The sequence below is a fragment of the Lathyrus oleraceus genome, chromosome 3 (assembly GCF_024323335.1).
Source record: "Lathyrus oleraceus cultivar Zhongwan6 chromosome 3, CAAS_Psat_ZW6_1.0, whole genome shotgun sequence".
NCBI lineage: Eukaryota > Viridiplantae > Streptophyta > Magnoliopsida > Fabales > Fabaceae > Lathyrus > Lathyrus oleraceus.
This window is the reverse complement of record NC_066581.1, coordinates 531320460-531392548: the sequence shown is the minus strand read 5'-3', so window position 1 is coordinate 531392548 and position 72089 is coordinate 531320460. Positions and strand designations below refer to the sequence as shown.

At 35.5% G+C, this 72089-nt stretch overlaps 2 protein-coding genes across 2 annotated transcripts; one reads left to right on the top strand and one right to left on the bottom strand.

Moving 5' to 3' along the window:
• Positions 1-9569: 9569 nt before the first annotated feature.
• Positions 9570-10104, top strand: LOC127130350 (uncharacterized). Its single transcript, XM_051059375.1, has 2 exons — positions 9570-9653; positions 9770-10104. The coding sequence occupies exons 1-2, from the start codon at positions 9596-9598 to the stop codon at positions 10057-10059; spliced, it is 348 nt and encodes a 115-aa protein (XP_050915332.1). The 5' UTR covers positions 9570-9595; the 3' UTR covers positions 10060-10104.
• Positions 10105-45995: 35891 nt separating this feature from the next.
• LOC127128712 (uncharacterized) lies at positions 45996-50494 on the bottom strand. The gene is made up of 6 exons (XM_051058089.1): positions 50041-50494; positions 49744-49780; positions 48684-48920; positions 48525-48572; positions 46466-46911; positions 45996-46381 (listed from the first exon to the last, which is right to left on the bottom strand). Exons 1-6 carry the CDS (start codon positions 50340-50342, stop codon positions 46309-46311), a joined length of 1143 nt encoding a protein of 380 aa, XP_050914046.1. The 5' UTR covers positions 50343-50494; the 3' UTR covers positions 45996-46308.
• Positions 50495-72089: the final 21595 nt, after the last annotated feature.

The window sequence follows — 72089 nt, the reverse complement described above, 5'->3', positions numbered from 1 at the left end:
TAAACTCACTCTTGTCCATCCTTGGTTTACTTCATGTAACTTTTGATGTGTGTGCTTTTGTGCTAGGGAATTCTATGAGAGCTCAAATTGGAGGGTCATTGCCATGTGCATCCAAAGTGAAAGGCACAAGATACATTGGGGATCTCTTAAGAGACTTGTTTGATTGCTTGAATATATTATTGTGATTGCTTATTCCAAAGGATGGGAGCTACTTGGATCATCAATATGATCTCAAGAGAGGAACTCCATTGTGGTTTTGTTTCTTTATCCCTCACCTTTTTGCTTTGCTTAGGACTTAGCCATTCTTCTTCTTCCCTCCACTCTAACCCAAGCCAAAACTTTTGTGCAAACATTTAACCATTGTTTTCAAACATTAGAAACCTAAGCCTTATGCTTTTGATTTTCAAACTTTCTTAACTTATTTTGAATTGAATCTTTAAGTCAACTTTGACCATTTTTGTATATACTTCTAACTAGTAAATATAACCCATTCAAATGTCTTTTTGTGGTTCCAATGGCCACTTCCTTAATCAAATCTTTCATAACCTTTAGCTATTAGGTTTGAGTTATCCTTGTGGTAGATGTCATACTCACCTATATCCTTAGTGATGGACAATGAGTCTTCCATGTTTATTATAGGGTTAACCCCTCACTAGCATGTTGAAGATATCCTCACATGGTGGATTTGTGGTTTGGTTGAGTTTTCTCCCGTTGATAACGAAAGACCTTAAGGCTTTTGGACCAATCAATTCACCAACTCATTTTAAGATTTTTACCCCGAACTACGAGGTTTTGATCCTAATCTTTTTATAAGATGGTACGTACGCAATGGGTTTATCCATCCAAACACAAAAATGTAAATAACTTGTATATTCTCTTCTCATCTCTTCAATCATGTTTGCACAAATAAACTTTCACAAAACAACAACCTTGCAACAAGTATGAAAAGGGCTCCCTAGGAGTACCTAGGATGTTTTGGGTGCCTAACACCTTCCCATTACATAACCAACCCCCTTACCCAGATCTCTGTTTCTCTTTTACTAGTTTTTCTTAAAACTTTTAGATTTTTGTTCGCTTTCTAACCATTCCCTTGGATAAATAGAAGTGCGGTGGTGACTCGACTTGTATGGTTTACCTTGGATTTAGTCAATATCTCTAATGGTAACGAATACCCCGCTACAGATATCAAGAGTTGGTAGAAGGATTAGCGGTCAATTGTATTCAATGTAACCCTTTTCCATGTAAATTACCATTTTCAACATTGTAAAGATCTATGGAGTCTTGTCATTTACAGACTACCATCCTATTAAATAAAGTTGAGCTTTTATCCAATTGTTTCTACTCTTATTATTTCAGCCAAATAGTTTTAAGTTTTATTATGACCATTTTTGAAATTAAATTTTTTTAATCAAAATCATTTTCTTAGACATGTAAAAGCAAGAATTTTTCAGAGGCAGTTTTAAAGCAATAACAACAGCATTTCGAAAAATAGCAAGTCTTAAGTGTAGAGCTCTATTGGTTCCCCCAAGCAGTTAACCCTTCGGGTATCCTTAGCCGAGTTTGTTGATCCAGTTCCCCTGCGGAGTGTTTTGATCCCCAGCAGAGCTTTTGTACTTTTCCCAACTGAGTTGGTTGATTTAGTCCCCGGCAGAGTTTGTGTGCTCCTCAATAGGGTTGATTTTCTGTTTTGATCATCAGCAGAGTAAGATGGATTTCCCCAGTAGATCGCATTGGTTTCTCCACCAGTAGCCATCCGACTCATTCCCAGTCAGAGTTTCCTCCTGGTTTCTGAGTAGCTATTTGTGTTTATCCTCTGTACGGTTGTCTCCTATTTGATATGGTGTTGACCTAAAATTCCCTGCAGATTCGATGATATTTCCTTAGCAAATCTCCTCCTTCCCCAGATATTGTTGAGCCTTTGGGATCATTGATATCCTTGTTCTCTGGCAGTTGTATCCCTTTGTTGTGGATTGACCGAGGGTTGTACCGATGATTCAAATTTTTGTGACACCTTTGTATCCTTTGCGATCGTTTTGTCAGCATAATCGTCATACATATACATATACATATACACTCATATAATTTCATGATTACACATTTTTGCATAATCATATTTGTTGATTCATTGCTTGAGATTCTTATTCTTTGATATGGCGGTACTTCATCCCCATACAAGTTCGGTGTCTGTCCTCTCAATGGTAGAGGTGTCGTCCCCTTAAGCAGAAAGATTTTAACCTTTATCCCTTCCCCACTGAGTTATTTCCTCGTGGATGATCATTGTTTTAGTTTCATCCTCAGTTGATTATCTGGAAGGAATTACTCCCCTTGAGTTATATCCTCATTGGATTGAGTCTTGATTGACCTTTTCTTTCTAGATCTTACCTAAATAGATGCTTTTGGTCTCCTGAGAGCCTATTACCCAGTAACTGGTAATATTCTTCTCATGTTTTTCACTTTTTCCCAATATCCGGCAAGAGCAACTTTTTCTCCCCAGCGGTTTCGTTTCCACGTTTCCCTAGGAAGTATATCCTTGATATGTTCATCCTAACCGATGAAGGATATTTTCTTCCCTTTCCTCAGGTCTATCCTTGATATGTTCATCCTAACCGATGACGGATGTTCTCATCCTTGGTATTCTACACAGTAAAAAGGTAGTTGTAATCTCTATTTCGTTCCCCATAGGGTTAATCCTTGATATATTCATCCTAATCGATGACGGGTTTCCTCCTCATTGCGGTCTTCTAACTAGTAACCGATAGTTGTAAATCCTTCTATTCCCCTCAACAAAGTCTATCCTTGATATGTTCATTCTAACCAATGACGAATTTTCGCTTTGATGGTATTCTATCCAGCATTCGATAGATGTAATTCCTACTTTTTGTTCAGTTGGTTTATCCTTGATATGTTCGTATTAACCGTTGACGGGTATCCTCCTTAACAATTTCCAGGCAAGACTATCCTTGATATGTTCATCTTAACTGATGACAGATTTTCTTCCCTTCTGAGTCTATCCTTGATATGTTCACCCTAATCGGTGACAGATATTCTCATCTTTGGTCTTCTGCCCAGTAACTGGTAGCTGTAAATCCTATTTTCTACAGTTTTCCCCAGCAAGGCTATTCTTACCCAGTAACCGGTAATGAATATTCCCTCCTGGTGGTTCCCAGCGAGTCATCCTTGATATGTTCATCCTAACCGATGACGGGTGTCCTCTCTGTCAGACTTTTATTATCTCCTTACCCAGTAGCAGGTAGTGGATAGTAGATTTCTGCTCCTCCTGCATTGAAGTTTATTTCTTCCCCTGTTGAGTTGAGTGCGCATTTCCTTAGTGAAATTGCTTTTCCCTGCATTGGTTCGAGTACTTCAGTTTTATCCTAATATACTTATAATCCCCCGTAGATGTTTTATTTCCCCGACTGAGTCTTTCCATTTTATGGAATTCCTCCAGTCCGCCCAACAGTTTTAAGTCATAGCCTGGCCTACGCGTAACCTTTTATCCCCCCAGAGTCTTTGTCTCCCCAGTGAGTTTTCCTTACGGAATGCATTATACTCCTACGGATCTTAGGTCTCGCTGATTTCTTTTCCTTTGTGGCAACATTTCCCCACAGAGAATTTGCTTTTTACATTCATATCATATGCATCATGAGGTCTCTTAGGGACCAAAATTTGTTTCTATGTTGTTATTTAAGCTCATTCTACTGAGTCGATACGAAGATTTTAACCTTTACCTCCTCGGTTAGAATGTCCTTAAATAGGGGCAGCTGTAAGACCCCAATTTTGACCCTAAGATCCCTCTTACAATTTTATCATATGCATTAGCATTGAGATCATACTTTGGCATCCTCCTTACCCCTCTTTCATTGGGTTTGTTTTGGGAGAGATTACCAAGCACCATGTAATTGTATCATACTTGTATTTTAGCATTTCACTAACCAAAATACCAAAAATATGTCTTTGTATTTGCCTAATTCTTTTGTAGGCAGGGCATGATCATCATTGATCTATCAAGTTCACACCTAGGGTTTGAGACCCTCATGGCTAAAAGCACAACCAAGGATTGATTCACAATGTCTCAAAGCATCATATATGAGTCCCAATGATCTCTACATGTTATATTGATCAAGCATTCTTCAAGATTTTGGAAGTGATTTGCCTTGGAAACCCTAGTTTGACTGGGTATCTTGAGTAACTTCTCTAATAAGCTATCTCACCAATTGATCAAATTTCTCAAGGGACACTTCAAAATTCATCATCTTATGCATATATGATATACCATGAGCCTAAAAAGTCAAGATATTTGAAGGTTAGAAAGTTGGTTGATGGTGGTTGGCCAGATGAATTCATCTAATCAAAATTGGGTCTCCCTAGACCTTATCTCCTACAATTTTCACCATATGAAAATGATTCCAAGAGCACAGTTACTCTAAATGACATTACAAATAACTTTCATGTTTAGACCTAGATCTAGTTTTTCTTGGAAAATCATTTTCTATGTTGAAACATTATAGGTCATTTTGTCTAAACCCTAATTTGAAAGTCAACTTCCCAAGGCCATAACTTGATCAATTTTTATGATATGAAATATATATAAGTTGCAAAATCAAATTCAAGATGTCTACTTCAACTTTGACGTTTGGAGTAAGAGCTAATTCAAATTTTATGAGTATGTGATATGAGGATACATTATAGGTCATTTTTGACCTATACCATTGAACAAGTGATTTTTTCAAACATCAAAAATGCATAAATCTATCATTCTAAATCCAAATGATATGAAATTGGTGACCATTTTTAAGGTCTTTGAAAGAGATGCAACTTCGATGAAGACACTTTTCTCATTTAAAGCTCACATAAAAAGTTAAGCAAGGTGGAATATTGAGATATATGGCTTGACACTTAGAAAAATTTCAACATGTTGAAATTTCCAAACTTCCACCTCAAAATTCACCATGATCCAAGTTCCAAATGAAAAAGTGTTCAACATCAAACTTGTTCCCCTTGATCTAAGCTTTCCAAATAACCTAATTTCATGCATTTTGGACAAAGTTTGATAGGTCTACGTATGGCTTTAACAAATCTGCATGATTGGAAGAAACCAAATGCCAAAAATCAAGCCTCATTTGAACTTCAGAATGATTGCAAGTGGACCAAATTGGATTGCTTCATGGTCCTATACACGCCCATGCAAGCTTGTGCATGAAATGTCCAAATTTAGCAATTTTTTAAGTGTGCAAATATCAGTCCCAATTGCTATAAATACAAGCCCTTGGAGCTCAATTCAAACACACCTTGCACGCCAGCTTTGCCCCCAAATTGAAACCCTCACCATTCAAAGGAAAACCTGAGAATTTTCAACTTAAGAATTGAGTTTGAATCCCACTGTTTGGAGATTCTGAAACTCCGGGATCCAAAGCTTTGTACCATTGCCAAACCTCTCCTGCAAGCTTCTCAAGTGTGATCAGATCAAGGTTGAAGCAAGCAAGACCCATTTCTGCACAATATTGAAGGTAAATTTCAGAAAACTTCATCTCTTCGATTCTCACTCAATTCTCATCAATTATCTTGGATCTTTGGTTGTCTGAATATCTACCAATGTAGGCAAGAAGATTGAGTTGCTTTGAGGTTAAATCGAAGCAACTCAGTTGTCACACCTCAAAATTCAACTCCTCGTATCTTTTTATATATTTGGAGTTAGTTGAAATTGAGGTCAGATTCGTGCTCTATGTCATTTTTTCTTTCAGATCATGTCCTCCTTTTTTATTTTGGTGGTGGTTGAGGGTGGACCAGTCCGGTGAGGTCCACCGGAGAAGAAGACCGGAGCTCTGGCTCCGGCGGTGTGTTGGCACGTCTCCAGACCACATGATCCATTTGAATTATTTTAATCTTAGGCGTTGGTTTTGATTACCACGTGTGTGGCGCGCTGACTAGGTTTCATCATGGAACGCACGTTTGTGTCCACTTGATCTGCCACCTCAATTAATGAGGGAGATCAAGTGGCTCACGTTTTTTTGATTTTTTGATTTTTGTTTTAATTCATTTGGTTTTCATTAATTCATATTAATTTTAATATTGATCCAAAAAATATGAGAGTTTCACCAAAAAATTTCCTCTTTTATATTCTGAATTAAAATTATTTTTTGGATCATTATTAACATTTTTCATGATTTAATTGATTTTGTGATTATTTTTAATTGTTTAAAAATACTTTTAAGTCTTTAAAATTTATGAAATTTTTTCTCCAAGGTCCTTTGACCTTGTTTGACCTATGATAAATCTCATGGCCATTTCTTTGGTGTTTTGATGAGGTTTTAGGAATTTGACAAACCATATTTAATTTAAATGCATTATTTTAGTATTTTTAAATTGAATAAATGCCAAATAATTGTGTTGATCTCTTGTGATGGTTTGTGTAAGTTTGACTTGTGTTGTTGGGCCTTGGTCAAGGTTGATTTGACTTTTCTAGGTTAATATCATTGGATTTAGGGGATTGATGGAATGTACATTCCATCTCCCAAAATGAATGAATGATATTAATTTGGTAAAAGTCCTCCTTTGATCAATTTGAGTTATGATTCATTCCCCTCCCTCTTCATCTAATTCCCCTTCTTTATGCATCCATTTCATTTGGCCTGTGATGTCTCTAAATCCTAAGGCTAGTTGATTGCAAAATCAACACAAGTATGGATGAGATTAGGCCACCTCTTTTGCATATTCTTTTTGTGCGTAGTATGTTTCATGAGCATAGTCCATTATACTATGTCTCTAACATGCATTAACACCAAAATTCTATTGCCCGGCCTCAAATAGTTGTGACTTCTACATAAGTCCAATTACGATTGCTTAACATTGCGCTAAATTTTTAACACAAAAGGCATAGCATTCTAGTTAGTGATATTGTAAGTCTCCTTTCTTTCATAGTATTATGTGGAAACTTGGCATTTTTCCTTCATTTCGAAGATATCTTGGCTCAAGGATCCATGCTTGTGATAAATGGGTTGAGTGTTCTCCACAGAATGACTTAAAACATAAAGTAAAAGCAAAACAATACTAACTTCTAACTCATTAGCAACTAACATTTAATTTCAAGTCATTTACTTTAATGCCATTTAATTTCAATTCATTTACTTTAATGCCATTTAATTTCAAGTTCTATTCATTTGCAATTATTCATACCATTCTAATTGTTTATGTTAGTGTCATTTTCATTTTGTCCATTTGGACCATATTGGATGATATATCTTGTTTGTGTATATTTTGTTTGTTTGTATGGTCTTTGACCATTAATGTACATAATAAGAAACAAAAAAACCTAAAAGACTATTGTGTGGACTGCTGGTTTGATCTTGAACAATTGGACTTAGAATTTAGGCAACATTCCTATGCTAAAGGACTTGATCAATGCCAACTGTTATGAAACCCAGGGCTTGCAATTTGAAACTTCATCTGATACATCATTGAAGATCCCTTTGAGTTCATCTGCAATATGATCATTGTGAAGGTGTTATTTTGAACTTGTGGCTTATGGAATTCATCTGCTACATAGGTAAATTTGAAGAAGATCATGGAGTGGCTAAGGCTTGATGGGACTATCTTTATTTGATGCCTTACTCTTCAAGATAATATTGTATGCATTGTGTGTTGCTTGATTCTAATATCCAAGGGAATTAGGGTTTCTATAAGACATTATTGTCTATTAGATTGCTACCCGTCGGTCAGATCTTTTCAACTCTTGACTTTTAATTTTGTGCTTAGGACTAGTCTCTTCATCTCCTCCCCACTTCTTTAATTTCAAAATTTCCCCCTCCTTTTAAAAAATTCTTCTTTGCTTGAACTAGTTTTGTTCTAAACTTTGACCATTTTGCAAACTAGAATCTCTGGCCTTATGTCATTGCATTTTCAAACTTCTATTCTTAATTAAACTTGTAAATAGACTTAATTATACTTGACTTAAACTTTCAAAAAGCCAAAAAGAACTAACTCATTCAAACCATTTTTTAGGCCTTTGTGCCCTTCAAACTTAATTTTTTGTTAAAAAGCAGTGTATCCACTTTGAAATTTGTATCACGAACTACGAGGTTTTGATCCCTCATTTTTATGTTGGTACGTAGGCACAAGTCCAAAGGTCTTGTCAAACACAAAAATATAATTAATGAATTCTTTTCTCATCCCCCCATTCTATTTGTTTGTAAATATCATTTTTGTACAAAATACATATGCACACAAAAAAGGGCTCCCTAGGAGTACCTAGGACACTTTGGGTGCTAACACCTTCTCTCTATGTAACCAACCCCCTTACCTGTAATCTCTGACATTTTATTAGTTTTGATTTGAAAACTTCTAACTTTTGGGTTTTGTTCGTACTTTTCCTTTTTCTCTTGAAAATAATAAAAGCGCGGTGGCGACTCTTGTTATTTGATGTCTAACTTATCCATAGCTTGATGATCATGAATTTACCGTTAGAATAAGCTCATTTGAATTTTTCCAACTAAGAAACTCATCCATGAAAATTTTGTTTGGAGACCATCTAACAATTTTTTCATGAGAACCAATAGTTGCATTGAAATCACTTATCCTACATGAAGGGACAAGATTATCCCATTGAAGATTGATAAATCATTTCATAATTGTCTTTGAATCACATGAGTGTCACTTACGTAAACAACTCCAATGAAGAATTTAGTTTTATAAAAAAGATTACATGTTGTTTAAATAAACTCAACATATGAGTCATATACTATTACACAAAAAGCCCATAGATTTAATTGTTTTTTAACAATAAGATAATTAATAAAAATATTTAAAATATAAAATAATACAGTTGTTTTTGTAGAAGGTATATATGTTATAATTTTTTTTGGTAGGAAATCCTCTTTTACCTGATAAATAATGTGAAATTCAAAAAATAATTAAAAATTTGATCTCTAGAAAGTTTTTTATAATAGAAAATTCTTATATGTTTTGTAAAGTTTATTATTATAGTATTTTATAATTTAAAATATTATAAAAAATATCATGTTCAATGTATAATAGTTTTGACTAAGAAATCCATGTGAGAATGTTTTAATTTCAATAATATATTCTCGTTTTGATCATATTAGATGTTTGTGGTTTCCCTAAATATCTCAAATTTTATTTTTAGTCATTTAAAATATTTTCTTCAACGAATAGTCCTCTCAAAATTTTTCATACACACTTTTGGTCTCTAATACTAAAATTGTCGTTAAAATTATTATTAGTTCAATTGCTAAGTAATAAATCGTTGCTAAAACCGTCACTAATTCAGTTGTTAAGTTGTAAAAATCGCCGCTAAATTACACGAGGGACCAAAAATATGGATGAAAATTTTTTAAATAATCATTTGACAAAAAATATTTTAAGAAATTAAAAACCAAATTTAGAAAGATTACAACATATTAAATTATAATACTATATTGTTCGGCTAAATAGATAAAATTATCATTTTTTATTTAATATGTTTCCATAATATATTCAAAAAATATTTGCTAATTTTTTGTTCCATTAGTATAAATAGTGTGACAATGTCCACTTTTCTATCAAAGAAACCCTATTTTACATATTTAAACTCAAATCTCAAATGGCTTCTATTTTCAATATTATCCCCCTCACTCTCTTCCTTGCCCTATCTTTCCAAGGTATTATACATTTCATAGTTTGTAGCATGAACAATATCTTGAGTTAGAGTTTTTGTTAATTATTTGATTTTTTTACTTTCATTATTTTGATGTTTAATTCATGGTTGAGATTGCAGCTTATGGACAACCTTGTTCTTTGAGTGACATTCGTGTTTCAGAATTCAAAACATCAGCCTCAAGGTACAACGTTAGTGTAACCAACCGTTGTAGTTGCAGTCAATCACAAGTGAAGTTCAATTGCGATGGATTTAAATCAAGTCAACCTGTTGATCCAGCAATATTTAGTGAAGATTGTCTTCTCTTACAAGGAGAACCACTTCATTTTTCTTCTGTTGTCAGCTTCACCTATGTTTCGAATTCTAGGTTTTTATTTATTCCAATTTCTTCTCAAATTTCATGTCCTTAGGGTTTTGGATCATCTTTTTATTAATAAAAAAAATGTTTGTCTATTGATTTTCACAATTTCTTCTTTTATATTTTCTTATTATTATTTTCATTTAGTGTATTATTCACAAAGATTTAACATTATTTTTGTGTTCAATTTAATTCTTAATCTGTCTACTTTGTCGGTTTTGTCTATATGCTGATAATAATTGATTTTTTTTTAAATTAATGTTTAACAAAAGGGAATGCAAAGTATTTTAAAATGAATTTATTTTTTTTAAATTACATTTGTTCATTGAATACAATAAAATAAAATCTAATTTTAAAAAAACTTATCGAATAGAATAAAATTAATTAATTTCTTTTAAATTACATTTGTTCATTGAATACAATAAAATAAAATCTAATTTTAAAAAAGTTATCAAATAGAATAAAATCTAACAAAAAAAATTATAAACAAAAATAGTAAGATAATTAAAAAGTAACATTAAAATATAAATAAATAAAATAAATAAATTTAAACACATATAGTGATGAAGATTTAAAAATAAAAAAAATAAAAAAATTTATTCAAAATAATTTTTTTAATATTTTAGTAAGTTAAATTTATATTTAAATAAATAAATAAATAAAGATAAATATCTAAATATAACTATAATTAAAATGAAACCCCTCCCCCTCCAAAAACTCTAAATCGTGAGAATCAAAAAGTAGTTTATGAGGGACTTTGGTCCTTTCATCTACCTCTTCTCCCCTTTTAAAATTTTAAATAAACTCTCCCCTAAACCATAAATTCATATTTCTAAAAAATTTATTTAGTTTTATCTTATTGAATCTAATTTAATGGTTAATTAAATAAAAAATAAAATTTAATTATTAGATTAAATTAAATTCAAAGACTATAATTTAGAATAAATTAAAAAAACTTTTTCTTATTTCCATTATATATATATATATATATATATATATATATATATATATATATATATATATATATATATATATATATATATATATATATATATATATATATATATATATATATATCATATATATATATATATATATATATATATTCACATGCGACCACTTATAAGGATTTTTTTACAAAAAAAATCCACTTTTTCAAGGAAATTCCCAAAATATCCCTAGTTTCAAAAAAAATCACAAACTACCCCACTTTTAGGAGGAGACGCCAATTCAATTGGCGAATCCTCTTAAATACTTGAATGGAGGCGCCAATTGAATTGGCTAAGGCATGTACCCAAGCCAATCCAATTGACGCCCATGTGTATTACTTGAGAGGAGGCGCCAATTGGATTGGCACCTCAATGTAAAATGCAATTTATTTTTTTGTAAATGGTATACGTGATAGACAAGTTTGAAATAGGATCAATTGATATTAATAAAATTTTCTGTTTACACAAAAAAGTCTAATGGTGATGACCGGGATCACCTAACCGACCTCCGGTCCTACATCCCCTAGCTACCCTAACTCGTGGCCCTAACCCACGTTGATGATTCACCACTAGTGTTTGAGCATCTGAGGGGCCAGGAGCGTCACTACCAACTGCAGGAGATGGTTTGTTGAGGTAGTCAGACAAGTCGGCATAGTCTTCAGTATACATTGATGGTGTACCGTCGTATCTGAGCTCATGAACCATACCAGAGAAATTGGATTGTGGTTGACTCATTGATGGGCGACCAGGACGGTTGAAGGGAGACACGGGTGTGAACGATGCGTCGAGGAAAGGTTGGAAAGGTTGTTGGGGTGTTTGGTAGAGATAGGGTTATTGGATGTTTTGGTTTTGTGAGGTTTGGGCTTCTTGGTTATGGTAGGAGGAGAGGCGGTTGGTGTTGAATGATCGTTGGGTGTTCTAGCTAAGGCGACTTTGGTAAGGTGATGGGGTGGGTGCAAAGCGATGTTGGGTCTCAGGTTGATGGTCAATTTATTGGTGGTGGTATGGGGTATGCTCTTGGTATTAGGGTTGGGTGTATGACATATTTTGGTTGTATGTTTGTGTGTTGGTTGAACGGAACGTTTGGCGGACAAGGGGTTGTGTGTATCTGGTCTGACACTATTATTGGGGGTTTAATGTTGAGGTGTCAAGTGTGTAAGGCATATGGCGTGGGTCGTACAAGTACATATCCTCGGTGATGAACTGAAAACCAACTGATCTCTACCAAGCCATATAAGTACGACTTGGTTTTTCTTTAGTTGGCATGATTGCGTCAGTTAAGACATGGTCATGGCGGTGCTTCCATTTGCGACACTCCGATCTTGCGAAGCTTTGCCATGGATTGAAGTTCCATTGATCGTTAAATTTGTGCAGATGCCATTCTCCTAGGCTAGCTGGGGGATCTGGGATGTTTTGGGGCATACCGAACTGCAGCTTCACACGATCACTGTTGTGCATCTCCACAGTTATGAACCGTATTATCGGTGTGCATGCAGTCCATATGGCCACGTCTTCAGCGTTGACCTCATGGTCATGATCCAAATTAAGGTATGGACGTCAAATGAACTGAAATGTGAAAGAAGATAGGATTATAATCTAGGTAGAAGAAGTTAAAAAAATATAACGAAATAATTAAGTTATTATCCTTACGTCTATCGATCGAAGGTGATCCAACAGGTTGCGATACTAAGTAATACAATGTCTTGGACATCTGTTGTAACACATTCCATGTGCAGACCATCTACACCAAAAAGTCAAAAAATATTAGTTAGAGATAATAATCTTTAAAGAAGTAAGTAAAGATATAGCAATTTAAACAACTTACTTTTGTGCATACGGAAATGTGAAAGGGTTATTGTAGACAGGTGTTAGGGACGGTAGTCTTGACCAACCACATACTTGTAGCAAAACAACACATCCGGAAAATCTAGGTAAATGAAGAAGGTATGTTGGATTTTTAAATAGTAGGAGAAAAATAGCATACGATTAAAAATCTAGGTTTTTGATTTGGAAATTTATGTTTATGAATGAATATTGGGTTTTTTATTTGAAAATATTATTAATCTTTTATTTGGAAGAATATATTAATGAATAAATATGAAGTATTGTGACTCTCTTGTTGTTATTGTCTTAGATATTCTAGAAATATCTAAATCTTCTTTATCATGAGGATTGAACCTGAAACATTGGGAAAAAATGAAAAGTAAAAGGTAATGAGTTAACTAAATATGATAATGAGTTAAAGAACAATAACAACAAGGTGAACAATATCTAAGCAAATAAAATTGAATATATATAGTGAATTGTTTTTAATTTAATATAGTGAATTGTTTTTAAAATGAATTTAGAGAAATATTTTTTTAAACAGCCAATTTAAACAAATATATATATATATATATATATATATATATATATATAATATATATATATATATATATATATATATATATATATATATATATATATATATATATATATATATATATATATATATATATATATATGAGAATTGTAATTTTATGTGAAAATATGAGAATGAATCTGAACCATTAGATTTAAAATAAATGGATCAGAATATATGTCATTTTTATTCTCAATCAATTTTCTATGTTCTTCATTATTAAAATAAATGACTTAAATTAAAAAATTATATTGTTAATTATCAAAATTCTCTCTCCTCTCACCCATTTATTTATTTATTTGGCATGAGTTGTGATAATTATGCTCTATTGTTGCATTATTGTCTTTTATTTATGTTTGGGAATTCTTTTTCCATATGCAAATCATTTTATGTGAGTGATATCATATTGACGCTCTTATCTTTGTAAATCGTCTTTGTGTGTTATATTAGTTTATGCGTAATTTAAGATTCTTCTCATGGACTGCTTCGTTTCTTTTTGATGTTGTTAAATGGGGGAAACAAGATAGAATTGGAATTCATATACTCAGGGGGGCTTTTAATTGCAAACGCATCGTCTCAAATTTTGCCATCATAAAAAAGGGAGAGTATGTAAGTGCAACTTCCATTAGATGTGTTTTGTATGATGTCAAAACTATGATACTTTAGCATTAATGTATATTGGACAGTATCTTCTGATTCTCTATGTGCATCTTAGCATTAGGAACTATAAAAGTATTTGAAAACAACTTGAGAAAGTCTCATTCATCAAACATGCATGAAAAATCTTTTTTTGGTGAAAAATAGCATTACAGGTCGACACATGCAATTACAGGTTGACCTATAGAAATATTTTCCTGGCTATAGGTCGACACATGCACTCTATAGGTCGAAATGTATGATGTAGTATTAAAGCATGTATCTTTTGTTTCATGTGTGGAGTCTTCATGTCGATACATAGGCAGTGCATAACAGTCATAGGTCGACACATGACTTTAGATAGGTCAACCTATGCATCTAACAGGTCGACACATAACTTTAATAGGTCGACCTATGCGATGTAATTTTTCAAAAATTCATATTTTTCTCAAGTCTTTTGCCTTCATTTTTCCCTAAATCACCCATGTGTATAAATACTTCATACATGCATCTTTCTCTAATAAGGTTTCTAGAGTGATTAAAACCTACATGAATCCAGGATTTCAAAGCATCTCATCATCTTCAATTCAATCTATGCATACACATAATCAAACTACGCATAATCATTTTTTGATTGGGTGCCATCTTAATTAGGATTGATAATGTCCAATTAGGTTTGTTGTACCGAGAATATTGGGTTGAGAACTTTGAGGGATTCAAATAAAAAAACCAAGGTGGGGTTTTCCTTCAAGATCTTTAGGGTTTGAAGGTTTTGGACAAGATTGTGCAATTCGGATCCAATCGAGTGAACGTCTTGGGCCTAGGTGTGTCATGCAAGGGAGTAGCGTGAAATGGTGGATTGTGTTGACAAATCTTGGGTTCAACAAGTGTGCGCTTGGGATTAATTCAGCTGGGTGAAAGCTTTGAGACAAGGAGGCCGTGCAAGGAAGTAGCAACAACAAGTGAATTGAAGTTGCATTGTTGGTGTCTTGATCAATCTTTGATCAAGGTTTTTGGAGGTGCTAGAGTTAAGAACAAACTTAGGGTTTGTGGGATTTGATTTCCCATCTCTTGTACACATACATTTGCAAAGCAAGATTTATTATTATAATATCTCAGTTTGAATTCGAATTGAGGACAGGCGTACCCATAGCAAGGTTGATTGCGGAAATTCCTACACAAATTCTTGTGTACTCTCTCTATCTCTTTTATTTTTCGGTTTGCAAATTGTTGATTACTTTGATCTCTTGATCAATATTGTTTGGATAATAATTTTTGAAATTTGTCCTATTGTAGTAATCACATACCATTTGGTAGTGATTGGATTTCTAAGAACAACAAATATTATACGAACATCCAAACTTTGTTGATCGCACGCAAAGTGTTTGATAAATTGTTTTAACTAGTTTTTTGTGTGTTATTATCATTGGAGATGAAAATTTACTATAGTGAAGTATTCAATTTGTTGCTTAAAGTGTTGTTAACCAACTTATGGATTACTATCATACCATTGACACCTTTACGCATATCCGAGTTATTCAATAGTAGGTTCGGTTAGACGATTTTTGATCCGGGAAATATTTGAAACTTACTTTTACGCCATAAATTTTTCTAAACCAAAATTTGAAATAAATTTTAACTTTGGATCTATTAACCCCCCCCCCCCCCCCCCCCCTCTCTCTCTCTCTAGATCTAGGTATATCCTCTAACAAGTGGTATCACGAGCTCCAGTTATTTTTGATCTTAAGATTTGCTTATTAAATAATGACTACCAAACTTAAAGGGGCGTATAATAGAGCACTTATTTTCACCGGAGAAAATTATGGCTATTGGAAAGCTTGTATGCATATCCATATCAGCTCCGTTGATAAGGGTCTATGGAACGTCATCATCAATGGTCCTAATGAAATTACAATGACCAATGGTGAAGGCGTCATCGTACCAAAACCGGAAGGTCAATGAAATGATAATGATAGAAAGTTGTGGTCACATGATTGGAAAGCATAAAATATTCTCATATCCGCTTTAGGTGTTGATGAGTATTATCATGTTTCTTACTGTGAAATTGTTAAAGCTATGTGGGATGCATTAGAAGTTTCCCATGAGGGAACTAATGAAGTCAAACAAGCTAGAATGAATACATTAAATCAAGAGTTTGAACTCTTTCGTATGAAGCATGGTGAAACCATTGCCGACATGAAAAAGAGATTCACACATCTCATTAATATATTGAGTTCTCTAGGTAATCCTATCTCCAATGTTATTGCTACTAACAAGGTGTTAATATGTCTTAATAGGGAATTGCAACTCAAGGTCACCGATATCAAAGAGGCGAATGATCTTAAAGCACTTGATCTTACTACTCTATTTCGTAAATTGGAAGAACATGAGCAAGAACTCACTTGCTTGGAAAAACATGAAAAATAGTATGAAAAGATGATGAAGAAAGAGAAAGGTAAAGACAAGGAAGAGGTGAAGAAGTTCATTGCTCTAAAGACTTCTAGTTTCAAGTCCTCAAAGATTGAGCCTAGTGAATGTGAAGAAAGGGATGACAAGAACTTCGATATGATGATGTTGGGTTATTTGTCAAGAGATACCAAAGTTATATTTGGAAGAATAAAGTCAAGCACTCCGAAGAAAACTTAGCTAAATTTAGGAAGGAGTCTAAGTCTTCAAAAGATGGTGAGAATAGAAAAAGGTAAACTTAGAAGCTCTTGTTATAATTGTGGTGAAATTGGTGACTATAGACCGGAATATCCCATGATTAAGAAAGAGAAAGAAATATGGAATCACAAGAAGTCTAGTAAATCTAGAAGAGCTTATATAGCTTGTGAGAGTTCAAGCGATGAAAGCTCCACTTCAAGTGTAGAATCGGATCAGACTTGTCCTATGGCTAATGGAAGGAAGAAGAAATAAGTAAGTCCTTCTAAACTTGAGCTTACTAGTGATTTATCTTATTCTCAATTACAAGACGCTTTTTATAATCTTCATAGAGAAGCATTAAATGCTTTTAAGAAATTAGCCTCACATGAAAAGATATATTTGCAACTAGAAGCTAAAGTCTTAGAGTCCTAAAGGAAGTCGGAAGCAATTAAGATATTCATGCTATATGTTCAAAAGGACAAGATTGAAGATGAAAAATCTTCTAAAATTGGTTGTGAATCTTCTCATTATTGGTAAGAAGAAATAAATGCTCTACGAGTCAAATTAAACAATACCTTGCAACCTAAGAGTGCATTTGCTATTGATCCTACTAAGTATGAAAGGTCTTTGAATCATTCATACAAAAATCATAAAAAATTCAAAAAGGATTTGAATGATAAAAGCATATCTTATCACAATATATCTTGTCATTATTGTTGTAAAAAGGGTCATACCATTGAAAAGTGTAAATTTAGGAAGATCTTAGTTCCTAAAGGAGCCTCTTAATGGTTTCCAAAATGAAACCTTGATTTCACTCACTTCCAAGGACCCAATAAAATTTGGGTACCTATTTCTTTTATTTAAATCTACAGGTTGAATATCTTGAATCTACCGAAAAGATGGGGTATCTTGATAGCAGATGTTCAAGGCATATGACAGGTCACATATCGATTTTCATTGACTTTGTGTCAAAGAAAAATGGGTTCGTCACTTATGGAGATAACGATAAAGAAGCTATTCTTGGAAAAGATAGTGTAAGTAATCCCTCATCTACTACTATCTTTGATGTAATGCTTGTTAATGGTCTTAAACACAACCTTCTTAGCATTAGCCAACTTTGTGACAAGGGTTTTAAAGTCACTTTCACTAATACTTGTTGTTTATTTGAGCATAATGAGAAGAAGGATTGTTTGTTTTAAGGGCTTGAGAGTCAATAATACTTATATGCTGATGATGTGTCTTTGGTTGGTACTAAGTATTTTGCTACCATGAGTGAAAACTCTTGGTTTGACATGGACGCTTAACTCATATTAACTTTGACTTACTAAACAAAGTAACCTCGGGATCTAGTAATTGGTCTTCCTAAAATGAAGTTCATACAAGACCACCTATGTGAAGCGTGTCAAATGGGGAAGAAAACGAAGGTCTCTTTTAAATCAAAAAATGTTGTTTCAATATCTAGACCTCTTGAACTTCTTCATATGGATCTTTATTTATTCCAATTTATTCTCAAAATTCATGTCCGTAAGGTTTTGGATTATTTTTTTTATTAATAAAAAAGTGTTTGTCGATTGATTTTCACAATTTCTTCTTTTATTTTTTCTTATAATTGTTCTCATTAGTGTATTATTCACAAAGATTTAACATTATTTTTGCATTCAATTTCATTATTAACCTGTCTACTTTGTTTGCATGCTGATAATATTTTTTTTTCTTTTAAGAAAATAATGTTAAACACAATTTTACGAAACTAGCATAAATAGTGAGGATTGCCCCATTTTTAGGGTTTGTTTAGTTCAATGAGGAGAGGGGAGGGGAGATGAGGGAAATAGAGGAAAGGGATTTTAATTACACGTATTTTTTGTTTAAGATATGAAAGTGGAAGGGAGGCGAGGCATTTTATTTACAAATATGTTTGATTCACAAGGGGATGAGAGATATTTTAAAACTAATTTATTTTTTTATCTTCTAATTTTACCATAAGACTCATGATATTTACTATTTATAATTCAAATAAAACTTAATTGACGGAATAGGTATTCAATCAAAGAACATCATTAATGGAATATAAGTATTCAATCAAAGAATATCATTGACGTAACGATTATAATATATGATTTTAAAAATATTATCGAATATAATAAAATCTAACAAATATTATTATAAACAAACAAACACCTCCATAATTTAATAAAACTTGAAACAAACAAAAGAATATGTGAATTTCAATGTCAACATTCCCGAGAATAACATTTGTATCCAGAAACAAACACCTCATAAATACTTCCAGTTGTAATCACTCATCAAGCAAGGAACAAGTAACATACAATATACAATATACAATTTCTACATGCATCAACAAGGAAAAGTCAAATACTCATGAAATTTAACTCTCTCATCAGATATTCCTAGCATAGATTCTAAATTCTTTTCAACCAAGTTTTTAACCTAGAACCTACCTTGAATGGAGATCAAGATAATTAAAACTGTATCGAATATCGAATTGGTTTATCTATGGATTCAAATTTTTAAGGTTAGGTAGGGGTTCAACCCCGATTGAACTAGATATCGAACTGGGACATGTCTGGGACATCGTCTTCGACATTCTCATTAGATTCAGAACTCTCACTTCTCTCTTTCTTCTTCCTGACCTCTACTTTACTCCAAGATTTGGAGGGACCTATACCAGCAACCCTTTTCTCTTTCCTACATGTCTTTATCTCAGCCATACTCTTCCTTTTTCTCAGTCTATTAGCTACACTTGTTTTCACAAGATTGACCAACGTGTCATCTTCTTCCTCAGACCTTTCTTCCTCAATGTCCTGAGCAGTATTAGGGGACATACTAGGTAAGTTTTTTCCAAGAGAACATAGTCCCTCAGCAGCTACTTCCTTTTCTGTTTTAGATGAGTCATCATCTTTCTCAGCTTGGGTTTCCATCTCAGGAGAGGGGTCCCTTCTGGACAGAGGGGTAAAAATGTCCTTGACTCCATGCTCTTCATTCAGTATCCTAGTAACTAGGTTTCTTATGATGCGATCAGTAGAGTGCATGTCCTCTTTATCAGGAGATTTTTCAAGAGTGCTACCTTGCTTAGCTCCGGCCATGGAAGGGGAGCCTGGAATGTCACCTGGTATCATACGCAGAGGAGTTACGTCCATCAAATCTTCATCTAAAAATTCCATAGAGGAAGTTCTAGTATGAAAGGGTTTTGAGATAGATGTTGATGGATGTTGAGACATGTTGTTGAACTTTTGAGAAAACTTTATTTGCCCTAGCAGAGGTTCTCTGAGTAGTTTGGTGAAGATGGAAAGAATTGTGTTCAGGCAAAGCGTGTAAATGAAATAGATACTATTTCCAATACTAGGAGATGATTCATTATTAATGTGGCTTTTTCTTTTCATTGGGCAGACCATATTTTTGTTACCTTTTCCACTCCACATTAATTGCCATATTTTCTCAAGAACCCAAGCCCCTAATTTTCCCTTTTCATATTTCAGTTGGACATCATACAAATCCCTTGCAGTCCTGTTGGTTAGTTGCATTTCATGCTGTAGAACTATGAGTTTGTTTTACACATATTTTCTACATGAGTGATGAAAGCAAATAATGTACTTGGTCCAGCTGTGTTGAATATGGTCTTTGGACATAGGTGTACCATACAGGTTGTCATAATACAATGTCATAGCATCGAGTGTGACATTGTATATAATTATCAGTAATTTCATCCACCCTGGTTGAGCATTGTTGCTTTCAACTGATATCTTATCTATCTCAATTTTCTTTGCACACATAGTCCCTTGTGTCTCAGTTCCAGCAAAGCTCTCACTACCTTCAGACTTCATACCACCAGTCATATGTTCAGGTGTTTGGGCCATCATGACCTTCTCTTCTTTGAGGTTAGATCTTAGGTTTTGGTGTAACATCCTTGTCTGACATTTTTCCTTTCCCTTGTAGGTTCTTCTCACAACTGTACTCATCTTAGAGGGGTCATTCATTTGAGAGCTCCACATGTAGTAGTTGTTTTTGGTCCTGATTCCTTTCATAATTACTTCACTATTTTTGTTAACAATCAGACATTCAGTTTTAGTGAAGATGATATTCAGACCTTGATCCCCTAGCTGACTAATGCTTATCAGATTTGAAGTAAAGCCCTTGACCAGTAGAATATTGTCAAGTTTAGGAGCTCCAGGACACTCAAGCTTGCCTATTCCCTTTATTTCACCTTTTGCTCCATCACCAAAGGTTACATGGCTTAGGTCATGAGGGTGAAGATCAGTTATCAAGTATGAGTTTCCAGTCATGTGTCTAGAACATCCACTATCAAAATACCACTCTTCTTTGTGAGCTATTAGACTTGTAACATTAGTCTTAGGAACCCATTGCTTCTTGTTGATAAGCCTGTGTTGTTTGGGTCTGGGTTGATAGTGAGTCTGTTGATGAACAGGGGTAGGGTAACCATACAGCTTGTAGCAGAAGGGCCTTGAGTGTCCAAATTTCCCACAGTTATGACATCTCCATCTTTGGTGTTTGCCTTTCTGTTGTTTTCTCTTCTAATGATGTGACATATGATGTGACATCTTAGGACTGCTCTTACTATTGCTGCATTTAGGTTTAGCTTGAGGTTTGCAACCAATGTAACTACTTTCAGCCTTAGATTTATGGTACCCTATTCCAGATTTTGCTTCTGTGATTAGTCTAGTTTGGAGAATCTTATCTAAGGAGTCAGATCCATTGTTTAACATCCTTACATATTTGGTTGTATCTTCTAGTTTTGAGTTTAAGAGCATGACTTCAGTTTTTAGCTTGACTATGGTTTCCACCTGTTCTGCCTTTTCATTCTCCAGTTGTACTATCTTCTGAATCTCAACTCGTTGACTTTCATCTAGCTTGTCCTTCAGACCCATAGCTTTTGTTTTCAATTTGGAGATGGTTTCCAAGTATTCTACCTTCTCGTTTTCAAGTTGAGTTATTTCTTTCTTCTGGTTTAAAACCTGCTTGCTCAGCTCTATACTTTTATGACACAGCTCTCTGTAGGTAGAGGCCAATTCCTCAAAGGTAACTTCACCATCACTTGAGTCTTCATCAGATCCCCATCTTCCTGTCAAAGCAATCCCAAGATTTGCAGCCTCCTCTGTATCACTTTCATCTGACCAGGTGGCAGCAAGACTCATCTTCTGCTTCTTGAGGTAGGTTCCACATTCTGTTCTAATGTGTCCATACCCATCACATTCATGGCACTTTACTTCTTTTCCTTCTTTGGGCTTCTCCTCTGGCCTTACTCTTCCTCCATTGCTGATGTCAAATGAGATGTTCTTGACATTTGTCTTGGATCTTACGTCCATTCTCTTTAACAATCTGTTAAACTGTCTCCCCAGCATTGCAACTTCATTGGCCCATTCTTTATCCATATCTTGACTGTTTTCCTCTTCTGCGTTGGATATGAAGGCAATGCTCTTGGTTTTCTTTTCAGTTCCATCATTCAATCCCATCTCAAAGGTTTGGAGGGATCCAATTAGCTCATCTACCCTCATGTTGGAGATGTCTTGAGAATCTTCTATGGCAGTCACCTTCATCGCAAATCTCTTAGGAAGTGACCTAAGTATTTTTCTTACCAGTTTTTCATCTGTCATCTTCTCTCCCAGGGCTCCTGAAGCATTAGCAATCTCAAGGATACTCATGTGAAATTCATGAACGTTTTCATCTTCTTTCATCCTTAAGTTTTCAAACTTGGAGGTGAGCAGCTGAAGTCTAGACATCTTTACCCTAGAGGTGCCTTCATGAGTGGTCTTGAGAATGTCCCAAGCCTCTTTGGCCACTTCACAGTTGTTTACCAGCCTGAAAATATTCTTGTCTACCCCATTGAATATGGCATTCAAGGCTTTAGAGTTTCCAAGAGCTAGATCATCCTCCTCCTTGGACCATTGTTCTTCAGGCTTCTTAGTGGTGGCTTCTCCTTCTTTAGTAATGACAGGATGTACCCAACCTGTTAACACAGCTTTTCAAGCCTTGTTATCAAGGGATTTCAGAAAAGCTACCATTCGAGGTTTCCAATAGTCATAGTTAGAACCATCCAAAATTGGTGGCCTATGAACAGATCCTCCATCTCTCTCTATTGTACCAGAAAGTATTGCCCCTAGATCTCACCCAGAACCAGAGCAGGATGCCGGCTCTGATACCAACTGAAATTCTGGTATCAGATATAAGATGTCGAAGGTAATGTTACGACACTGATATCTGCTAACACATAATGGATAAAATAAACATAATGGTAAAGCAAATAACACAAGCAATTGTTAACCTTGTTCAGTGCAACTCACCTACGTCTGGGGGCTACCAAGCCAGGAAGGAAATTCACTAAAATAGAATTAGTTCAAAGACTCTCCGTACACTTCAACAAGTTACAGTCTTTCTCACCTAATCTCTACCCGTGCAATTTCTACCTAAGCACTCTTAGATATGAGAACCCACTCACTTCCCTTACAATCACACACCAGTGATTTTAAACAATAATCCCTTGTGAAAAGAAAATACTTTTCAACTACACATTCTTGATTTTACTTCACAGTTTCAATCAAGAAGACACACTCTTGATCTTGCTTCAAATCTTTGATCAAGAAGACACACACTCTTGCTTAACAGCTTTAGAGTGACAAATTACAACCACAAATCAGTCCAATTCAATCATCAATGGATGACTTGAATGACCTACAAGTCTTACGACTAAACAGACACAAACCCTAGCTCTCTCTCTATATTTCGCTCAGTCTTGGTTGTGTGTTCAAACAGGTTTTCTAAGTCCCTTTTTATAGAAGCATTTTGCTGGGTTTGGACATCTTCAAAACCCTAAATCTATTTTCCAACAAATCTTTTTATAACAGCTGGTTAGATCTCTTTGGAAAATAAGTAAATCTGGTTGTAATCCATGATTGAATGCGCCAGCTAGCCATATCTTCAATCATCCAAAGATTGCCATTAATTGTGCAATCACAAAACACCAGACATTCATACTGAATGTTCTGTGTACAGGATGTCATGACATCGGGTCTGACATCCTGGAAAACTCCTGCATAATCCAATAATTCCTTTTATAGCTTTTAGCAGGTACAGCCATATCAGATGCCATGACATTGTGTATGTCATCTGAAACAATCCTGCATGAACATGTCTTTCATTTAAGCTCCAGCAGGTACATCCAATATCAGAAGCCTTGTCATTGTATGTGGCATTCTGAAACAATCCTGCATGAACATGTTCTTGAACTCCAGCAGGTACATAGGATATCTCATGTTAAGACATCACACATGACATCTTGTGAACAGTCTTTGTTTTACCAAAATTGCTGCGAACACTTAGAATCAACAGAGTTGAAGCCTATATTTAAGCGCATGTGAGTTCTCTTGTCGAACAATGTTAAACATGTTGTTCAACAGATAGTTAGCACCTTCCACTTTGAGGTTCACTTGTAGAGTATGGAGGCGAGGCAAGGCTTCTGATTGTATAACTAAAGGAGGAACATGAGTCTCCATCAGTGTAACTTGAATATATATGGCTAGTTGAGGAGCTTGAAGTAGATCTAGATGTAGTGAAGTAACCATTCCAGGATCTATGGCATCTTGTGGAGTAAGGAGATGTTGTTGATTTCTAGCTACTTAAACAGCATCGATGACTTCACACGAAGCTGCGACTTTGCGCACACCAAAGGATCAAGTATCCTTAGATCCATCTACCACCAGATATTGTGGGAATTGAAGGTCTAAAATTTTGAGGAAAGAAAATAGAGATTATACTTGATTGAATCAAGATGTGGTGGATCTTTGCGCTTGATTGCAAACTCTTTTACTATGTTGATCTAAGGAGATTACAATCGATGAAGTTTAAGATTGAATGTAAATATATGTAAATCGTAGTAATCAGAAGTCGATTTCCACATACAGTGTCATTGCTCTATTTTAGAACCAGTCATGAGTGTAAAAATGATGGTGATAATTGATCTTAGCCTCTGAGCGGTGGAGTGGGGTATCTGCAAGGTTGACACTTCAATGCTCAAGTCAGCATATGAGGAAGAAGAGTAAAATGAAATTGGGTTTGAAACTTGTTACCTCAATTTGGCGCCTTCTCTATATAGAGAGAGGTAAATAACGAACTCGATATTTGTTAGGAGTGAAATGCAAAGAACCGTTTGATGCACTTGTAGTTGAGATCTTTCGTGATCATTAAGATGATAACCCTTATGTACTGAGAAGTTTCTGAAAAGGAATTAGGCTCCTTTTGGATAGTCGGTCGGGGTAAATTTGGTCGGCCCAGAACAGAGCTAAAAGATTTCCAAAGAAATTTAGCATAAAAAATAAGGAGACAAGATAGTGAAGGGGGAAAAATTCATTATTGTGATTATATTTTCTTATTTTTTGATTAAATACTATATATATATATATATATATATATATATATATATATATATATATATATATATATATATATATATATATATATATATATATATATATATATATATATATATATATATATATATATATATATATATATATATATATATATATATATATATATATATATATATATATATATATATATATATATATATATATATATATATATATATATAGTATTTAATCAAAAAATAAGAAAAATATTAAAAATATAAACTAATTATATTAATTTAAAAAATTACAAATAAAAAGAGACGAAGATTATGAAGGTGAGAAAAACACAAGAAGGGGTTAAATTATGTTGGCTTATCTCAAACTTTTTCTTCTTTTACTTCTGATTAATCTTAATCAGATTCTGAACACTTAGTTTAGAATCTGAATCAGAGTCACTCAAAGCCTGAACTCTTGAATATCTTTATCTGATTCTGCAACAGAATCTGACTCAGAGGTAAATAAATGATAGCAGTGGAATATAGTTTAGAAGCAAGTAAATTAAAGCAAAAGACACAAGCAGTTATCATGGTTCCTATCACAACTTGATAGTAGTTCAATCCCTTAGTACTTCCAAGGGATTTCCACTATAACCAAATTGACTACAAATGCTCAAGCACATAAGCAAGAGACTTTTTTGCTTATACACACAAGTATAAGACTTCCTTGCTCAAACACACAAGTCTGAGACTTCCTTGCTCAAGTACATAAGCTTAAGACTTCCTTTTTCTAACATACAAGCTAAAGACTTGCTTTGGTCACACTACAAGTGCGAGACTTCAAACGCTCAAGCACTAAAACAAGAGACTTCTAACTCAATAACAACCTGTAAAGATATTTTGGTAACAGCTACGCTTGATATACAATTAGAGGTGTAGACAAAATACAACTTAGAAAGACTCTAAGACTTAAGAGTTTATAAAATATACACAGTGTTAAGATGTTCTAAGTTTAACAATTTTGACAGAGTAGTTTCTCTTTGATTATCAAGTTTTAGAGTCTGTAGTAGCGTGTTGTATTATAGCTTGGTAGTCTTCTTCTTCTAATCTTCTGCTCCTTACATAGAGAGGGAGAAAATACACATTAAATACTTTCACCAAAAGAATGGGCTAGCTTTATACATGATTAGACACATCAATAAATCTCATTTCTGCAAGAGAAATCATCCGTTGAAGCTCAGGCACCCATGAAGAGATTTTTCCTTAAGTCTTCATGTGATCAAAAGGTCCTTGAGTCTGTCAGATTTTCCACGATTGAAGAGACTCTTCTTCAGCGGTTGAATTTCTTCATACTTCACTCTTTTGAGTTTGATAACATCTGAGTCCACTTCTTGGCTTCTGAAGCTTCAGAGTCTGGGTCACCAGAGGCTGACTTTCTTAAGACTTGATTTCTTCAGAGTTTGGATCTTCCATTAGAGCCAGAGTCTTCAGATGTGATATTTAGAGCCAGAGTTCATATGTGATCTTCAGAGCCAGAGTCTGATCTTCCCCAAGCTTCTCTTTATCTATTCTTAATCACATAATCATGCATACTTGAACAGATGTTAGAATACCCAATTATTCTTTAAATACTTTGTCATCATAAAAACCCAAGGGATATGGTATTAACCAATTTTGTTCCAACAATCTCCCTCTTTTTTATGATGACAAACATAAGTATTTAATAACAATGGTTGTTAATTTAATTAACTTGTTTACTTCAAGATCAAAGGTTTATAAGCTCCTCATGAGTCTGATAGTCTAGAGAGTGAGGTTTGTAAGTTCCCCCTAAATCCTATCCAAGTTAATTAAAATTCTTTAACAACAAAATAATATTAATCTTCATAAATTATATTAAGCAGTAGTAGAATAATCATCAGATTCAAGTGCTTAAATACTCTTTTATCTCTTCCCCTTTTGTCATCAACAATAAGATATAAAAGATAAGGGAAATAAAAAAGACTAAAGAGAAATAATGTATGGGAGAAAAAATATTTCTGAATAAAAATGAGTTAAAATCAGTCTTCACTACCCTTTATTCAAAGAAGTTTTTGAAAAAAAAACATTAGGCTAGTATGCTTATTAAAAGCATCTTCAATTTTTAAGAAGGTCAAATCTCGGTTCTGACAACTAGGCACAGATAAGCAGGGATCAAAACTGGGAAGACGTGCATGAAGACCAAGACCAGCTTCTATTTCCTGTGTCCATTGGTGCACAGTGTCAAAATTGACAACTCTTTAACTCGGATAGTCTATACATAGTAGATTTGCATTAAAAACAAGATCACATTCCTCTTCTTCCAAACTCCTCTTTTCAACTAGTCTAGGCAAGCCAAAGCAGAATAAGAACTTGAGGAAAGACTTTGCTAAGGGTATTAGAAAGCTCATGAAGAAGCAAGAAAAGGAAAAAAATCAGATATGATGAAGCTGCAAAAGCTCAGAAAGCGGTAAAAGCTTAAGGTTCAAGCACATCTACATGGACCTCTAAGATAGGGAGAACTATAGAGACAACAATTAAGAATCCCAAAAGGAAGAAGGAGCCTACTCTATACAGTTTCTGACAGATATTAGAGCTTTCTTCTTCCTTGTTCAAATTGCATGTTGGATGCATATGAGTGTTAATGACTTCCCAATCTTCAAGCTTGAACTTCTTCAAAAGTTACTTAGTATATTTAGACTAATGAGCATATACTTCATCTTTGCTTTAGTTAATCTGATTTCCAAGGAAGAACTTCAATTCCCCCATCATGCTCATCTCAAATTCAGTCTGCATAGTCTCAAAAAATTATTTACAAAGAGATGCATTAGTAGAACCAAAAATATGTCATAAACATAAACTTAGAAATCAAATTTTCCTTATTCAGAGTCTTTCTGAACAGTGTAGTGTCAACTTGACCTTTTTTAAATCCATTTTCTAACATGAAGTTACTCAGTGTCTCATACCAAACTCTTGGAGCTTGTTTGAGTCCATAAAGTGTTTTCTTAAGTTTAAAAACAAAATCTGAACAAAATCCTCAAACCCAAGGGGTTGTTTGACATACACTTCTTTAGAAATGACTCCATTTAATAAATAACTTGACATTCATTTGATATAACACAATATCATGATTAATAACATAAGAGAGAAGAAAGTTTGATTACCTCTAACCTTGCAACTAGTGCAAAGGTTTCATAGAAATACATACCTTCTTGCTGACTGTAGCCTTGAGCTACCAGTCTAACTTTGTTTCTTACCACCTCTCCTTGCTCATTCAGCTTGTTTCTGAACACCTATTTTGTTCCAATGATGTTCTTCTGATGATGTCTGAGAACCACAACCCGCACATTATTCCTTATAAATAGATTTAGTTCTTCTTGCATTGCTACAATCCAACCATTGTCTAATAAGGCTTCATCAACAAAAGTTGGTTCTATCATGGAGATAAGTCCTAGCATTTAGTGCTCATCTCTGAATGCATACCTTGTTTTTAAAGGACTGTCTTTGTTTCCAATTATTAACTCTTATAGATGAGAATACTTGTACTTAAATGTTTTTCTGGATTGTGCGGCTTCTTGAGAGTCACAAGGAACTTCTTCAGAACTTTATTCCTCTGGATGCGTTTCAAAAGATGGGATAGGTTCAAAACCACTAGCTTCTAAACATCTAGCTTCTGAAGCTCTAACTTCTTAACACTCAGCTTCTGAATGAATTATGGATTCTGATCCACCAACTTCTAGTGAGACTTCTTATATATGAAATTCTAGAAAAAAATTCAACTAACTTTGACATTTTACTATCAAGCTTTTTCTCATCAAATTTGATATGTATAGACTCTTCAACCATTCTGGTTTTAGAGTTATACACCTTGCTTACCTTTGAGCGTTCAAGGTATCCTAAAAAAATACCCTTTTGAGCTTTGGCATCAAATTGCTTTATATAGACTTTATTGTGTAAGATGTAACATGTACATCCAAATTGATGAAAATAAGAAATGTTGGGTATTCTTCCTTTGAACAATTCATATGCAGTTTTGAATAGAATAGGTCTGATGTAGATCCTGTTATGAACATAACATGTTGTGTTTATAACTTCTGCCCACAAGTAATTTGGCAAATTATTTTCATGAATCATTGTTCGGCCATTTCTTGAAAGGATACAGTCTTCCTCTCTACAACTCCATTTTATCATGGAGGTCTAGGGGAAGAGAACTCGTGGAGGATTCCATATTTTCACAAAAGTTTTCAAACTTTTCATTTTCAAATTCTCCTTCATGATCACTCCTTACTTTTAAAAATTTTGACCCTTTTTCATTTTGTACTTGACTATAGAAATTTTGACCCTTTTTCATTTTGTACTTGACTATAGAAGACACTAAACACATCATATGAATCACCCTTGGTTCTAATGAATTTAACCCAAGCCCATCTACTAAAGTCATCAACAATGACAAGTCCATATTTCTTCCCATTTATTATTGTAGTGCTAATATGACCAAACAAATCAATGTGAAGCAGTTCTAAGGTCCTAGAGGTAAAGACAATGTTCTTTGTTTTAGCAGAAGTTTAGGTAATTTTCCTAATTTAGCATGCTCCACAGAGAGCATCTGAATGATAGTTAAAAATATGGCACCCCCTTAACAAGTTTTAACTTGCTAAGCTTGGAGATTAATCTCCAGATAGCATGACCTAACCTTCTGTGTTGGACCCACTTTTCATCATTAACTGATAGAAGGGAAAATACCTTTTGATCAGCTAATTCAGAAAATTTGATTTTGTAAACATTGCCTTTCCTCTTTCCCTTAAACATTAAAGACTTATCAGATTCATTCAGGATTGTACATATGTTCTTATTAAACACTACTTCATTGCCACTCTCATAAAAATGACTTATGCTAAGTAGGTTGTGTTTTAGTCCATCTACTACTCAAACATCATTAATGGATAAATAAGAGTTACCAATTTTACATGTCCCAATGATCTTCCCTTTTTGGTTTCCTCCAAATCCCACAGTTCATCCCTCTTTCAGATTGACGGTTTGGAACATATGTCTTTCTCCTGTCATATGTCGTGAACAGCCATTGTCCAAGTACCAGGACTGATGCTTTGCTTCTCCCTTGAAGCATATTTATAGAAAAAATGATTTCAAATTTAGGTACTCATAGTCTTATGGGTCCTTTAGGATTAGTTCTGATAGGTTTTCTTTTGTTTTGCACCTTTGTTCTCATCTGAAAAGGATTAGAATCATTCAAGAATTTTGATTTAAAACTTTTTTGTCTTGAATGAGTCTTGACCTTAGATTCTAAACCTTTCAGAACCTTATGACTTAATGTGTTGGGTTTTGGTTTCTTCAGACCATTTGACTTCAAAGTCTTTGGTTCTAGTGGCTTCAGAACCTTTGATATTAGAGTCTCGGGTTTTGGTTTCTTCAAAACCATTGACTCAACATGTTTAGAGTTTGATTGGTTCAAAATCTTTCCATTGTTAGAATCAGGTACAAAATAAGAATTTAACCCTTTTTTAGTAGATTTAGAAGAAGAGGGGTCTGATGGTTTAAACAAGGTTCCATTCCTTGGATTGAAAGATTTTTTATGGTAACCAAGACCTTCTCCTCTACTTCTACTTACACCATAGATCGTGGATGCAAGTTTGTTTCTTTCAAGGCCAGTTAAGATAAATTCTTGAAGAGATATTTCGTGCATATCAAGAATTTTATCAGATACATCTTTAATAAGAGCAATGTGATCTCTCTCAAGAGCTTCATTCTTGTTTTGAACATATTTTAATTCCTCTTTCAAAATATCATATTGCTTTGTAAACGTTTTCATGTGTCTAGCCTTTTTCTAACACCTGCTCATAAGATCTTGAATAAAGATAATCAAATTAAAACGAGATAATTTAGAAAATACCTCATCTTCCTCGGATTCTGAACTAGAATATGAGCCAGATTCTGCTTTAGAAGATGTAAGAGCCATCTAATCAAGGTTGGCTTGCTCTTCATTATCTCAGAGTCTTCTTCTTTGTCAAGTTCATCCCATGTAGCCATGAAACTCTTCTTGAATCTGTTTCTGAAGTTTTCCTTCTGGAAGCTTCCTTTCTTTGTCTTATCCTTTTACAGTTCTGAACATTTAGCAATGAAGTTACCAGACTTCTTGCAGTTGAAGCAACCCTTCTGATCATCCTTATTATCTCTTGAACTTGATCTTCTAAAGTTGAAACTTCTTCCATAGAATTTGTTCTTCTTCTTAGCCAAGTACTGAAACCTTTTAATGATAAAGGCCATTTCCTCATTATTTGAATCTTCTTCATAACCTTCTGATTGAGAAGCTTCTTTAAATTTCCAGATTTTGGGAGCCTTTATAGATTTTGCAGAAGATTTCAAAGAAAAGGACTTTGACTTCTTGGCAAGTTCATCTTCATTGAGCTCCAACCCATGACTCTAGAGATTGCTGATAAGACTTTCAGGAATTAATGTGTCTAAGTCTTTAGCCTTCTGGATAGTTGTTACCTTGGGTCTGAATTTGACAGGAAGAGTATTAAGAATCTTTTTGACATAGTCAGAGGTAGTATAGCTCTTGTTCAGAACCTGAACTCTAGACACAAGAACTTGAAACCTATAAAACATGGTTTTAATATCTCCATCTTCCTTCATTATGAACAACTCATACTGATAAACTAGAAGGTTAGCCTTGGCTTCCTGAACTTATTGATTCCCTTTATAGGTAGGACATAAAGATTCAAAGATAGTTTTGGCAGTGTACTTGTCAATGATCTTTATGTACTCAAAGTGAGGCAAAGCATTTACAATAATTTCGTTCACTCTGTGATTTTTTTGTATAACTTCTTTAAAGAAGATGTGAGGGGTTTTCTATCAAATACCATTTCTACTCCATTCACTGGAATATTAATGCCATCTTTGATAATGTCCCATAGCTCATCATCAAGACCTATAATGTGTGTGTACATCTTGCTTTTCTACAATTCAAATTCTGTAGAATCTCCACTGAATGTTAGAGGTTTGATAACATAATTTTTTTCCAAATGTCCTTTGATCATGATTATTATCACCACGAGGATTTTGAGTGGCCTCACTTGAACCAATTCCAGATTCATCGACCATGAAAGAATATGTATTTTTCTCAAATTCTTTTCTACACCACTGTTAAGTGTTTAGCACAGACTTTGCTCTAATACCAACTAAAGGTGAGAAAAACACAAAATGGGGTTGAATAGTGTTGGATTTTCTCAAACTTTTTCTTCTTTTCCTTCTGATCAATCTTAATCAGATTCTGAACACTCGGTTCAAAGTCAGAATCAGAGTCACTCAGAGTCTGAACTCTTGAATATCTTTATCAGATTCTACAACAGATTCAGACGCAGAGGTAAACAAATGATAGCAACAGAATATAGTTCAAAAGCAAGTAAAGTAAAGCAAGAGACACAAGTAGTTCTCCTGGTTCCTCTCACAACTTGAAAGTAATCCAGTCCCCTTGTACTTCCAATTGATTTCCACTATAACCAAACTGATTACAAATGCTCAAGCATACAAGCAATAGACTTCTTTGTTTATACACACAAGTATAAGACTTTTTTTCTCAAGGACTAAAGCAAGAGACTTTTAACTCAAGAACAAATTGTTGAGAGATTTGGATAATAACTACACTTGATATACAATCAGAGGTGTAAACATAATACAACTTAGATAGACTCTAAGACTTAAGAACTTCTAAAATATACACAACGTTAAGATGTTCTAAGTCTAACAATTTTGACATAGTAGTTTCTCTTTGATTGTCAAGTTTCAGAGTCTGTAACAGTGTGTTATATTATAGGTTGGTAGTTTTCTTCTTCTGATCTTATGTTCCTTATAAGAGATTTTTCCTAAAGTTTTCATGTGATCAAAAGTTCTCTAATGTTAGAACAAGATTTGGTTATGCATTTATACCTTGAGTTTTGAGGATAACAATGTTGTATTTGTGTGAGAACAATTTTGGTACCCTAATGGTTTGTTATTGTGTAGCATTAATAAACAGTTCTGATTCTAAAGATATGGTGTGCAACGTCATCAGTTTCTGAACTATGTGTTCCAAATCCGCTTATGCGCCAACTATTAGAAATTTTGAAAGATATTCAATATTGTTGTTGCAATGTTATTTTTGCTTCTGTGTCGATTCACTCCTAAGAAGCTTTTGAGGAGACATTATGTTGTTGCTGCAATATTCTCTCAGTTCATGCTTCTGGACATGACTCTGATCACCAAACTTTTGATGAATGGCAAGCTTCTGAAGTTGTGTTATGTAGCTGAAGATTCTGAAGATCTCAAGCCATACGATTGAAGTTATCAAGGTTCTGACTGAAGATTCTGAAGACTCTTAAGATTCTGAAGACTCTTAAGATTCTGAAGTCTCTGAAGATCTCAAGCCAAAATACTGAAATTGTCAAGGTTCTGACCAAAGATTCTGAAGTTTCTGAATCCAACTTTATGTTTCTTCATTTCATGCTTCATCAACTTTGATTTGAAGCCAATGAACTTGAAGATAAGATCAAAATGGGAACATGATCAAATAGTACATAGTACAAATCGAACATCTTTTCCACTACCTGATTTCGTGGGTAATGACGGTATAATACATCACACCTATCACTGATTTTGTGGGCAAAAGGACAGTATTCAATATCATTCCTTTCCCATCCAACAGTGGATAGTCGCTCAAATGAGCATTTCCCATTTTTCCCTTCAACGGTCTTATGCTTATGCTATATAAGTAAGACTTATGAGACTTAAAGAACAGTTGCCTTACATACAATATTTTGACAAGTCTATTTCCTTGTGAAAAGTTATCATTCTTTTGTATACCGTTTTTCTTTAAGTGTTTGTTATTCATTTGTGTAAAATCTGCTTGTGTAGAAGAATCTTGTAACACACAAATATTATTCAAACTCTTTGTTTGATTTCTTAAGGAGGTTATCCTTGAGAAGATAAAGAAGGTTGTTCTTTTTAAGTCCTTAAGGAGACTAGGGTATAGTTGGATCCTTGAGAAGACAAAGAAGGTTATTCTTTGTGTTTGTTGTAATATGTTGATTATAGTGGATTAAGTCCTTGTGTATAAGGAAAAATCACCTTGACGGGTGGACTGGATTAGCTTTGAGTTTCAAGAGAACTAGGATAAAAATACTTGTGTTTTCATCTTATTATTATTATTAACTTATTAGTGGTGTTCTTATTTTGGAAAAACCTTTTGCTTGTAAAACCCAATTTAAACCCTCCTTTCTTGTGTTTTCACACCTTCAATCGGTATCAGAGCTCCGAGTCTGATTGTGATAAAATATTTATGAACACCTCATCGTGTTCAGTATTGATCCAGTTTGTGTGAGAAATAATGGTTGCTGCTAACACTGCTAACATTGTAAACAATAATGAAAGAGATCATTACAGTGCAAAACCACTAATCTTTGATGGTGAAAAATTTGACTATTAGAAATATAAAATAGAAAGCTTCTTTATTGGTTACGATGTTGATCTGTGGGATCTTGTAGTCGATGGCCACGTTCACCCAATAAATGTTGAAGGAAATACTATAGCAAGAAGTGCTATGACTGATCAACAGAAGAAAGACTTCAAAAATCATCATAAGGCCAAAACCATATTGCTTAATGTTATCTCTTATACGGAGTATGAGAAGATAACAAACAGAGATTCTACCAAATCCATTTTTGACTCTCTGAGGATGACTCGTGAGGGAAATACTCAAGTAAAGGAAACAAATGCCTTGGCCTTAATCCAGAGATATGAGGCATTCAAAATGGAAGATGATGAAACAATTGAGACTATGTTCTCAAGGTTTCAGATGCTTGTTGCAGGACTTAAGGTTCTAGACAAAGGATACTCTACAGCTGATCATGTCAAGAAAATTATCAGAAGTCTTCCCAAAAAATGGAGACGTATGGTAAACTTCCTTGAAGCTATAAAAGGATCTCAACAACATCAGTCTTGAATAACTAGTCAGTTTTTTAAGAAGCCATGAGATTGAGCTTAAAGAAGATGAACCTCGGAAGAGAGGTAAATTTGTTGCCTTAAAGTCCAAGTCTGAGAAGACGAGATCCTATCAAGCTGAGGAAGAATCAAAAGGATATGATGAAGACTCAGATGATGGTGATGAGATGTCTCTAATCTCAAAGAGAGTCAATAGACTCTGGAAACACAAGAAAAATGGTCAAGGAAAATTCAAAGGAGTCAGAAGGACAGATGGTCGCTTTGATTCTTCGTCTGGACAGAAGAAGCTAGGTTCTGGAAAAAAGGTTATCTACTTATAATGCAAGGAGACAGGCCACTACAAAAGTGATTTTCCTAAGCTGAAAAAAGGACAGGAGGCCTAAGAAGAATTTCTCTAAAGTCAAGAAGGGCTGATGGCTACATGGGATGACTCAGAATCTGAAGAAGAAGATTCTGACAAAGAAAAAGCCAACATTGCACTGATGGTAACTACAGAGGATCCCACAAGTTCTAAAGAACCAAAAGACAAGGTATTAACAGAATCAGAATCCGACTCCGATTCTGAAGAGGTATTTTTTAACATATCTCATTCTGATATTGAATCATGTCTCTCTGAAATGCTGGAAAAGTACCAGAGTCTTCAGAGTAAATATAAGGCCTTAAACAAGTCTAAGTAATTGATTCTGAAACTCGGAGTGAGCTTGAGAAAAATATTTCCTCTCTAAATGAAAAAGTATTTTCTTTAGAAAGTAACAACTCTGCTTTGAAAAGAAATTTTTTTAAGCTAGAGGAGGAAATAATCTCAGAAGCTTCTGGTACTGATTGTGTCATTAAATATGATAGAGCATTCCAGTACTTTCTGGCTAAAAGCATAGATAGAATAAAAATAGCTTCCTTGATCTATGGAGTTATCAGAAATGGCAAGAAAGATTTAGGTTGTACAGAATCTATAAAACTTGACGAAAGTCAGAAGGTAAAACCAAAACCTCGCTATGTGCATTTCGTGTCTGCTGGAACTGAGCTTGATACTTCTGCACAGACATAGAAACATACAAAGGATCAGAACTCTGTTCTGAAACCTAAGTATCATGCACAAATCTCTCATGATTATCCTTCTGCTAAAAGATCCAAAGTTGTAAGAAACTCTGGGAAAACTAATAAGAGAGGACCTAGAAAGTGGGTACCTAAGGATAAAATAATTTATGTTGCTGACATCTTTAACAACTCAGCTGAAACACCAGCCATGGTACCTGGACAGTGGATGCTCGCGACACATGACGGGCAGACGGTCTATGTTCCAAGATTTGGAACTTAAGCCTAGAGGCTTCGTTGGTTTCGGAGGAAATCAGAAAGGAAAGATCATTGGCTCTGGAACCATTGGTAATGGTAAACTTCCTTCTATTACTAATGTTCTTTTAGTTGACGGTCTGATGCATAACTTATTATCTATTAGTCAACTTAGTGGCAATGGTTATGATATCATCTTTAATCAAAAGTCGTGTAAGGTTGTCAGTCAGAAAGATGGTACAATCCTTTTTAACGGAAAGAGAAAGAACAACATTTATAAAATTAGACTTTCTGATCTTTAAGATCAAAATGTAAAATGTCTAATGTCTGTTAATGAGGAGCAATGGGTATGGCATATACGCTTGGGCCATGTTAGCATGAGAAGGATTTCTTAGCTAAATAAGCTTGGATTAGTCATAGGTCTACCCAATCTGAAGTTCGCTTCAGATGATCTTTATGAAGCATGTCAGAAAGGAAAGGTTTCTAAAACATCCTTCAAAGCAAAAAATGTTATTTCTACCTCTAGACTGTTAGAACTTCTGCACATTGATTTATTTGGACCAGTGAAAACTGCTTCTATCAATGGAAAGAAGTATGGATTTGTCATAATTGATAACTACAGTCGTTGGACATGGGTAAAGTTCTTGAAACACAAGGATGAGTCATATTCTGTGTTTTCTACCTTCTGCTCACTAGTTCAAATAGAAATGAATTGTAAAATAGTCAAAGTCAGAAGTGATCATGGTTGTAAATTTGAAAGTAAACATTTTGAAAAACTCTTTGATTCAAATGGTATTTCCCATGATTTCTCATGTCCTAGAACTCCACAGTAAAATAGAGTTGTAGAAAGGAAGAATAGGACTTTTCAAGAAATGGCTTGCACCATGATCTAAGAAACTAATATGGCTAAGCATTTCTGGGCAGAAGTAGTTAACACAGCTTGTTATATTCAAATAGGATTTCTATCTGACCTATTCTAGGTAAGACTCCTTATGAATTGTGGAAGAATAGAAAGCCCAACATTTCTTATTTTCACTCTTTTGGATGTGAATGTTTTATGTTAAATACTAAAGAGAATCTTGGTAAGTATGATTCTAAAGCACAAAAGTGTTTGTTGTTATGATATTCTGAATGCTCCAAAGGCTACAAAATCTTTAACACATAAATAAGAACTGTTAAGGAATCAATTCATGTTAGATTCAATGATAAGCTTGATCCTGAAAAGTCAAAACTAGTTGAGAAATTTACATATCTGAATATCAATCTTTCATAATCCAAGGATACTGATTATGGAGAAAAAGACTCAGAAGGCAAAGCTACAGAGTCTGAGGAAACGACTCAACCAGAAGCTATCGTTGATCCAACTCATCAGAAGAAGAGTAGATCAAGAACTTCTCATTCTGAAGAACTGGTTTTGGGAGACAAGAATGTTCCAGTCATAACAAGATCTTCATTCAAACCTTCTGAAGGGACTCTTCTAGGTTTGGTATCTCTGATAGAACCGACATCTATTGATGAAACTCTTCTGGATAATGAATGGATTCTGGCTATGCATGAAGAACTAAATCAATTCACCATAAACATTGGTTGGGATCTTGTTCAGAAACCAAAGGGTTTCCATGTCATTGGAACCATATGGGTCTTCAGAAATAAGCTGAATGAGAAAGGTGAGGTCGTCAGAAACAAGGCTCGATTGGTAGCACAAGTTTATAGTCAGCAAGACGATATAGACTATACATAAACCTTTGCTCCAGATTCCAAGTTAGAGTATATTCGTCTTTTAATTTCTTTTGCAGATAATCATGACATCATCCTTTATCAGATGAATGTTAAGAGTGCATTCTTGAATGAGTATATTTATAAAGAAGTATATGTGCACCAACCTCCTGATTTTAAAAGTTCTCAAAATCCTAATTTTGTTTTTAAACTGAAAAAATCGTTATATGGTATGAAGCAAACTCCCAGAGCTTGGTATGATAGAGTAAGTAATTTTCTTTTGGAAAATCATTTTACTAGAGGGAAAGTGGACACAACTCTCTTTTGCAAAACCTTTAAGAATAATATTTTGGTTGTGCAAATTTATGTTGATGATATTATATTTGGTTCTGCTAATGCGTCGTTGTGTAAGGTTTTTGCTAAGTCAATGCAGGTAGAATTTGAAATGAGTCTGATGGGAGAACTCAAGTTCTTTCTGGGAATCCAGATTGATCAACATTTAGAAGGAACGTATATTCATTAGAGCAAATATACAAAGGAACTTCTAAAGAAGTTCAACTTATCAGAATGTAAGCTAGCAAAGACTCTAATGCATCCTACATGTATTCTGGAGAAAGAAGAGGTAAGCAGTAAGGTAAGTCAGAAGTTATTCAAAGGTATGATAAGCTCTCTTTTATATCTAACCACTTCTAGACCTGATATCTTATTCAGTGTCTGCTTATGTGCTCTCTTCCAATCTGATCCTAGGAAACTCACTTAACTGTTGTTAAGAGAATCTTTAGGTATCTGAAAGGTACTACTAACCTTGGTTTTTTTATAGAAAATCAAGTGAATACAAATTAGTAGGCTATTGTGACGCTGATTATGCTGGAGACAGAATAGAAACAAAAAGTGCTTCTGGAAATTTCCAATTTCTAGGAGATAACTTGATCTCATGGTCCAGCAAGAGACAGTCAACAATCGCGCTTTCAACAGCCGAAGCTGAATATATTGCAGCTTCTGGATGCAACACTCAGATACTCTAGATGAAGAGTCATTTGGAAGATTATTAGATATCTGAGAGTAACATTCATATTCTCTGTGATAATACTTCTGATATTTGTTTATCTAAGAATCATATCTTGCATTCTAGGGCTAAACATATTGAAATTAAACATCCCTTTTTAAGTGACTATGTTTAGAAGAGAACTTTTCATTTGAAATTTGTTGATACAGACCATTAATGGGTTGATATCTTTACAAAACCTCTTGCTAAAGATAGATTTGTGTTCATTCTAGAAAACTTATTTATGAAATTATGTCCAGAATAAAAAGATGTATTTCAGAAAGTTTAAGTCTTAAGAACTCTAGATTATATTCTGAGAATGTTTTCTTTTTTACTCTGAAACATGAGCTTTCTGAAGTAAGAAAGTTTTCATGAATCAGAAAGGTTCTGATTAGAGTCAATCTTATTGATTTGTCTTCCTGATTTTAAATAGTTGCTGCATTAAATGGTTGTCGTGTCATTTGATTTCATGTGGTTCTTAGTGGCGACAACTGTCCCACTTTTTGAGCATGCATGATAAAAGCATGACACATTGGGTTTCACAATTCTTGGAATTAGGTTTAAACTCTTACGCTTCCCGTTATGACTGTGTATTTCCATTTTATCATCATTGAAAAAATTTCTATATAAACCCACTTCACTCACTTTTTCACACTACGCGCACATTACTCCCACACTTTCAGTTTTCAAACCTAAAACAACTCTCTCTCTCTCTCTCTCTCTCTCTCTCTCTCTCTCTCTCTCTCTCTCTCTCTCTCTGCAATTGTTCTTCATCTTCGTTATCTTCTTCAATGGATGAACAATAATAACTCTCTCCAAGTCGATCAAAGGTTGCTCAACAACAACCGATTCAACAACAGTTTCAACAACTACAACTAGCTCAGCATAGATATCCTCTTAGATCTGTCTCTAGTGAAGGCACTCATCCATTCAAGGAAGAAATCAACAGTAGTAATATTCATGTGGATAACTATCCTATCTTCACAAAGATCGATCCATCCGAAATTTTAGCACACTACATGGAAATCTATCTTGTAGAGGGTATTGATCATTTGGTAGACCCCTTTAATCTTCTGGATAACTACCCAGTTGTTCCGCCGCCTCCTCCTTCTTCCCAAAACCCTTAGTTTTTCTAAAGAGTCTTCGCACGTGTGTGTATTTTTTAATGTATGTGTGTTTGTTTTTAATGTTTTTCTTGCTGCATTTCATTTGTAGTTCATTTCAGTACTTTGTAATTCCGTTTTGATTTTTTCCAATTGTATCTTTCACTGTCTTTTTGGCATTTTCAATGAAAATATGTTTGTTTCTCTTTATTTATTTTATTTTTTGTCTATATCTTTTTTATTGATGACATAGGGGGAGAAAACATAATGTATCAAAGGGGAAGAATTAATGTTTATTTTGATGTCTAAATTCCTTAATTAAAAACCCAAATATTGATTAATGTTTTCTGCTAACAACTACTTCGAAAAAGAGTTTGTTAAGTGTTTTGCATGGTTATATTTCAAGAATCAGAATGGTTTCTGTTCAAGCATTAAAGGTTCTTATGAAGTTTCAAAGATCAGAATATAAGTTACCAGTTTCTGATGAAATGGTCTTTTATCTGAGTCTGTACAACCTTCATGTTGATGATTGAGAATCAGATTCAAGGAACAATTTTTTTCTTCTGAAAAACATGGAATTGGAATCCAGCTATAAGGAAGAAGTCCTTCTATGGTAATCAGACTTGAAAAGTCAAGGTTCTTATAAGAAAATCAGTTTGTTTAATGAGCTAACCAGCTCTAAGGTTTCTTCAAAAGAACTCAACAAAGCTTCTGAAGTGAAGCTTATCATAATGAGGATGTTATCAAACTAGTGCTCTGGACAACATCAATCAACTTCTGAAGAAAAAACAGATGTTGACAGAAAACTCATTCTGGAATTTCAAAAAGTTAATCAGGAAAGTGTTATTTCATTTTTTTTATCTTTATATGATTATACATCTCAGGTGGAGCTTTGTGCTTCTGTAAGATGTATTCTTCTGAGATTACCCTGTACAAAGTTGTTCATCAAAATACATGTTTTGTCATCATAAAAAAGGGGGAGATTGTTAGAACAAGATTTGGCTCTATGTATATACCTTGAGTTTTGATGATAACAATATTGTATTTGTGTGAGAACAATTTTGGTATCCTAATGGTTTGTTATTATGTAGCTTTAACAACCAGTTCTGATTATGAAGATATGATGTGCAACGTCATCAATTTCTAAACTATGTGTTCCAAGTTTGCTTATGCCCCAACTATTAGAAGTTCTGAAAGATGTTCAATATTGCTATTTCAATGTTCTCTCTGCTTCTGTGTTGATTCACTCCTAAGAAGCTTCTAAGGAGACATTATGTTGTTGCTGCAATGTTCTCTTAATTCATGCTTCTGGACGTGACTCTGATCACTAAACTTCTGAAGAATGGCAAGCTTCTGAAGTTATGTTATGTAGCTGAAGATTCTGAAGATCTCAAGCCAGACGATTGAAGTTATCAAGGTTCTGACTAAAGATTCTGAAGACTCTAAAGATCGCAAGCCAGACTACTGAAGTTGTCAGAGTTCTGATCAAAGATTCTGAAGTTTCTAAATCCAGCTTTATGTTTCTTCACTTCATGCTTCATCAAGTTTCATCAGAAGCCAATGAACTTGAAGATAAAATCAAAATGGGAATGTGATCAAATAGTACATAGTACAAATCGAACATCCTTTCCACTACCTGATTTCGTGGGCAAGGACGGTACTATACATCACACTTGTTATTGAATTTGTGGGCAAAAGGACAGTATGCAATATCATTCCTTTCCAATCCAACAGTGGACATCCGCTCAAATGAGTTTTCCCCATTTTGCCCTTTAACTGTCTTATGCTTATGCTATATAAGTAAGACTTAGGAGACTTGAAGAACAGCTTCCGAATATACAATATTTTGACAAGTTTATTTATTTGTGAAAAGTTATCATTCTTTTGTATACATTTTTTATTTAAGTGTTTGTTATTTATTTGTGTAAAATCTGTTGTGTGGAAGCGTCTTGTAACACACAAAATATTATTCAAATTGTTTGTTTGAATCCTTAAGGAGGTTATCCTTGAGAAGATAAAGAAGGTTGTTCTTTGTGAGTCCTTAAGGAGACTAGGGTATAGTTGGATCCTTGAGAAAACAAAGAAGGTTATTCTTTGTGTTTGTTGTAATATATTGATTATAGTGGATTGTGTCCTTGTGTGTAAGGTAAAATCACATTGGCGGGTGGACTGGATTAGCTTTGAGTTTCAAGCGAACCAAAATAAAAATACTTGTTTTTTTATCTCTTTTTTATTAACTTATTGGTGGTGTTCTTGTTTTGAAAAAAGTTTTTGCTTGTAAAACCCAATTTAAACCCCTCTTTCTTGTGTTTTTCACACCGTCATCTAAGTCTGTCAGAGTTGTCTCGATTGAAGAGATTCTACTTCAGAGGTTTACTTTCTTCATACTTCACTCTTCAAAGTCCACTTCTTGGCTTCTAAAGCTTCAGAGTCTGGGTCACCAGAGGCTGACTTTCTTCAAAGTTGACTTCTTCGTGTGCCAAAGTCTTCAGAAGTGATCTTGAGAGTCTGAGTCTGATCTTCAGATGCAGATTCATCAAGCTTCTCTATGTCTGTTCTTAATCATATAATCTTGCATTATTGAAGAGATGTTAGAATATTTAATTGTTCTTTAAATACTTTGTCATCATCAAAATCCAATGGATACGGTATTAACCAATTTTATTCCAACACTACTCTTGTTTGATGAATAAAATAGTATTAGTTGTCACTGGTTTAAAAGAAAAATAAGATAAACTACATATCAATTTTTCTAATTTAAGATATTTATTGCAAATTGTTAGTGATTACATGTGTCAGATTTTGATTGAATACAAGTCATATGGGTAACTTACCCTTGTTCTTTATGGGGCAACCTAGGCCTCACCATATATATTTTGTCCCCCTATTTTCGTTCTTTTAAGTTTTGATCTCCATTTCAAAAATTGAATTTTTGGTCCCTTCATTTTAATTTTTTCACAACTTTAACATTAGAGTGATATGTGTCCAACAAAATTTGAATTCAAAATTGACAAATTTTCCAACGTGTTTGTGCCCTTTAATCGCTCAACATCATTTTTGTCTTAATTGTTAATGACCGAAACTTCTCCACACATCGTTAATGCTTGAAGCCATAATATCCACCTTGTTCATCTAAGTTCAACAATGTCTAATTCGTATTAAGTTATGATGTAAGTGGTTCTTATTCTTATTAATTTTGCTTGTGGCAAGACAATCTCAAGCAATTAGGAGGCCATGTCCCAATTTTAAAATCGAGCCCTAATAAAAGGAACACGAAAAAATTCAAAAAGAGTAATCTTTTATTAATTATATAGATATTTATAAATAAAGATTATACATAAATGGGAAGCAAGCATACAACAAGCAACACCACTACCTCCTTTCGGATTGTAAAACCTATCCTCTTAAAAATAACATCCATAGCCCTATGGGACACAACATTCTTATTCATGAGCCTTTGGACTCTTTGTATTTCAGTATAATAATTTTGTACTAGTCAAAAAGTACTTGTGTGCATGTTATCCTTGCAAGGTCATAGAGACTTAGAGGCCTTAGTAGGTATATTATAGTGTATGGTGGTTAGGACTTGCCCACGACGGCGAGAAGTCCTGTATGATGGTGTTTATTGTAGTTTAGAGGACTTGCTCACGTGAGGTAAGAGATTCTCTATATTTATATGGTGCTTAGGTATAAGCGTATGAATTATGATAGGTCCCCTCTTTCCTGGAGGAGAAGTATTTATATAGGCCTTTTGGATCTAGGGTTTAGGAAACCCTCACGGGAAGCAATCGCTCCCCTATGATTAGGAAAGACTGTTGACTATCTTTTTCTTAGGGAGCCATGGTGAGACTCCCTCTCACGAACTTAATGAGAGATAATAGTATTGTACACGTCATCTATCTCAAAGGTGAGCCCCCCCATGTTATGTGGAAATGTCGCCTGGACGAAATCACTCTAAAGGAGGATCTAGGAGTCGCCCTTGTTAAGGACCCTCCCAAATATAACATTACATAGTCCCTCAAGCACAAGGGCTTTGTAAATATTTTCAAGACTCCTATCATTAGTGAGGTACCTTAGTTTGAGGGTGAATCCCTCAGTTGAAGACAACCTTTTTAATGAGAGGCGAGCCCCTCAGATTTGGGTAAGTCCCTAAGTATAATGCGGCATTTTTAATGAGAGGCGAGCCCCTTTCTAGTCAAGTGTGTCTTAGGTAGCTAGGTGGTAGTGGGATATACAAAGTTTCATCTTGATTGTCCTCCAAATAAAAAAAGCGCGACTCACCCTCCAGCTAAATGAGACACCTACAACTAAGGGACTCACCCTGGCCACAAAGGTCAACCTAAGAGAAGCTTAAAATACTTCACCATTTGCAAGTCTTCGTGCTTGAGGGACTGTGTAGTGATATATTTGTTAAGACTCCTGAATAGGAAAACACATGTCATTCGATGGGGCATCTACCCCAAGGCGTGGCCTTTATGTGACACGGGGTTTTCCCTGAGAAAAGACGTCAATAGTATCATTTATCTAGTCCCTAACTGAATATACAGAGGCATGCAACAACTCTCGGGGGAATAGAATGTCAACATTTTCACCTAGTCAAGGGAGAACAGTTACTACTTCTTGAGGGTTATTTGAACCATAGATCCAAGAAGCCTCTATAAATACATCTTCCCTAGCAAAAGAGACATATCATAACTTACCCGGTATAACGCATAAACACAAAGTCTTTAATCTCACATGAGTTGACCCTTTCTCACCACCATACAGGATCTCTCGCCTTCGCAAACAAACCTTAACCATTATAAAACTATTAAGACCTATGATCATTCCTACTAATTTAAAGATACCCTACACTCCTATGCTTTTTAACAAGTCAAATACTTTGATGATGGTTGCAACCATCACAATTATATTTTGGTGACAATTTCAATCCGTAACAATATGGAGTTAAGATCCTCTCTATTTCTCAAAAGAAATGGAGAGTACAATTACAAAAGTATTGGTACATAAATGTATATATTTTTGAACTGTGACATATACTTTGTATAATTTGACTTGTGTACAATTGAAACTTTGATAATGGTATTCTTTATTTCTTTTGAGAAATGGAGAGGATCTTTACCCAACAAAATGTTACTGTTTGCAACAACTGTGTGACTGAGTGTTTAAACTGAAGCAATAAACCAATTTCCGTTAAAAACATAGGAAACATTGAAAGAGTCAAACTAAAATGATAAATTTTTCGAATATTTAAAGTTTAAAAAACTAAAATAGAACAAAAACTTAAAGAACTCGATGTGTATAACATTTGTAATTAACTTCAGGACCAAAATATAAACAAAAAACTTAACAAATCAAATGTGTAATTTAACCTTACAATAACTACCATTTTTATAGTTTCAAAGATTCAAATCAATTCCAGTAAATAAAGATACAAATCAATTAAAAAATCTATAATATATAAACGTTTTGGTTGTATTTATTGTTTCAATTTTTGTTGACAACTGTATTCATGCATGTTACTATAAACAGCATCCCCACCTAGAGAGTTCATGATAAAGTTCCAAACTAGTATCAAGTCTTTCATAACGCGACATGGAACAAAACATTAATAGTAATGTTAGTTGTTACTTGTTAGTATCATGAACACATCAAGTGAGAATGCAGAATGTCATAGGAAAGTTGCTAGATAGACAAGCTAAAGGATAAAACAGCATTTTAAAGCACCTGAACTCATCAAGTGTTGGCGCAGATTCTTTTTTAAAAGTAACACTGCACAGAAGTAGAAGTAAATCTAACACTTCATAAATGGTGACATTTTGTATAACTGTTGTTTGTATGGCAAGCAACACCAATCCAAACAATAGAACTCGCTAGTCACTACCTTGGTCTATGCAGGAATACTAATAACAGAGAGGTTAGATTATGATATTTTAAGAAAATTTAGTGGCCTGGTTAAATTACTTTTTGATCTATATCTATAAATTTTAGAAAATAAATCACACGGTGGAACAGATTCCTATAAACCATACATCCCATAAACCAATCAAATAATCAATTAGAAGAATACAACCTCGGCGTGTAAGCGTGTCATCTTTATGCATGAGTTGCCGACGGTCTGAAACAATCAATATTGCATAATCCAACTGATCTAACCATCCCCCCAAAACTGCAGCCACAATACATAAAAATAGTTAGAAACAAAACAAGTGTAAATAACATTAGCACATTCAGGTGCAGTTTTGTAAGTTACCGGTCAATGCTATTTCTAGCTTTCTCAGGAATGTCTGCTCCATTATTTAATTTGTCGGTGCGATCTACACTCTTTCTTGATTTATCTCTTTTATCCACTCCAGATCTTGATTTTTCTTTAAGGTCTGTGCTTATTCTAGACTTTTCTTTGAACTCAATACTTCGTCTAGAGTTTTCCCTTAGATCCATGCTAGGTCTAGGTTTCTCTCTGAAATCTTTGCTGTCCCGAGGTATGTCTAGTTGATCGGGAGCTGGTCCAGGTTCAGTTCTTTGACGTGAGGACTTCTCGATAGCTGCAATGAATTTCTTTAGGTGCTTTATATATTGAGGGTAAAGTTCTAGGTCACAATGATTTCCTCCTTTAACCCATAATGGTTCGTACTTTTCTTTACAATGTTCCCAAAGTTGCTTCCCGTGGGAGCAATCTACTACATCATCATCTGTTCCCTAAGAGACAAACCATACAAAGAACCATCTTACAAAATAGACATTGTAAAGACAATTAATTGCATTATTCAATTAGTTTAGGTGATTAACAAGAAAATTAACCAGATATCAAACTTAACTAGACCATTGAATATTTATGTCAATCATGTATATTTCCATATTTGAATGCCTAATTAAACATCGATTGAGTATGCATGATAACCATGATGATCTACACTTTCCCTCTTCTTTTAGTGCAAACAACATAGAAAGGCATAACATTATTTGTTATTTGAGTATTATGCTTTCCTGTTGTTGAAAAATAGTTCGATTTAAGAGCTTGAATGTATGAAAAAGTTGTTAAGAGTGATGATACCACCATGTACATGGTGAAAACCAAAAATAGTTCACTGTATCAGTTTACAAAGCAAGAGCAATGGAAGGCAATGGTAACTTGTAGAATACTTCCCGCATGGAATATCCAAGACCAAAACTTGATTTGAGTTAATCAAATAAAAAAAGTGTGAATGAAAGTGAGTGACCAATCAGGGGGGGAGGAGGAGACAGAAAAACCAAAATCTTCATAGCACAATTCATGTTATCCTCAAATTTAGCCAACCAATCTGCACATGCAGTCCCTTCTCTCAAGCTGTGAATGAAAGTGAGTGTCCAATCAAGACTCGTAAACCTCCTAATTTCACCCAAAACAATAGCATACGATACGATACTTGGTCAGATTTCTTCAATAAAAATGATGCTTCTAATTCAACTTTCTTATCAGAACACTTTAGAAAACTTGACACGGTGCTTGAAAAATACGTACAGGAAGCTCATGGAATCCACAACAATAATCAAGAATTTGTTAGGAACCTAAATGAGAATATGAAATAGACAATTACCTAATTGGTTGCACAAGCCACTTTATGTGTGAAGTGATGCCATCAAATTCAAAATATAGAAAAGAGGGAAAGAATGTGATATGGCTGAGTGAATTGGTGATCTGTTATATAATATAAGAGGATGGAAGAGAGAGAGAGATGGGCAGAGTGAGAATCATCTTCAACTCTGAGGAGCTTTTCTATGGGATTATAGGGGATATCTTTTGTAATATTTCTTGCTTTTTACACTAACCTTAGAATTTCTGTATTTTCTGTAATTTGGGTTTCTATCGGAATTTCTCAACGACTGAGAGCAAGATTTTGTAATCAAAATGGCTCCAAATATTACAACATATCAAATTATGCAAAAGTTGAAGATAATTCATAACAGAATTCTGAATATAGAATATTCTGTTTTCATTGGTTCTCAATTGTGATGATTAAAGTTTTATATAGAGAAGATATCATGTACACATGTGCAGGTTAGCTGTAACTACTTCCAATCCTGTGCACATGTGCAGGTTGGCTGTAAGTTGTAACTGCTTCTAATTGTACTATAAACCTATTATATAATATACTTCTCTTATAAATTATCAATACAGCTAAATAAGGTTCAACAAGATTATTACCAAGAATTATGAGGGTATGTATAGAAAACAAATGGGACAAATACCACTATATTACTTAAGCCATTGCATAAGTACTCGAAATTATTAGTCCATTATATACTTGTTTGAAATAAATATACATACTCACATGAATTACAAGAACTGGACAGTTGACCAAAGGAATTTTATCGATGTTCTGCAAAGAAAGCAAGCAAGAATCATTAAAACTATGTAATATGACATCAAAAAAACATCGATCCAAATCGAACATCAAAATTCACCAATGTAGAAGTAATAGAGATAAAACCTTATAAATGTCGAACCAGTAAGTCCGCTTCACAGGATACATGACTCGAAGGCCAGATAGGATGGGACTATGGAGAATGACAGCTCGAAGATTGGGTAAACGGGAAGCTAAATCTGTAGTAGGACCACTACCAACAGATTGTCCATACAGAATAATATCTTCTTCTTTGGCCCCATACATTTCTACCAAACATTTATAAGCAGCCTCTATATCTGCATAAGTGTTCTGTTCACTAGGCTGTCCAAAAAATTGCACATTGTTATCAACTTAAACATGATCTAGACATTGTTTTTTAATCATGAATTTTATTTGGTATATGTAAAATGAGAGTAAAACATTTCTATAAGGTTAACATTTGACTTTCTCTAAATAAAAAATATCCATAAAAATGAAACAACATCAACAATCAAGCCTTATCCCACTAAGCGGGGTCGGCTACATAGATCAACTTCCACCATAATGTTTTATCCAGGATCATGCTTCTATCCAAATCATTTATCTCGAGATCTTTCTTAAAACTTCTCTTATAGTATTTCTAGGTCTTCCTCTGCCTCTAGTTGTTTGACTTGTCTCCATCTAATCTACTCTTCTTACCACAGAACCTACAGTTCTTCTCTCCACATCCTCAATCCAACCTAGTCTCTTTTCTACCGTCAAACAAAAAATACTAGAGTTGTCAAGTCATAACTATCTTATCCGCCTAAAAAATCTTGTCAAAAATTGAAACATTACTTCCTTTCTGCTGTCAATAACAAAACAGTGAACTGTAAGATCCAGATTCCCCACATTGCCAAATCACCAAATACACACATTACTTGATATTCTTCGAGATCAATCGCCTTAACTTACAATTTCACATAATCATATTTAAATAATCTCCACTATCGATTCAAGATCTATCTACACATTATAAATACTAATCAAAATGTCTCTTATCTTAAAACTCAAAAAGGAAACTATTTAACAAACATGCAAAAGGTACATTATATATAAAATCACTACCCAAATCAAAATCACACTTTACAACCATATGCAAATTAAAAAAAGCCATATTGCTTACCTTCCCAGAAGATTGACCATACCCAGAATAGTCATAACTACAAAAAAAAAAATCAACATTAAAAAAAATCAGAAATTAACCTAAAAATAACAACAAGAATAATAATATACAATTATAATAATAAGCCAAAAAAAGAAAGCAACAATTTTAGTTGAACTTTTTTCCACAAATATAGCTTTAAAAACTAAAAAAAAAAAATATTAATAATTTTATGATGTTAACAATAATAGTAAGAGTGATAGTACTAAAGAATGGAAACACAAAAAGGAAGGCACGTGCTCGCACGTGGCAACATACCACAAGAGGTTGACTCGGAGGTGAATACTGAGTTCACTGAACAACTCGTACATCTGACCCAGATCAGCGGCGTTTCCATGAGAATACAGAACCGTAAGAGAAGCTGAAGTGTTCTTTATATACAAAGCAACGATGCTATTTGCTCTCTTCGTACAAAGCTTCAAAACGTCGACGTTTTCTCTAGTGGAAACTCCAGTGATCTTGTTTTTTCCGGTAGCTTCGTCAACTCCGATGCCGTACGACGGCGGATTCGGCGGAAAGAAGGCGAACTTCGCCGCCATCGACGACGTAACCGCTCCCATTGGATAGAGAAAATGGCAGTGATAGGGTTTTGAATTTTGATTTGAGTTTTTAGGAATGGAATGTTATGATTTAGAGAGAGAGAGATGTGGCGAGAAAAAAGGAAAAGTGCACGTGCGAGATGTGCGTGTGAAGGTGAAGGGACGCAAGGATGGCGATGTTATTGAAGGGTTGGGGATGGGGGTGTTGTTGGATGGTGACACGTGTGAGTTTTTCAGGGGTGTGTTAGTTACGTGGTTTTCGGAGTTTGTTTTTTGTCGTTATTGTTTTTTTTTTTTCTTTTTTGGTGTTTGTTAGTATTATTCATTTGATTGTTGAGTGACAGGTTGTAGTGTGATACTTTGCTTTTGATTGTTAGCTTGCTTTGAAAAGGAAAAGATAAAAGGAATTGTTGACTGTATAGATATCATTGACTATAGTGCACCGAGAAACTAATTTCGAATTAAATACAAATTCCTTAAAAGTATTTTTTTTTTGGGTATTTCGTCTATATACTTTTAAAAAAACAAATGATAACATCTTAATATTTATAAAATAACTCGATAATATGATATTAAAAATAGTAATACTTTATAAAAAAATTGTATAAATAATTAATTTTATAGTTTTATTAAAATTAATGTATAATTTTTAAGATAATAATTTTTTATTTAATTTTTAACTTATGCTAGTTAAAATACAAGTTAGCATTATAAAATTATAGACGCGTATATAAAACATATTTAATATTGAATGTGAAATAGTTCAACTATATAATAATTATTTTAACAAAAGTGATATATATTATTTTTTTATTAATATAAAATATATGATTATGCGTAGCAACATAATTCGTATTTATGGATATCCATCTTAATTCATTTCGAATTTGATAGGAAAAATTTGTTTTGATTGGGTTTGGATTTGAATTTGAATTTTTTTCCGATTATAAAATACAATGATGGGTTGGATAATGGGAACATTAGTACTCACCCCGACAGATCCTTAATCTCGTCTCATTTATTTAATTATGTATTTTATTATTTAGTTTGATGATTTATAATAATAAATATGCGGTTAATGTCTTAATAATTTGATTTGTATTTATTATTTAAAATATTGGGAAAAATAAATATTTTTATTAAAAAAATTGATTTTACTAATGGATGAGGTGGACGGGATACTCAAAACCAACTCGAATCTGTTTATGACGGGTTTGGATTTTAGTTCTCCATCCTCGATAGAGTTAAGACAGAGAACGTGAATTGTTAGAGAATTCACATTTGAGTTTATGAGAAGTAATGACATGCCTAAACATAACATTTAACTAGCTCATTTTTCTTTAGCATTATATAAAATCTACAAAATATTAAAAAATTATGATTCTTATGGATTATAACATCTTATAGATTTTCAAAGACTTTTAGATATACAACATTGATTGTTATATAAGGCATTTTGTTATCTTTAATTTATTATTTGGTTTTATTTTTGGTACGGCATCATATAGTCTGATCATGTAAGAAATAAATTTTGACAAATATAATCCAACCTTTAACAAAAGTTGACTTTAATTTTAAGTATAATTCCCTTTATGTCGACTATAGACAAATCTTGGAATATGAATTCAGAGAATTTTTGTGATGTATCTTCTTTGTCACAAGCCTATGTACTGTTTAAATTATCTTAAAGTTAAGTTAGTAATTGATATAAATTAAAATCTATTTTTGAATCTCATGGAAGATCTTTTTTTATTAACAATGAAATAAAGGAGTATTTATTGAGAATACAAGGAGGAAGATTAAATTCAAAATTAAGAGATAAGAACCGTCTTGATTCTATAATGAATCAATGGACAAATTGGTTAAAGGTTCATTATCAATATGTTTTACCTCAAAAGATAAATTAATCGGAAAATTATCTTTATTGAAGATTAAAGGGTAGTCCCAAATGTGAGGGAATTAAATCTACTCTTAGAATAAGAATTATTTTTTACGTTATTTTTACTTGTAATTTCTATGAGTACAATAGTAGTGATATTATTGACAATATAACAAAAGAGGTCTTTAGTTAGTGATTATTGTACGTGATCTCTAATATAATCCTAGAGGTGTGTTTATATAACCTTTTAGCTTAGTAAAATGTGAAGTTCCTTAAGGCTTTTTTTCTCAAATTTAGCTTGATCATGCTCCACTAGGGATCTTAGAAGGTGACCTCATTCTAAGGAAGTCTTGTGATGCATCTATCTAGCCCACGTGACGAGCACATGGTCAACTAGTTATATCTTATTTAAGACCTTTCATGTGTCCCACGTGACTACATTATATTGGGCCGAGATCATTTGTATTATGTGGGCTCTGAGCTACAATATTTATGATGGTTCACGATCCCCAATCATGAGGTTTATAACCGCGAAGTAGTTTGAGAGGAATATGATATTCCATAACCCTCAAGCATAAGGCATGTACGAGTGAAGTGGTTGAGGGGGTGATATGGCCTATTGACGATACTACACATGATGGTTAGTATTATATTATCAAACCAATCAAATCTATAGGATTGGAAATGCTTCAATTTACTTTCATCAAATGGTCTCTTATTCAAGACTATTAGTATCCTTCATAAAATGGCCCTGATTAAACTAATTGTCTTTATAAGGGCATTAGATCTGAATCGTCAATTTTGCACGTGCTTTGAAGCCATGCCATTGATTTTCTAACAAGACATGATGATTGTTGGCGCAAAAAATCCACCTAATCTACCTTTGCTTATATATTTTCAAGATAATTTGTCTTAAGATCTTCACCATTTCATATATTTGTAACATTTTCTTGGCCATTTATCCACCTATGTAGAAACTTCGATACACTCTTATACCAACCAAGTACAAGTAATGTTTCCTTCCATTTTCTCTATTCCATTTTACTTCTTAACCTTCAAAAGTTTTAACGCAGAGAGTTTGACAAAAATAGGAACATATTTGAACCCTTGAATCCAGAATAAGGCTCTAATTATGGAATCATTGTATTGATAACTCGAAACAAGTGGGCAAGAGTGTTAATTGGGATGTAATTAAGAGAGATTTATTCGGGAGAGACAATATTAGTGTTGATAACAGTTGTTGGTTCTAAGTGTTGGCAGCAATTTTGGTAAAACAAAGAGTGTTCACAAGATGTTATGTGTGATGTCTTAACATAAGATATCCTATGTACCTACTGGAGTTCAAGAACATGACCATGCAGGATTGTTTCAGAATGTCATACACAATGTCATGGCTTCTGATAATGTGTTCCTACTGGAGTTGAAATGGAAAAACATAAGTATGCAGGATTGTATCAGGATGTCATACACGATGTCATGACATCTGATGTTTGTATACCTACTGGAAGTTATAAAAGGAATTATGGAATTATGCAGGATTTTTCCAGGATGTCAGACCCGATGTCATGACATCCTGTACACAGAACATTCAGTGTGAATGTCTGGTGTTTTGTGATTGCACAATTAATGGCAATTTATGTATGATTGAAGATCTGATTTGCAGGTGCATTCAATCATGGATTACAACCTGATTTACTTATTTTCCAAGGAGATCTAACCAGCTGTTATGAAAAGATTTAATTGGAAAATAGATTTAGGGTTTCCAAGATGTCCAAGCCCAGCTGAAAGCTTCTATAAAAAGGGACTTAGAAAACCTGTTTTACAACACAACCAATACTGAGCGAAATATAGAGAGAGAGTTAGGGTTTGTATCTTGTTTAGTCGTAAGACTTGTAAGCCATTCAAGTCATCTTTTGATGATTGAATTGGACTGATTTGTGGTTGTAATTTGTCACTCTAAAGCTGTTAAGCAAGAGTGTGTGTCTACTTGATCAAAGTTGTGAAGCAAGACCAAGTGTGTGTCTACTTGATCAAAGCTGTGAAGCAAGATCAAGTGTGTGTCTTCTTGATTGAAACTGTGAAGTAAAATCAAGAGTGTGTTATTGAAAAGTGTTTTCTTTTCTTAAGGGATTGTTATTTAAGATCACAGGTGTGATTGTAAGGAAGTGAGTGGGTTCTCATATCTAAGAGTGCTTAGGTAGAAATTGCACGGGTAGAGATTAGGTGAGAAAGACTGTAACTTGTTGAAGTGTACGGAGAGTCTTTGAACTGATTCTATTATAGTGAATTTCCTTCCTGGCTTGGTAGCCCCCAGACGTAGGTGAGTTGCACCGAACTGGGTTAACAATTGCTTGTGTCATTTGCTTTACCATTCTTTATCTTTATCCTATTTGTGTTCTCAGATATTAGTGTCGTGACATTACCTTCTACATCTTATATCTGATACCAGAATTTCAATTGGTATCAGAGCAGGCATCCTGCTCTAGTTCTGGGTGAGATCTAGGGACAATACTTTCTGGTACAATGGAGAGAAATGGAGGATCTGTTCACAGGCCACCAATTTTGGATGGTTCTAACTTTGACTATTGGAAACCTGGAATGGTAGCCTTTCTAAAATCTCTTGATAACAAGGCTTGGAAGGTTGTGTTAACAGGCTGGGTGCATCCTGTAATTACTAAAAAAGGAGAAGCCACTATTGAGAAGAAGCCTGAAGAACAATAGTCCAAGGAGGAGGAGGATCTAGCCCTTGGAAATTCTAAAGCGTTGAATGCAATATTCAATGGGGTAGACAAGAATATTTTCAAGTTGATAAACAACTGTGAAGTGGCCAAAGATGCTTGGGACATTCTCAAGACCACTCATGAAGGCACCTCTAGGGTAAAGATGTCTAGACTTCAGTTGCTCACCTCCAAGTTTGAAAATTTAAGTATGAAAGAAGATGAAAATATTCATGAATTTCACATGAGTATCCTTGAAATTGCTAATGCCTCAGGAGCCCTGGGAGAGAAGATGACAGATGAAAAACTGGTAAGAAAAATACTCAGGTCACTCCCTAAGAGATTTGCTATGAAGGTGACTGCCATAGAAGAGTCTCAAGACATTTCCAACATGAGGGTTGATGAGCTAATTGGTTCCTTCCAAACATTTGAGATGGGATTGAATGATGGTTTTGAAAATAAAACCAAAAGCATGGCCTTTATGTCAAACACAGAAGAGGAAAAGAGTCAGGAGATTGATGAAGATTTGGCCAATGAAGTAGCAATGTTGGGAAGACAGTTCAATAAACTGTTGAAAAAGATGGATGTAAGATTTAAGGCAAATGTCAAGAACATCTCATCTGACATCAATAAATCCAACAATGCTGGAAGAAGAGCAAGATCAGATGAGAAGCCCAAAGAAGGAAAAGAGGTACAGTGCTATGAATGTGATGGGTATGGACACATCAGGACTGAATGTGAAACCTACCTCAAGAAGCAGAAGATGAGTCTTGCTGCCACTTGGTCTGATGAGAGTGAAACAGAGGAAGTTGTAAATCTTGTGACTGCTTTGGCAGGAAGATGGGGATCTGATGATGACTCAAGTGATGATGAAGTAACCTTTGAAGAGTTGGCCTCTACTGTCGCATCCGCGAAAAAACAACCGGCGGGACTCAAATAAAAACACAACACAGAGCCGCCACTGCGCGTTATTTATCCCAAGATAGGGAAAGGAAACGCTCAGAGAAACCTGGAAAAAGCATGGTCTCGCGACCAAAGAGAAAGGGTAAGGGAGTCGGTTACGCAAGGGGAAGGTATTAGCACCCCTCACGTCCGTCGTACTCGACGGGATCCACGTTCTAAGAAAAGAATAGGTTGCTAAAACATCACACACACACACGGGGAACGCAGGTGGGGTTAAGAGAAGGGAGCTCGATAGGACATCGCGTCCTATGCCTACATATCTCGTCTGGAACGAGAATCAGAGCCACTGTAGTTCGGCTTACGCACGCCAAACAACACAAAACGCACAAACAGATGGCAAACATGGAGCCCGACAACCACTCGATGGAATTACGTCAGCATCCGAACCAAAACATGCACAAAACGGCAAACATGGAGCCCGACAGCCAATCACTGGACTTACGTCGGCATCCGAACCAAAACACACAATCAGATAACAAGTAAACACACGCAAAAAAAGAAAAAGGTTGCCCGGAGTGGTCTCGCACGACCACCTGCCTACATACCTCGTCTGGAACAAGGATCAGGGCGATGTAGTTCCCCCTAAAGGGAAAGGAAAATCTAGCCAGAAACTGAGGGAAGACACACTACCAGGGAGCTGGACTCGAGCCTAGTGTTGTCATGCATCGTTATCCTACGTTCAGGTTTCTACCTACTTGCACCACTGCAATCTAATCCTATCCAGGAAAGAAGCAAGCATACAAGCAAACAAGCATTTCAAGCATTCCAATTAAACATGTCAAACAAATATTCACATAGCACGCACTATAGCCAATCAAGAGGGCTCAAACAATAGGTGTAACTGCCGAAGCAATTCATCTGTACATGGGTGTTAGTCGCTCTTAACCTTGCCATTACGAGGCTAAGGTGAAGCAGATGAGAGGTGAAGTGAGGATGAGACCTCACAGCTCTTATCCCTGACCAGGGAGAGCTTCAGACAAAGGAGCGTGGGTCCAGAATGGAGGGACCCTTCTACGCTCAAAGACTCTGACTCGATTGTGCAACAGCACGAGATCTTGGGTTTGTGTCCCAATGCATCAACACACAGCAGTGTGAGCAGAGGGACGACTCACAGAATAGTGGGGGATAGATTTCATATCCCTACCTTCCACCAATTGCCTCAGAGAGGACTTCACCTGCTTAGGCACAATATTAAACAATCACAAACATCGCCTCTTAAGGAGGACTTCAGACAGTTTGCCCGGCCAAATAACAAACCGGGTCTCCAGACTACATGAAGAATAGAAGTCCTACCTCAAGTGGTTTAAAAACCAAGCAGCAGCAAGCAAGTTCTTAAAGAACTGTAAGCAACTAAATGTACCTGAAAACAATCAAGTATCATCAGTACTCAGACAGACAAACATAAACAGCAAATGTTACTCAGTCAGACTATACAAGTCAATGCATAACAAGGCAAGCTATAAGCTCAAGCCTAAGCTTCACAACCTACAAAACAAAGTTATGTTAGTGTACAAACATCCAACAAACTCAATTGAATTAACTTGATTCAATCTCCTTGAGCATTGTGCTTTTTATCCTGAAAAATCAAGCAAATGTAAGAAACTAGACCACTAGGCCAAGCCTAGGGTCCAAAAATGGCAAAAATGTCTAAACAGCAAGGGATATTCAACCAAACTCAAATTAATGTCAAACAAGAGCAAATGCCATTGATCCCATGTTTATATCATTCATCATATTCACTTTATGCACAAAACAAGTCAAATTGGTTCAAATGGAACATCAAACATCCAACCAGAATAACTTCAATCAAAAGCATATCAAAATAATTCCAAAAATCCTCAAATAATTTACACCTAAACAGGACATATTCAAGGTCTAGCATGTCAAATTTTAGCTCAATTGGACAAAAGGAACTATGTCAATGAAAATCAAGAAAAACAGACACAATTATATGAGCCAAATCACAACATCAACACATGCATTCACTTCAAAAATCCATAAGTCAATGAAAACAATTAAGAAATGAATGGGACCAAAAGCATAATGTCCTATCAGGTGTCTATAACCAGCATACCAAATTTCATGCTAATTTAATACCATATGAGCATTTCACAAGGATAATACAAACATGTACCACATGAACTTGCACATTTGACCAACAGAGATGAAAAATATCAATCAAATTGAAAATGCCACATAAAAATCCAGAAATATTCACATAGCATCTTAACATATTCATGAACATCCATGCAAAATTTCATTCCATTCTAACAAGCCTATGTCATGAAAATAAATCCAGAAAGTTGACCTAGCTAGGTGTGACACAAATTGTCACACCTGGATACAAAAATTCATAACTCAATCACCAGGTATCCAAAATTCACAAAATGTACATGTAAATCACCATTAGCATGTCTACAATTACCACAAAAATTTTCAAGCATTTCTTTTTAAGTATGAGTATTTCACAACAAAAATGGCAAAACATGTCAAAACATACCACAAGTCAAACATCCCTAGGTCAAACCAATTTTCCACCAAGCACAATTTCTAAAATCATGTCCATAAAATTCTACAGGGAAAATGGAAGCTATAGAAAAAATCCTCACATTTTTTGGGTTAGCCAATTATTTTTTATGATTTTTCTAAGATTCATGTGATTTTTTAATAATTATTTAGTGTGAAAACGAATTAAAATAAATTACAGTGGCATTATTGTAATAATCCAAGGCCAGTCCAACTCATTTATGCGGTGGCGACATTCTATTGGTGTATAAGGGAGGGAAACACCTTTTCAAAATTTCCATGCCACGAAACAGATCAAACAAGAAAAAACAAACTACAGGAAGTCGTCTTCCCCGCGCCAACAACATGCTCCTCTTCTTCAAATGCGGTTCCGCTCAAATCTCAACCAAAACGCGCAAATCATATACCATTCTCTTCGTCTCCTAACGCACATCACTAATATGCTAACGATTTTTATCAATTTCCACTGTACATCACGAATCGAGCTTGGAAAGGAATGAACACAAAACTACAAATCAAGATTTCTCTTAACTCACTCAATCATTTCATAAACCGCAAGTTTCACGCTAACCTACGATGAACGATCTACACAATGCATATAACAATTTACAAAACCGTGAGATTCGAATTCGCACCTTTGTTTGATGACAGTTGCGATTCGTGATGAATTTGGATGTGATTCTTCAAAACAGTCCAAGCTTGATGATAGGGAAGATGAATGGAGGTGTTAGCCTAGCTCGAATTTGCTCCAATTATGAGAAATTCCAATTCACCATTGTTGAGCATACTTTGGACAGTGGTGATTCTTGAGCTTTCTTGATGCCAATTGCCAAAACAGTTGGAGAAGGAGATGAATGGAGATTAAATCAAAAAGAATTTTCGAATTTCATGGAGAATTGGAAGAGATTTTTGAAATTTTCCTTGATGTGTTATTGAGAGAAATTGATGAATTTGGAGAATTTGAGATTGTGATTTTGGGAATTGTGTATTCTGTTAGAAGTTAGTTAGGATTAACAATATATATCCCAGCTTAATCCATGCTTAATCACTTCAATTAACCAAAATGCCAATGATTAACAAATGTGTCATTTTCAAGCCAAGGGCAAAAATGTACTTTCATATGCCAGCCAATGCCAGCTCATTGACAGCTCACACACTCTCAAAACACCTGTCATGAGCTGTTGCCACTTGTTTCATGTGCATTGGATGAGTATTTTGCATTTTCCACATATGATGGCACTTTGTTCATTTTTCCAAGTCCATTTCAAAAGTCAATTCTCAAACCACAAGGCCTTGGCATGTTATGAGTATTCCAACAATTTTCAAATGTCATTTGTGAAGTGTTGCAAAAATCCCCATTCCAAAATTCTCATTATTTCTCAAGTTGGACAATTTTGCCCCTAGACTTTTAACTGTACAGTTGAAATTTGACTTTTTGCATTGACCATTTTTGAAGAAATCCAATTATGCACCATGAAAGTACATGTCAAATGGAGTTTATGCATATAAAGAACATCCAATTTGGACACTCCATGTGGAAGTTATGCCCCTCTGATTATGGGTCATTTTTGAAATTGACTGGACCATAACTTGCCAACCATACATGGGATTTTCAAGTTCTTGGACTTTTTAGAAAGGTGAGAACACGATCTACAACTTTCATGTTGAACAAATTTTCATTTGAAGCTTCCTTGGACATGTGGTCTTGAGGTCAAAAACTTTCCATTTTTGGAAACTTCTATTACAAGTCACTTTCTATTTTTGGCAGTTTTTTGTCTGACTTGATTTTCTCCATTCTTGAGCTTTGCAATGTCAAATAACACTTGTTCCAACATGAATGAAGTGTATCTAACTCATTTCCACCTCCAAATCCATCAAATCAAGCACAGTTGACCACCGTTGACTTTTTCAACTGATAGATGAATCTGGCCATGCATTGATCAATCTGAGCCCCAATCCTCTAATGAAATGGCTCAAGGATGAAACCCTAGCCTCAATAAGCTTCATAAAACCATGGGATGATCCCCATATCCATCATAAACCCCATCTCCTAGTCATGCCCTGATTGGCCCAAAGCAACTGATTAGGGTTGACCAGTGGTCAAAACCCTAATCTCAAGGAATCTGCTTCAACTCTTGATGAAATCAAACCATGATGATGATGATGAATCATTGCAATCAAGATGAAGACCAACATCCTTTGAGAATCATGAAACCCTAATTTGGACCTCCACATCCTCAGATGATTAATGACCAGTCCAATAAAACCCTAGCTTGCACTTGGACTTCCTCATCTTCTGAATCAAGACTTGGGAGAATGGCTTGCACAATGTGACCACATGATATGCAATATGCAATGACTAATGACCTAAAAATGATATGTAATATGTTATGCTAGTCCCAAGAGAGGAGGGCAAATTTTGAGGTGTTACAGCTGCCCCTATTCAATCCACTGTGAACCTGTCGATATGAATAGCCTCGGCTTTCAGATGATCAGGATGAAGAGTGATTGAATACCAAGAACAGACGAACAATTTGCACTCTGATGGGAAAATAATTAACAACGCCTGTCAGAATCGGCGAAGAAGCAATCTTGAAGAAAAATCCGTCCAGGACGGAGAAAACTCGGCTTGAACCCCAAAACGTAAACGTCGACCTGGATACCAAAATAAATGGTAACACAGGGATAACCATGGCCTGAACACCACTCATCCGCTCGGGATTATTATTCTCTTCTCTTTTTATGCTTTTCTTGAACCCTGAAATTTTTCTGCGCAAATGATCCTCGGATCTCTGCATTTGAACCCCACTCTCCTTTTTGCCAAATAATGAACCCCATTCTCCGATTTGAACCCCAGTCGCCTGACGATAACTCGCGATCGCCAATATGAACCCCGTTCTCCAGAAAATGCCTCAACATTTCCCTTTCTCCATTTGAACCCCATCTCCAGAAAATGCCTCAACATTTCCCTTTCTCCGATTGAACCCCGTTCTCCAACTTCTTGTGATAATTCCGCTGGCAACGCCGGAAATAACACCAAACCACTCTGAGGGCGACATGTCAGAGGGTATACCTTCACAAAAGAAGGTAGCATGTGTATCTCTTCCTCAGAAGACACCTGTAACGACCTCCATTGGCCTCAGCCAGAGTCTAAGGTAACACATGAACAGAAGATAATCCTAAGGACCTCATCCCGGATACAATCTTCAACTTCAATCTTCATTTGAACCCCAGAAAATGCCTCAACATTTCTTTTCTCCGATTGAACCCCGATCTCCAGAAAATGTCGCAAAACTTCCCTTTCTTCATTTGAACCCCATCTCCAGAAAATGCCTCAACATCTCCTTTTCTCCATTTGAACCCCGGAATCCAATCTCTCGTGATAATTCCGCTGGCAATGACGGAAATAACACCAAACCACTCTGAGGGCGACATATCAGAGGGTAAACCTTCACAAAGGAAGGTAACATGTGTATCTCTTCCTCAGAAGACACCTATAACGACCTCCATTGGCCTCAGCCAGAGCCTAAGGTGACACATGAACAGAAGATAATCCTGAGGACCTCATCCCGGATATAATCTTCAACTCCAATCTCCATTTGAACCCCAGAAAATACCTCAGTATCTCCTTTTCTCCGTTTGAACCCCAGAACATGCCTCAGCATTTCTTTTCTCCATTTGAACCCCGGAACATGCCTCAGCATTTCTTTTCTCCATTTGAACCCCAGAACATGCCTCAGCATTTCTTTTCTCCATTTGAACCCCAGAACATGCCTCAGCATTTCTTTTCTCCATTTGAACCCCAGAAATCGCGCTGATCGCGTAACGTCCTTGTTTTCACTTCCATCTCTGTCCGACGGAAGCATTTTCTCCAATATCGCACTACTGGGGAACACTGCTGATCTGACGTCATGATACCAAACTCCTCAGAGTAACACTTTCAACCAGACACTGACCAATGACTGGGACAAACCTCGACGTTTACTGGACACCGAATGATGATGTTTACAGGACATCAAACAATGATGTTTACAAGACATCAAACAATGATGTTTACAAGACATCGAATCAATGATGTTGACTGATGTGAGAGAATTCTTTACCTTGAATTAATTTTTAATGATAGCAAATTGTGTGATCATCATCCAAATGTTGGTTGTGCATTGCATTACATGATACATGTGTGTTTTATTATGTTTTTCATCTCACTCTATTGTTGCATAACTGTACATATAAACCTACATTGATATTTCCCTTTAAATAACAATTAAAAAGCATTTTATGTCAGTACGCATCGATACATGAAGCCTCTGCATCGATACATACAGCATGAGATAAATCACAAAACCTTTCTGTTCAGTATGCATCGATGCATACGAGTCTTGCATCAATACATGGAAGACAAAATACTCTATGCATCGATACACACGATCCCTGCATCGATACATGACAAATGAAACAGCCTGTGTATCAATACATACGCATCAGGCATCGATACATACTAGTGTAATAAGCACTTGCATCGATACACACGACTTTTGCATCGATACATGAATAATAAATTTCACCAAAATTTACATTACTTACAGTATGCATCGATGCACACTATTATGTATCAATACATAAAGCTGTTTTGTGGTATAATAGCAACAGTTTTTGCAGCATATAAAAGACAGGTTACAACAGCAGTGCAAAAAAAAACGAATTCATTGAGGGAAAACAATTGAACACAGATCAAAAGCAGTGTTGGAGCAATTGTTTGTGAGCACATAGAAACCTGAAAGAGACTTCATCTTCTTCATCTTCTCAATCACTTTTCTTCAAGAACATTTACACATAACAATTCTTGTTCTTTGGATTAAAGAAGCATCGAGATAACGTTCAGTGGTACGATCAAGGATCTAGCTGTGGGTTGCAGTGGAACGATCGAGGATCTAGCTGAGTCGAAGATTGAAGGGGGTTTCTAGGAAAAACCTACTGGTTTGTCCTTCAAGAACTGGTGTGTTCTTGAGGGTTTGGGAGTCACATTTGCAGAACATATTCAGCCGCAGCGTTGCGTTTGGAGATCGGGGGATTTCGCAAGCAGGTCGTGGAACCGGTGAATTGTTTGCAACTTTGTGCAGGAAAATCTTGATCGAGCTCAGATCAAGTGAAGGTTTATACAAGAAGAGGTTCTTAGATTGTAGAATTCTGTCTTTGTATCAAAACCTTGTATCAACGGATTCGGCAATAATTGATAATCAAAGTTCTCAATTTCATTTGAAATTGAGAGGGAGACGTACCCACGCGCGAGGACGACGTGGGGAACTTCCTTACCAAATCTCTGCGTATCGTATTCTTACCTTAATCTTCTTTACGTTTCAAAACTGTTTTGCAATTTCTGTTAGTGTGTGGTGATTGATCATTTTTCTGGACAGCAGTGATAATAAAACCTTTAGTCATACACCATTGCTGTTTATCATCAATCACATACACACCAACTGTTTGACAAAACGGTTAACTTGATTGTGTTCATTGGAAATAGAATTTAAGGATAAGCGCATTCAATTTGTTAGAATTCTGGTGTGAATTATTTCTGTCATTCTCATTAAAATCCAGCAACTGCACTTGCGTGTCTAGCTTTCTAGTAGCGGTTCAGAATAGACGGAAGTCGATTCGGGACCGATTTTTCCGCCATTTTTGAAAACTCTGATAGAACGTTAAATCCGTTAACTTTTTAAAGAGGTGATCTATTCACCCCCCTCTCGATCACTAGCCACACCGTCTAACAAGTGGTATCAGAGCGCCGGTTCGCTGGTGCTCTGTGGCTGCCTGTAACAGTATGGATTCTGAACCAAAGGGGGCGTATAATAGAGCGCCTATTTTCAACGGTGAAAATTATGGCTACTGGAAAGACTGCATGCGAGTTCATATAAATTCTGTGAATAGGCTAGTATGGGCTGCTATTGAAAATGGTCCTTTTCAAATTACAATGACAAATGCGGCTGGCGCCATAGTTCCTAAACCAGAAGCTGATTGGAATGAGAAAGATGAGAAAAAGTGGTCGTGTGATTGGAAAGCTCGAAATATACTAATTTCAGCACTTGGTGTTGATGAGTATTATCGAGTATCCCATTGCACGATAGCTAAAGAAATGTGGGATGCTTTAGAAGTTGCCCATGAGGGTACGACTGAAGTAAAACAGTCCCGCATTAACACACTTAATCAAGAATTTGAGCTCTTTCGCATGAAACAAGGAGAATCTATCTCCGACATGCAAAAGAGATTCACTCATCTCACTAATAGGTTGAATGCACTTGGAAAACCTGTTTCCAATGAAATTGCTACTAATAAAATTCTGAGGTGTCTTAGCAGGGAATGGCTACCTAAAGTAACAGCTATCAAGGAAGCCAACGATCTAACGACACTTACGATTACAACTCTGTTTGGAAAGCTGGAAGAACATCAGCAAGCATTGGAAAGTCTTAAAAAATATGAGAACAAAAGTAAGAAGGAAAAGGAGAAGAAAAGAGACAAAGAGGGAGAGAAGAAGCCAATAGCTCTTGTGGCCTCTAGCTCTAAGTCCTCACGAAAAGAGCAAAGCGACAATGATTCAAGTAGTGACAAAGATTCGGATGATGAGGAAATGAGACATTTTGTAAGGAGATATAATAGATTCATTCGAAAGAACGGAGTCAAGCATTCCGACAAAAATCTCATGAAGTTTCGAAGACAATCTACAGATTCAAAACAGGAAGAGAATAAGAAGAGTAGAGGAAGAGGATCTTGTTTTAATTGTGGTAAATCTGGACATTATAAAACAGATTGTCCTATGAAGTATAAGGATCAAGGAAAAGCTCCACCAAAAGGGCACAGCAAACAAAGAAGAGCTTACATTGCATGGGAAAGTGATAGTGATTCATCAAGCACACAAAGTTCAAGTGATAGTGATGAATCCGCAAATCTGTGCCTTACGGCTCACACCAAAAATCTGTCCTACCACAAGAAGAAAAACAATGACAAAAAGGTAAAACAAGCCTATTACAATAATTTCTCCTCTATGTCTTTTTCGGAACTAAAAATAGCCTTTGAAAAACTGCACAACGAAGCTGTAGATGCTTTTAAAAGACTATCTTCCGACAAACATATTTTCTCTTTTTTGGAAGGTAAAGTAAACAAAGCTGAAATTGATTTAGAAGCATTGAAAACTAGTATTGCAGAAAATTCAAAAACTATTGACATTGACGGACGTAGTAGAGTTAGGTATTGTGACGCTTGTTATATTTGGCAAAAATAGGTAAATACTCTTAAGGTCAAATTAAAGAAGGCGATACAACCTAAAATTACTTATGCCATTGACTCTAGGTTGTTCAAGAAGTCATTGAATCCTCCATATGCAAAATACTCTTTTATTCTAAAGGATTCAATGAACAAGAAGCAACAAACGCATCATCATGGTTTATGTCATTATTGTTGTCGTGCTGGCCATACCATTGAGAAATGCAAGTTTAGGAGATTTCTTGTTCCTAAAGGTATTTATCAATGGAAGCCAAAAGGCAACCATGTTAGCACTTACCCACTCGGACCCAATGAAAATTGGGTACCAAATTTTCTCTTTTGATATTGTAGGATGAGTGCCTTGCTTCCGTAGATAGAAGATGGTTTCTTGACAGCGGCTGCTCAAGGCACATGACCGGTGACATATCGCTTTTCATAGACTTCAAAGCAAAGAAGAAGGGATATGCTACTTATGGAGACAATAACAAAGGAGCTATACTCGGCAAAGGTAGTGTAGGAAATCCCTCCACCACTACTATTTCAAATGTCCATTTAGTTGAGGGACTTAAACACAACATGTTAAGCATAAGTCAATTGCATGACAAGGGTTATAAAGTTTTTCTTTCACAAAAACTTGCTGCATAATTGAACATGCTGAACAAAACATTGTGTTTAAAGGAGTAAAAGCATATAGAGTGTATAATAAGCGTTTACTTACTATTGAAGAATCTGTCTATGTTTCTTTTGATGAGTCTTATCCGAAAAATGTCGGAAAAGGTATTTCTTTTAATGACGCAGGGGTATCTACAGAAGACATACTCAAGGAAGCTGTTGAGGAAACTGATCAGTCCAAAACAGCTGCCCATGAGAAGGAGGAAGATACTAGTCATGAAGAAAATGAGGAAGAAAAGACAGCTGAAGTGAAAGACCTTCCAACAGCTTGAAAATCCTCAAAAGACCATCCTATTGACAACAACTTGGGAGACATTTCAAAGGGAGTAATGATTCGTTCTAAGATAAGTTTTTGTTCTCACTTCGCGTTTGTTTCACAAGTAGAACCTAAAAATGCCAAAGAAGCCTTGATTGATGAATTTTGGCTAATGGCCATGCAAGAAGAGCTTAATCAATTTTAAAAGAAATGACGTTTGGGAACTTGTCCCTCGTCCGCGAGATCATCATATCATAGGTACTAAATGGGTTTTTAGAAATAAGCTTGATGAAAACGGAGTGATAACTAGGAACAAGACACGTTTAGTAGCACAAAAGAAAGCACATTCTTTTAGTTCAAGTTTATGTCGACGATATAATATTTGGCTCAACTAACATACACTTGGTCGAGGAATCTTCTAAGGTTATGCAGGGTGAATTTGAGATGAGTCTAATGGGGGAGCTGAACTATTTCCTAGGACTGCAGATAAAGCGACTTGTTGAGAATACAGCAGTATGTCAAACAAAATACTGCAGAAAACTACTCAAGCGCTTTGGAATAAATGACTCAAAATCAATTGACACCCCTATGCCTACCAACGGGAATCTGGATAAGGATAAGCATGTTTCTTCTTATCTATATTATGCCTCACCTTGGTTGATGAGATTTGTTTTAGATTTCATTTATGCCTCGCAAGATTACATCAACAGAGGTAATATCAATCCTTTCTACAATTCTCCTACTGCTAAGTGGTTGTATATGTTAGAACAAATGTTCTTACTCTCGTTGATACAAATTTGGTTGCATTTATTATTTGCCTATATTGTTTGAACATTACAATAATCTGACTTATGAATCCTTCTTGGGCATAACCATCATGACTTAGTGCAAAATGCATATCCATACTGCATCAAAAAGTCATTAAAATCTGCTTTGGCATCAGTATGCATCGACACAAAACATGTATGCATCGATCCATATACTCTGAATTTCAATTTTTTTCAAACTGGTTCAGGATGTATCGATGCAGCCATCACACGTATCGATACACAGGCCAAATGTGAATAATAGGCATCGATGCATGACCATTTGCATCGACACATACTGATGCTATTTGAATTAAATGCATTTCATCTCATGCTACTCAAGTTTTATTTGAATTGTTGCATAATATATGGTTCAGCTTCTGCAATTCTTAAACTCGTTCTAATCCTTAAGTGCTTTTCACTTTATATTTATCTCTTTTGTTATTACCCTTATTCGTCATTCTTTGTGAATGATTCTTTACTTTGATAGCTTCCCTCTTTGTGATTGATAGCTTGTTATCCATTTTTTGCCATGTCCTGTTACACTGCTACCTTGATAATTCTGTGTCCTCCTCTTTTTGATGTTGTCAAAGGGGGAGAAAATGCAGATATGCACAAACTCAGGGGGAGTATCACACATCTTGCCAAAAATTTGCCATCATCAAAAAGGGGGAGTTTGTGAGAGAATTCTTTACCTTGAATTAATTTTTAATGATAGCAAATTGTGTGATCATCATCCAAATGTTGGTTGTGCATTGCATTACATGATACATGTGTGTTTTATTATGTTTTTCATCTCACTCTATTGTTGCATAACTGTACATATAAACCTACATTGATATTTCCCTTTAAATAACAATTAAAAAGCATTTTATGTCAGTACGCATCGATACATGAAGCCTCTGCATCGATACATACAGCATGAGATAAATCACAAAACCTTTATGTTCAGTATGCATCGATGCATACGAGTCTTGCATCAATACATGGAAGACAAAATACTCTATGCATCGATACACACGATCCCTGCATCGATACATGACAAATGAAACAGCCTGTGTATCAATACATACGCATCAGGCATCGATACATACTAGTGTAATAAGCACTTGCATCGATACACACGACTTTTGCATCGATACATGAATAATAAATTTCACCAAAATTTACATTACTTACAGTATGCATCGATGCACACTATTATGTATCAATACATAAAGCTGTTTTGTGGTATAACAGCAACAGTTTTTGCAGCATATAAAAGACAGGTTACAACAGCAGTGCAAAAAAAAACGAATTCATTGAGGGAAAACAATTGAACACAGATCAAAAGCAGTGTTGGAGCAATTGTTTGTGAGCACATAGAAACCTGAAAGAGACTTCATCTTCTTCATCTTCTCAATCACTTTTCTTCAAGAACATTTACACATAACAATTCTTGTTCTTTGGATTAAAGAAGCATCGAGATAACGTTCAGTGGTACGATCAAGGATCTAGCTGTGGGTTGCAGTGGAACGATCGAGGATCTAGCTGAGTCGAAGATTGAAGGGGGTTTCTAGGAAAAACCTACTGGTTTGTCCTTCAAGAACTGGTGTGTTCTTGAGGGTTTGGGAGTCACATTTGCAGAACATATTCAGCCGCAGCGTTGCGTTTGGAGATCGGGGGATTTCGCAAGCAGGTCGTGGAACCGGTGAATTGTTTGCAACTTTGTGCAGGAAAATCTTGATCGAGCTCAGATCAAGTGAAGGTTTATACAAGAAGAGGTTCTTAGATTGTAGAATTCTGTCTTTGTATCAAAACCTTGTATCAACGGATTCGGCAATAATTGATAATCAAAGTTCTCAATTTCATTTGAAATTGAGAGGGAGACGTACCCACACGCGAGGACGACCTGGGGAACTTCCTTACCAAATCTCTGCGTATCGTATTCTTACCTTAATCTTCTTTACGTTTCAAAACTGTTTTGCAATTTCTGTTAGTGTGTGGTGATTGATCATTTTTCTGGACAGCAGTGATAATAAAACCTTTAGTCATACACCATTGCTGTTTATCATCAATCACATACACACCAACTGTTTGACAAAACGGTTAACTTGATTGTGTTCATTGGAAATAGAATTTAAGGATAAGCGCATTCAATTTGTTAGAATTCTGGTGTGAATTATTTCTGTCATTCTCATTAAAATCCAGCAACTGCACTTGCGTGTCTAGCTTTCTAGTAGCGGTTCAGAATAGACGGAAGTCGATTCGGGACCGATTTTTCCGCCATTTTTGAAAACTCTGATAGAACGTTAAATCCGTTAACTTTTTAAAGAGGTGATCTATTCACCCCCCCCCCTCTCGATCACTAGCCACACCGTCTAACAACTGACACCAAAGAAAACTCGACCAGACACTTACTGATGACTGGGAGATAACTCGACGTTTACTGGACATCGAACGATGATGTTGACAGGACATCAAAGAAAACTCGACCAGACACTAACTGATGACTGGGAAATACTGTTGCTCACAATGCTGAACTCCTCGGAGTATCGTCTTCACTATCCGGCAAAACCAAATCCCAAGCGGCAACCACGGCTTGAATCGCGCTGATCGCGTAACGTCCTTTCTCTGATTTTATTTCCATCTCTGTCCGACGGAACATTTCCTCCAATATCGCACTACTGGGGAACATTGCTGATCTGACGCCGTGATGCTAAACTCCTCAGAGTAACATCTTCACTTTCTGGCAAAACCACCTCTCAAACGATAACCACGGCTTGAGACTAGCTTATGCTTGCAATATGATGCATGATTGATTTCTTTCTGCGTAATGCTCCATAACTATGGAAATGCTACGCGCTTTATTATTTTTCTATGCAACATGCTATGCTATTATTTTTTATGATGAATGCATAAAAAGTATCCCCCTCAAGGGACTCTTCTGGGGAATACGAGGCACTCTGCTGAGGAACTCGTCACTGCTCCGATTCCACCCTACTGGGGAATAGTACTGCTACTGGGAAAAGGTAACCCTTGCTGGGGAAGAACCTCCTTTTCACCCAATCCACTCGGGAAACTGCTGGGGATAAGCACCACCACCACTCTGTGGGGATACACCAGTCTTTGACTTGCTGAGGATATCAATCCCAACTCTGCTTTGGGAACCCTCACAGATACCTGACGACTTCACTGGGGAAATGCTCACAGATACTCTGCCGGGAAACAGCCACCTCCAGACCTGGCGACCGGGGAAAACATCAATCTAACACCTGCTGGGGATACCCATCCTGACCCTGCTAGGAAAACGAATGCCACTCCGCTGGGGATTACCCATGCAATCCATAGGTAGAATCAACTCAGCTGGGGATGCCAAAATCCGTCCGCTACGGAAACTCGTCCAATCCACTGGTAGGAGGGACACTGCTGGAGATATATTTCATCGAAACCCGCTCCACTCGGGGAATAGCAACCTTCAGGCCTGGCGACTGGGGACACACCGTTTTAAACCCGCCGGGGATAATCATCCTGACCCGGCTGGGGAATCCACAGGCCTTGGATCTGCTGGGGATTTGGTCCTCACCACTCTGCTTGGGGACTTAGCTGGGAAAGGAGAAAAGTTGGTACAATACACCCGTCGACTCGTCGAACCTTGGTATCCACCTCCCAATCTCGTATCAGCTTTCCACTTTTGAGAATTCCCAGACTCGTCTGGACCTTTTCTGCTCCATCATCTTGTATTCCCAATCGCTCCGCGCTCGACGGAAAGCGTACTCCTGGGATTATACAGAAATTTCAATTTTCCGACTTTGAAGAGTCTTCTTGATCACCATCAAGGATCGCCGTACGTCTCAACGTCACTTTGCCGTTCTTTCATATCCACTCGTCCCTGAGCAAACTCTCTGGGGATCTGCTACAAAGCTTCCACACCACAACCTGCAAGTGAGTGAAAATACCTAACAGTTCCTGCAAAATAGATCGTTAGATAAAATCGTGCCCCAGGCGTGTCAAGATTTCAACACTTGGGTCGCTCAACCTTCCAAATAAGATTTCAAGCTTTCAATCTTATAAGCATGCATTGGAAGGGACCTGTATGTCTTAAAATGCAAGATTCTTTGTCAAAAATATCTGGATGTTTTTGCAATCAAAGCGGTAATGAAAAAACAAAAACAAAATTATTTGACTGAATATGCATTTTATTGATTGAAAAAGTGTGACTCAAATCGAGCAATACAAAGGAAGCAATTCCTGAAAAGAGGTAATTGCGCACAAAAGGAAAAATCTATCCTAATGGCAATGTGAAACCCGTGATCTCATCGAGTTCCAACTCAGGTACACCCCATATGTCCTCAGACTCTCCGTGCTTCTGCCTTCTGAACAAGACGATTCCAACTGATCCCTACCGGGTATTATCCATGATGCTTTAACCAAAGCGCAAACGATCATGCTAGACGCAGTTGTTCGTTTCAATCCCTCTTTTGCCTGGACCGCCCTTTCGGGTTTTCAGCCCACCGGGATACCCATTTTTGCCCAAGTCGCCTTTTCAGGTTTTCGACTTGCCGGGTGTACAATTTTTCATCTTTATCCCTAATTTTTGCTCGAACCTTTCTTTCTGTTTTTGGTTCGCCGGGATGCCCATTTTTGCCTGGACTATTTTATTCTTTTCGTCCAGCGGGTCAATTATACGAAGTATTTTTTAACTACGTCCGC

Excerpts from the sequence above, each read along its gene's own strand:
- LOC127130350 (XM_051059375.1), top strand. The coding sequence starts at position 9,596 with ATGGCTTCTATTTTCAATATTATCCCCCTCACTCTCTTCCTTGCCCTA. Across the intron at positions 9,654-9,769 it reads CCTTGCCCTATCTTTCCAAG|CTTATGGACAACCTTGTTCT; the intron begins GTATTATACATT and ends TTGAGATTGCAG.
- LOC127128712 (XM_051058089.1), bottom strand. The coding sequence starts at position 50,342 with ATGGGAGCGGTTACGTCGTCGATGGCGGCGAAGTTCGCCTTCTTTCCG. Across the intron at positions 49,781-50,040 it reads CTCCGAGTCAACCTCTTGTG|TTATGACTATTCTGGGTATG; the intron begins GTATGTTGCCAC and ends TTTTTTTTGTAG. Across the intron at positions 46,912-48,524 it reads GTCCAGTTCTTGTAATTCAT|GGAACAGATGATGATGTAGT; the intron begins GTGAGTATGTAT and ends TTTGTCTCTTAG.